The 72,089-nt window shown below is 39.4% G+C and overlaps 2 protein-coding genes across 3 annotated transcripts in view; both read right to left on the bottom strand.

Annotated features, from left to right (window-relative positions):
* Positions 1–18,755: 18,755 nt before the first annotated feature.
* On the bottom strand, positions 18,756–59,535 carry LOC124272364. Of its 2 annotated transcripts, XM_046707536.1 has the most exons (25): positions 59,413–59,535; positions 59,114–59,215; positions 56,339–56,962; positions 54,711–55,418; positions 53,318–53,350; positions 44,186–44,860; positions 43,197–43,859; positions 42,516–42,578; positions 40,613–40,959; positions 40,412–40,501; positions 39,859–40,257; positions 39,682–39,758; positions 39,470–39,533; positions 39,035–39,277; positions 38,597–38,699; positions 38,185–38,290; positions 37,519–37,658; positions 37,049–37,152; positions 36,574–36,717; positions 32,443–32,629; positions 32,018–32,211; positions 30,688–30,912; positions 30,470–30,584; positions 28,629–28,770; positions 18,756–19,558 (listed from the first exon to the last, which is right to left on the bottom strand). In XM_046707536.1, the coding sequence occupies exons 1-25, from the start codon at positions 59,444–59,446 to the stop codon at positions 19,390–19,392; spliced, it is 5,751 nt and encodes a 1,916-aa protein (XP_046563492.1). In that variant the 5' UTR covers positions 59,447–59,535; the 3' UTR covers positions 18,756–19,389. The 2 variants fall into 2 exon arrangements, with proteins under 2 accessions (XP_046563492.1, XP_046563493.1); XM_046707537.1 differs by lacking the exon at positions 59,413–59,535 and having other exon boundaries at positions 59,110–59,216.
* An 8,137-nt stretch (positions 59,536–67,672) lies between these two features.
* Positions 67,673–72,089, bottom strand: part of LOC124272349 — a 14,207-nt gene continuing 9,790 nt past the window's right edge. The window contains exons 2-8 of the mRNA XM_046707523.1: positions 71,080–71,193; positions 70,356–70,570; positions 69,298–69,442; positions 68,662–68,763; positions 68,346–68,580; positions 67,811–68,218; positions 67,673–67,717 (exon numbers count right to left, since the gene is read on the bottom strand). Coding sequence (XP_046563479.1) covers positions 68,164–68,218; positions 68,346–68,580; positions 68,662–68,763; positions 69,298–69,442; positions 70,356–70,570; positions 71,080–71,193 — 866 coding nt within the window. The 3' untranslated portion in view covers positions 67,673–67,717; positions 67,811–68,163. The remainder of the gene's footprint in view (positions 67,718–67,810; positions 68,219–68,345; positions 68,581–68,661; positions 68,764–69,297; positions 69,443–70,355; positions 70,571–71,079; positions 71,194–72,089) is intronic.

Raw genomic sequence — 72,089 nt, 5'->3', positions numbered from 1 at the left:
TGATAATCATCACATGAGTGTACATGAAGATAGGTTGATAATCATCACGCGAGTGTACTTCAAGAAATGTTGATAATCATCACATGAGCGTACATGGAGAAATGTTGATAATCATCACATGAGTGTACATGAAGAAATGTTGATAATCATCACATGAGTGTACATGGAGAAATCTTGATTATCATCACACGAGTGTACATGGAGAAATGTTTATAATCATTACACGAGTCCACATGAAGAAATATTGATAATCATCACATGAGGGTACATGGAGATATGTTGATAATCATCACATGAGCGTACAAGAAGGTACGTTGATACTCATCACATGAGTGTACATGAAGAAATGTTGATAATCACCACACGAATGCACATGAAGAAATGTTGATAATCACAACATGAGTATACATGAAGTAGATTGATATTCATCGCATGAGTGTACATGGAGAAATGATGATAATCATCAGATGAGCGTACATGAGGATAGATTGATAATCATCACATGAGTGTACATGAAGATATGTTGATAATCATCACGAGAGTGTACATTAAGAAATGTTGATAATCTCCACACGAGTGTACTTGAAGATAACTTGATAATCATCACATGAGTGTACATGAAGATAGGTTGATAATCATCACGCGAGTGTACTTCAAGAAATGTTGATAATCATCTCATGAGCGTACATGGAGAAATGTTGATAATCATCACATGAGTTTACATGAAGAAATGTTGATAATCATCACATGAGTGTACGAGGAGAAATGTTGATAATCATCACATGAGTTTACATGAAGAAATGTTGATAATCATCATATGAGTGTACATGTAGAAATGTTGATAATCATCTCTTGAGTGTACATGTAGAAATCTTGATAATCATCACGAGAGTGTGCAAGAAGATAGGTTGATAATCATCACACGAGTGTACATGAAGATATGTTGATAATCATTACCTGAGTGAACATGAAGAAATGTTGATAATCATCACATGAGTGTACATGAAGATAGGTTGATAATCATCACATGAGTGTACATGAAGATATGTTGATAATCATCACGAGAGTGTACATTAAGAAATGTTGATAATCTCCACACGAGTGTACATGAAGATAGGTTGATAGTCATCATGCGAGTGTACTTCAAGAAATGTTGATAATCATCTCATGAGCGTACATGGAGAAATGTTGATAATCATCACATGAGTTTACATGAAGAAATGTTGATAATTATCACATGAGTGTACATGTAGAAATGTTGATAATCATCACGAGAGTGTGCAAGAAGATATGTTGATAATCATCACACGAGTGTACATGAAGATATGTTGATAATCATTTCCTGAGTGAACATGAAGAAATGTTGATAATCATCACATGAGTGTACATGAAGATAGGTTGATAATCATCACATGAGTGTACATGAAGAGAGGTTGATAATCACCTCAAGAGTGTACATGAAGATATGTTGATATTCAACACGTACGTGCACATGAAGAAATGTTGATAATCATCACGTGAGCGTACATGAAGATAGGTTGATATTCATCACATGAGTGTACATGAAGAAATGTTGATATTCACACACACTAGTGTACATGGAGAAATGTTGATAATAATCACACGAGTGTACAATCGGGAAGTGTTGATAATCATCACATGAGTGTACACGGAGAAATGTTATTAATCATCACACGAGTGTCCATGGAGAAATGTTGATAATCACAACACGAATGCACATGAAGAAATGTTGATAATCATCACATGAGTGTACATGAAGATAGATTGATATTCATTGCATGAGTGTACATGAGGTTAGGCTTGATAATCATCACATGAGTGTACATGAAGATAGGTTGATAATCATCGCATGAGCGTACATGGATAAATGTTGATAATCATCACATGAGCGTACATGAAGATAGATTGATAATCATCGCATGAATGTACATGAAGATATGTTGATAACCATCACAGGAGTGTAAATGAAGATAGATATATAATTATCGCATGAGCGTACTTGGAGAAAGGTTGATAATCATCACATGAGTGTAGATGAATATAGGTTGATAATCATCACGCGAGTATACATGAAGAAATGTTGATAATCATCACATGAGTGTACATGGAGATAGATTGATAATCATCGCATGAGCTTACATGGAGAAATGTTGATAATCATCACATGAGTGTACATGAAAAAATGTTGATAATCATCACATGAGTGTACATGAAGAAATGTTGATAATCATCACACGAGTGTACATGAAGATATGTAGATAATCATTACCTGAGTGAACATGAAGAAATGTTGATAATCATCACATGAGTGTACATGAAGATAGGTTGATAATCATCACATGAGTGTACATGAAGAGAGGTTGATAATCACCTCAAGAGTGTACATGAAGATATGTTGATATTCATCACGTGAGTGATTATGAAGAAATGTTGATAATCATCACATGAGCGTACATGAAGATAGGTTGATATTCATCACATGAGTGTACATGAAGAAATGTTGATATTCACACACACTAGTGTACATGAAGAAATGTTGATAATAATCACACGAGTGTACAATCGGGAAGTGTTGATAATCATCACATGAGTGTACACGGAGAAATGTTATTAATCATCACACGAGTGTCCATGGAGAAATGTTGATAATCACCACACGAATGCACATGAAGAAATGTTGATAATCATCACATGAGTGTACATGAAGATAGATTGATATTCATTGCATGAGTGTACATGAGGTTAGGTTGATAATCATCACATGAGTGTACATGAAGATAGGTTGATAATCATCGCATGAGCGTACATGGATAAATGTTGATAATCATCACATGAGCGTACATGGAGAAATGTTGATAATCATCACATGAGTGTACATGAAGAAATGTTGATAATCATCACATGAGTGTACACGGAGAAATGTTGATAATCATCACACGAATGTACATGGAGAAATGTTTATAATCATTACACGAGTCCACATGAAGAAATATTGATAATCATCACATGAGGGTATATGGAGATATGTTGATAATCATCACATGAGCGTACAAGAAGGTACGTTGATACTCATCACATGAGTGTACATGAAGAAATGTTGATAATCACCACACGAATGCACTTGAAGAAATGTTGATAATCACAACATGAGTATACATGAAGTAGATTGATATTCATCGCATGAGTGTACATGGAGAAATGATGATAATCATCAGATGAGCGTACATGAGGATAGATTGATAATCATCACATGAGTGTACATGAAGATATGTTGATAATCATCACGAGAGTGTACATTAAGAAATGTTGATAATCTCCACACGAGTGTACATGAAGATAGGTTGATAATCATCACGCGAGTGTACTTCAAGAAATGTTGATAATCATCTCATGAGCGTACATGGAGAAATGTTGATAATCATCACATGAGTTTACATGAAGAAATGTTGATAATCATCACATGAGTGTACATGTGTTGATAATCATCACGAGAGTGTGCAAGAAGATATGTTGATAATCATCACACGAGTGTACATGAAGATATGTTGATAATCATTTCCTGAGTGAACATGAAGAAATGTTGATAATCATCACATGAGTGTACATGAAGATATGTTGATAATCATCACATGAGTGTACATGAAGAGAGGTTGATAATCACCTCAAGAGTGTACATGAAGATATGTTGATATTCAACACGTACGTGCACATGAAGAAATGTTGATAATCATCACGTGAGCGTACATGAAGATAGGTTGATATTCATCACATGAGTGTACATGAAGAAATGTTGATATTCAAGACACTAGTGTAAGAAATGTTGATAATAATCACACGAGTGTACAATCGGGAAGTGTTGATAATCATCACATGAGTGTACACGGAGAAATGTTATTAATCATCACACGAGTGTCCATGGAGAAATGTTGATAATCACCACACGAATGCACATGAAGAAATGTTGATAATCATCACATGAGTGTACATGAAGATAGATTGATATTCATTGCATGAGTGTACATGAGGTTAGGTTGATAATCATCACATGAGTGTACATGAAGATAGGTTGATAATCATCGCATGAGCGTACATGGATAAATGTTGATAATCATCACATGAGCGTACATGAAGATAGATTGATAATCATCGCATGAATGTACATGAAGATATGTTGATAACCATCACAGGAGTGTAAATGAAGATAGATATATAATTATCGCATGAGCGTACTTGGAGAAAGGTTGATAATCATCACATGAGTGTAGATGAATATAGGTTGATAATCATCACGCGAGTATACATGAAGAAATGTTGATAATCATCACATGAGTGTACATGGAGATAGATTGATAATCATCGCATGAGCTTACATGGAGAAATGTTGATAATCATCACATGAGTGTACATGAAAAAATGTTGATAATCATCACATGAGTGTACATGAAGAAATGTTGATAATCATCACACGAGTGTACATGAAGATATGTAGATAATCATTACCTGAGTGAACATGAAGAAATGTTGATAATCATCACATGAGTGTACATGAAGATAGGTTGATAATCATCACATGAGTGTACATGAAGAGAGGTTGATAATCACCTCAAGAGTGTACATGAAGATATGTTGATATTCATCACGTACGTGCATATGAAGAAATGTTGATAATCATCACATGAGCGTACATGAAGATAGATTGATAATCATCGCATGAATGCACATGAAGATATGTTGATAACCATCACAGGAGTGTAAATGAAGATAGATATATAATTATCGCATGAGCGTACTTGGAGAAAGGTTGATAATCATCACAAGAGTGTATATGAAGATAGGTTGATAATCATCACATGAGTGTACATGGAGATAGATTGATAATCATCACATGAGAGTATACATGAAGAAATGTTGATAATCATCACATGAGTGTACATGAAAAAATGTTGATAATCATCACATGAGTGTACATGAAGAAATGTTGATAATCATCACACGAGTGTACTTGGAGAAATGTTATAAATCATCACACGAGTGTACATGGAGAAATGTTGATAACCACCACTCGAATGCACATGAAGATAGGTTGATAATCATCACATGAGTGTACATGAAGATAGATTTATATTCATCGCATGAGTGTACATGAAGATACGTTGATAATCATCACACGAGTGTACATGAAGAAATGTTGATAATCATCACATGAGCGTACATGGAGAAAGGTTGATAATCATCACATGAGGGTACATGAATATAGATTGATAATCATCACATGAGTGTACATGAAGATAGGTTGACAATCGTCGCATGAGCGTACATGTAGAAATGTTGATAATCATCACACGAGTATACATGAAGATAGGTTGATAATCATCACTTGAGTGTACATGAAGATAGATTAATAATCATCGCATAAGCGTACATGGAGAAATGTTGATAATCATCACAAGAGTGTTTATGAAGATAGGTTGATAATCATCACATGAGTGTATATGAAGATAGGTTGATAATCATCACACGAGTGTACATGAAGATAGAGTTATATTCATCGCATGAGTGTACATGAAGATAGGTTGATAATCATTACACGAGTGTACATGAAGATAGATTTATATTCATCGCATGAGTGTACATGAAGATATGTTGATGATCATCACATGAGTGTACATGAAGAAATGTTGATAATCATCACACGAGTGTACATGAAGATATGTTGATGATCATCACATGAGTGTACATGAAGAAATGTTGATAATCATCACACTAGTGTATATGGAGAAATGTTATAAATCATCACATGAGTGTACATGGAGAAATGTTGATAACCACCACTCGAATGCACATGAAGATAGGTTGATAATCATCACATGAGTGTACATGAAGATAGATTTATATTCATCACATGAGTGTACATGAAGATATGTTGATAATCATCACACGAGTGTCCATGGAGAAATGTTGATAATCACCACACGAATACACATGAAGAAATGTTGATAATCATCACATGAGTGTACATGAAGATAGATTGATATTCATTGCATGAGTGTACATGAGGTTAGGTTGATAATCATCACATGAGTGTACATGAAGATAGGTTGATAATCATCGCATGAGCGTACATGGATAAATGTTGATAATCATCACATGAGCGTACATGGAGAAATGTTGATAATCATCACATGAGTGTACATGAAGAAATGTTGATAATCATCACATGAGTGTACACGGAGAAATGTTGATAATCATCAGACGAATGTACATGGAGAAATGTTTATAATCATTACACGAGTCCACATGAAGAAATATTGATAATCATCACATGAGGGTATATGGAGATATGTTGATAATCATCACATGAGCGTACAAGAAGGTACGTTGATACTCATCACATGAGTGTACATGAAGAAATGTTGATAATCACCACACGAATGCACATGAAGAAATGTTGATAATCACAACATGAGTATACATGAAGTAGATTGATATTCATCGCATGAGTGTACATGGAGAAATGATGATAATCATCAGATGAGCGTACATGAGGATAGATTGATAATCATCACATGAGTGTACATGAAGATATGTTGATAATCATCACGAGAGTGTACATGAAGAAATGTTGATAATCTCCACACGAGTGTACATGAAGATAGGTTGATAATCATCACGCGAGTGTACTTCAGGAAATGTTGATAATCATCTCATGAGCGTACATGGAGAAATGTTGATAATCATCACATGAGTTTACATGAAGAAATGTTGATAATCATCACATGAGTTGTACATGAAGAAATGTTGATAATCATCACGAGAGTGTGCAAGAAGATATGTTGATAATCATCACACGAGTGTACATGAAGATATGTTGATAATCATTTCCTGAGTGAACATGAAGAAATGTTGATAATCATCACATGAGTGTACATGAAGATAGGTTGATAATCATCACATGAGTGTACATGAAGAGAGGTTGATAATCACCTCAAGAGTGTACATGAAGATATGTTGATATTCAACACGTACGTGCACATGAAGAAATGTTGATAATCATCACGTGAGCGTACATGAAGATAGGTTGATATTCATCACATGAGTGTACATGAAGAAATGTTGATATTCACACACACTAGTGTACATGGAGAAATGTTGATAATAATCACACGAGTGTACAATCGGGAAGTGTTGATAATCATCACATGAGTGTACACGGAGAAATGTTATTAATCATCACACGAGTGTCCATGGAGAAATGTTGATAATCACCACACGAATGCACATGAAGAAATGTTGATAATCATCACATGAGTGTACATGAAGATAGATTGATATTCATTGCATGAGTGTACATGAGGTTAGGTTGATAATCATCACATGAGTGTACATGAAGATAGGTTGATAATCATCGCATGAGCGTACATGGATAAATGTTGATAATCATCACATGAGCGTACATGAAGATAGATTGATAATCATCGCATGAATGTACATGAAGATATGTTGATAACCATCACAGGAGTGTAAATGAAGATAGATATATAATTATCGCATGAGCGTACTTGGAGAAAGGTTGATAATCATCACATGAGTGTAGATGAATATAGGTTGATAATCATCACGCGAGTATACATGAAGAAATGTTGATAATCATCACATGAGTGTACATGGAGATAGATTGATAATCATCGCATGAGCTTACATGGAGAAATGTTGATAATCATCACATGAGTGTACATGAAAAAATGTTGATAATCATCACATGAGTGTACATGAAGAAATGTTGATAATCATCACACGAGTGTACATGAAGATATGTAGATAATCATTACCTGAGTGAACATGAAGAAATGTTGATAATCATCACATGAGTGTACATGAAGATAGGTTGATAATCATCACATGAGTGTACATGAAGAGAGGTTGATAATCACCTCAAGAGTGTACATGAAGATATGTTGATATTCATCACGTACGTGCATATGAAGAAATGTTGATAATCATCACATGAGCGTACATGAAGATAGGTTGATATTCATCACATGAGTGTACATGAAGAAATGTTGATATTCACACACACTAGTGTACATGGAGAAATGTTGATAATAATCACACGAGTGTCCATGGAGAAATGTTGATAATCACCACACGAATACACATGAGAAATGTTGATAATCATCCCATGAGTGAACATGAAGATATGTTGATAATCATCACATGAGTGTACATGAAGATAGGTTAATAATCATCACACGAGTGTACATGAAGATATGTTGATAATGATCACACGAGTGTACATGGAGAAATGTTGATGATCATCACATGAGTGTACATGAAGAAAGGTTGATTATCATCACATGAGTGTACATGGAGAAATGTTGATAATCATCACACGAGTGTATATGAAGAAAGGTTGATAATCATCACACGAGTGTACATGGAGAAATGTTGATAATCATCACATGAGTGAACATGAAGATAGGTTGATAATCATCACATGAGTGTACATTGAGAAATATTGATAATCATCACATGAGTGTACATGGATCAATGGTGATAATCATCACATGAGTGTACATGGAGAAATGTTGATAATCATCACATGAGCGTACATGAAGATAGGGTGATAAGGACCACAAGAGAGTATATGAAGATATGTTGATAATCATCACGCGAGTGTACATGAAGATAGGTTGATAATCATCACATGAGTGTACATGAAGATAGGTTGATAATCATCACACGAATGTACATGAAGAAATGTTGATAATCATCACATGAGTGTACATGGAGAAATGTTGATAATCACAACATGAGTCTACATGAAGATATGTTCATAGTCATCACGAGAGTGTACATGAACAAATGTTGATAGTCATCACACGAGTGTACATGGAGATATGTTGATAATCATCACATGAGTGTACATGAAGAAATGTTGATAATTATCACACGAGTGAACATGAAGATAGGTTGATAATCATCACATGAGTGTACATGAAGATAGGTTGATAATCATCACATGAGTGTACATAAAGATATGTTGATAATCATCACATGAGTGTACATGAAGATAAGTTGATATTCATAACACGAGTGTACATGAAGAAATGTTGATGATCATCACATGAGTGTACATGAAGATATGTTGATAATCATCACGAGACTGTACATGAAGAAATGTTGATAATCATCACAAGAGTGTACATGAAGAAATGTTGATGATCATCACATGAGTGTACATGAAGAAATGTTGATAATCATCACATGAGTGTACATGAAGATATGTTGATAATCATCACACGAGTGTACATGAAGAAATGTTGATAATCATCACATGAGTGTACATGAAGATAGGTTGATAATCATCACATGAGTGTACATGAAGATAGGTTGATAATCATCACATGAGTGTACATGGAGAAATGTTGATAATCATCACATGAGTGTACATGAAGAAATGTTATTAATCATCACATGAGCGTACATGGATAAATGGTGATAATCATCACGCGAGTGCACATGAAGATATGTTGATAATCATCACATGAGTGTACATAGATAAATGTTGATAATCATCACATAAGTGTACATGAAGATATGTTGATAATCATCTGATGAGTGTACATGAAGATATGTTGATAATCATCACGTGAGCGTACATGGAGATATGTTGATAATCATCACATGAGTGTACATGGAGAAATGTTGATAATCATCACACGAGTGTACATGAAGATATGTTGATAATCATCACATGAGTGTACATGAAGATATGTTGATAATCATCACATGAGTGTACATGAAGATATGTTGATAATCATCACATGAGTGTACATGGAGAAATGTTGATAATCATCACATGAGTGTACATGAAGAAATGTTGATAATCATCACATGAGTGTACATGAAGATATGTTGATAATCATCACATGAGTGTACATGAAGAAATGTTGATAATCATCACACGAGTGTACATGGAGAAATGTTGATAACCATCACATGAGTGTACATGGATAAAAGTTGATAATCATCACATGAGTGTTCATTGATAAATGTTGATAATCATCACAAGAGTGTACATGAAGATAGGTTGATAATCACCACATGAGTGTACATGAAGATAGGTTGATAATCATCACATGAGTGTTCATTGATAAATGTTGATAATCGTCACATGAGAGCACATGAAGAAATGTTGATAATCATCACATGAGTGTACATGAAGATATGTTGATAATCACTACATGAGTGTACATTGAGATATGTTGATAATCATCACATGAGCGTACATGGAGAAAAGTTGATGATCATGACATGAGTGTACATGGAGAAATGTTGATAATCATCACACGAGTGTACTTGGAGAAATGTTGATAACCATCACACGAGTGTACATGAAGAAATGTTGATAATCATCACATGAGTGTACATGAAGATATGTTGATAATCATCACATGATTGTACATGAAGAAATGTTGATAATCATCACACGAGTGTACTTGGATAAATGTTGATAACCATCACATGAGTGTACATGGATAAATGTTGATAATCATCACATGAGTGTACATGGAGAAATGTTGATAATCATCACAAGAGTGTACATGAAGAAATGTTGATGATCATCACATGAGTGTACATGAAGATATGTTGATGATCATCACACGAGTGTATATGACGAAATGTTGATAATCACCACATGAGTGTACATGAAGATAGGTTGATAATCACCACATGAGTGTACATGAAGATAGGTTGATAATCATCACATGAGTGTACATGAAGATAGGTTGATAATCATCACATGAGTGTACATTGATAAATGTTGATAATCATCACATGAGTGTACATGAAGAAATGTTGATAATCATCACATGAGTGTACATGAAGATATGTTGATAATCATCACACGAGTGTACATGAAGATATGTTGATAATCATCACATGAATGTACATGAAGATATGTTGATAATCATCACATGAGTGTACATGGAGAAATGTTGATAATCATCACACGAGTGTACATGGAGAAATGTTGATAACCATCACACGAGTGTACATGAAGAAATGTTGATAATCATCACATGAGTGTACATGAAGATATGTTGATAATCATCACATGAGTGTACATGAAGAAATGTTGATAATCATCACATGAGTGTAACATCACATGGAGATAAATGTTGATAATCATCACATGAGTGTACATGAATAAATGTTGATAATCATCACAGAGTGTACATGAAGAAATGTTGATAATCATCACATGAGTGTACATGAAGATATGTTGATGTTGATAATCATCACATGAGTGTACATGAAGATAGGTTGATAATCATCAACATGAGTGTACATGAAGATAGGTTGATAATCATCACATGAGTGTACATGGAGAAATGTTGATAATCATCACATGAGTACATGAAGAAATGTTATGAAGATAGGTTGATGATAAAATCATAATCATCACGCAAGTGTACATGAAGATAGGTTGATAATCATCACATGAGTGTACATGAAGAAATGTTGATAATCATCACATGAGTGTACATGAAGATAGGTTGATAATCATCACACGAGTGTACATGAAGAAATGTTGATAATCATCACATGAGTGTACATGGAGATATGTTGATAATCATGACATGAGTGTACATGAAGAAATGTTGATAATCATCACACGAGTGTACATGGAGAAATGTTGATAATCATCACATGAGTGTACATGGATAAATGTTGATAATCATCACATGAGTGTACATGAAATGTTGATAATCATCACAAGAGTGTACATGAAGATAAATGTTGATAATCATCACATGAGTGTACATGAAGATATGTTGATAATCACCACATGAGTGTACATGAAGATAGGTTGATAATCACCACATGAGTGTACATGAAGGTAGGTTGATAATCATCACATGAGCGTTCATGAAGAAATGTTGATAATTATCACATGAGTGTACATGAAGAAATGTTGATAATCACCACATGAGTGTTCATTTAGAAGAAATAATATTAATCGTCGGATGTGTGTTCAAGAAGTACTGTTACTAGTTATCATGTGAGTGCACACAAATAATTGTTTTAATCATAATATAAGTGGCCAAGAAATACCGTTTATGTAGCAATGTTATGGATCCTGCTGTTGGTGTAACTGAAGCATAGCTTTTAATCATTATAACAGTTTAGATGAAGCAATGTTACGAATTATGATATGAATGTACGAGTGTCAATGTTCAACACTTGTACGTACATGAAACATGTTATAAAACAATATGGGAGTTTGCAGAAGGCAGCGTTACAAATAATCATATGAATTTACATAAAACCTAGTTATTTATCATCATGGAAGTGTTCATGAAGCACGGATACTAAAGTTCGTGTTAATATACACGACACATTGGTATCAATTATCAATGATTTGAGCATACATAATGAATTGTTAATTATCATGGGATTGTATAGGAAGCATTGTTATTAATCATCATAGAAATATTGCTTTAATAATAATCTCAGTACACATGCAGCAATGTTCTCAATAAGCATGTGAATGGACATGGAATAATGTTAGTTATCATCATGAGAGTGTTCCTGACACGGTACGTAGAGATGTGTTGGTGGCTACACAGGGTCTCCCTTGAATTGCTTATGTCTAACGATTCAGTGAACACTTGACTGTATTAATGCATGCAGCCACACAGACGGAGCTTGTCACGTTCATTATGTCTGTTTCCATTCCAGCTGTAGTTACTCCAGGTACATCCATGATTGTCGTATTTTGTCGTATTAGACACATAGGTGGATCCAGAGAGGGAGGGGGGTGGGCGTGCAGGGGTGCACCCCCTATTGTCCTGAAAGTTTATAAAATGACCATTGAAACTCTCGTGAAAATGAAGTGTGCACCCCTCCTTTCTCAATAGTGTGCACCCCCGCCCCTTTCGCAAAAAGCTGTATCCGACCCTGAGACAATACCCTATTACTGCACAAATGTTATGTTTAGGATTACACTTCCTCCATGAAGTGAGTGAGAAAGAATTTAGCGTTGCGTCCGCCTTATGACACCCACCTGTGAATCGAACCCACACTTTTAAAGAACTAGAATCAGTACTTTACTGTAATCCAAAAGGCAAAATACCAAACCTACCCTTTGTTTAGAAAAAACAGAAGAAAAAACACAAATCGATTGTCAAATCATAAAATATATTAAATCTTGTTTGTATTTAAATGTGTTCTTATATGTTTATGTATATATTTGTCTGTTTTTATCACAACGTGATTAAAGTGATTAAGGTTGAAGAAATGTGTCAGCCAGAACGGACCAGAATGAACGACGAATACTGCTGCTACCCTATGGAAAGAGCAACCGTCCACAAGGACACAGTCTCGTTAAATACAGCAATAACAAACATGACTGATGAATCCCTGCAGTAGTATTAAACTGCTGTGTACCATTATGGCGGTAATGGCCTAACACGTTTCAAATGATATATTTCTTAATTGACAAAAACGATTATAGTTATGGCCTGTATTTGTAAGGCTATTAAATATCTGAAAATGCCCTTCAAGCCCGTGCCGTAAATCGAACCAATTAAGAAACAGTGGTTTACATTTGGCGTCCATAACTAAGACATAAATTTAAGCGCTACTTAATGATTGTGCGTCTATCTAAATTCTTGAAGGATATACGATTGCTCCTTTCTAATGAGTTTATTAGTATTTCATTAATTGCGATCATTACAGATCTCTCGCCCGACATCCTGCATCGTCATTATTTACTAACTTCAATCTTCTTTGAAGCACAAGCGATGTAAGATTGAATCAACGAAAGAAAAACTGATCCCATTGTAAATCAATCCTTTCCCGTGTTTACGACTTGCAATAGAAGATATCGGAGGAGATTTTCTTTTCCTTCACAGACAATTATACGACAAGAAATCCGCGTTATTGATTTTTATGTAGTTTATTATAGTGGATCATTTTTTACCTATTTTCTTTTGTTCTTTGTCATGTAATATCCATTAAAATAATTTAGGTAATTAACGTAACAATTCAAACGCCAAATCTTGCTTTACAATCCAGCATATCGGGTTTCTCTTTGACTGTTAATATGGTTCTTCATGTCCGAATGCATGAAAAAATTACTGTGTGTATTTTTGAATCACGAACACGAGAGTCTTAAAACATTCTTATTTTGATTGACAGTCACTTGAGAATTAAGATAAATAATAGTTAACTCTGTAAAATTCAGGAACGGAATATTTTATGAATACCATTTGATACATTATGTCAGCGTTTGATTACCCCCCACAATTAAATACTGTAAGTACACTGTACACTTCTTCTATGGGGCATGGTGCCACATACCCATTACAGTGAACGTCCATTATTCCAGCCACATTTATCCGACTCATTCACGGACATGTTTGGATTACTATATGAACCATTAGCCGAGATATGGAGCATTTATGTTTTAGTTCTGTTTCGTTGGGTTGTGTAGGCTGGTATCTACCGCATTAACAAGCCTATATTCAGTAGGACACCGGTGTTGGTCAAACAGTACCGTGTGATCAGCTGATGACTAAATATGTAGATATCGCCTACAAACGTTTAACGAACGACCAATATTGACTGCATGGCGATACATCTACACTTTTAGTTTCATTGCGCAATCCACGGCACGGCTACAGAGGTATCCAGCATCCCAGACTGTCTCCTCTCCACTATTTAGACATCTGGCTCCTGGCACAGTCGTAACTAGAGGTCCACTCACCGAACAATATCACGAAGACCGGCAAGCCAGCACAATTAACAGAGCTTATTATGTTTTTTCTTCTTCATCATCCAAGTATTCCAGTGTCACTCAGAAAGCTGATCATTAGTCGGTAATTTAAGATGGACAATACATCAAGCAATGGCTACGAAGTTGACAGGCTTGGACTGCGGTCTCATTAGTCTCATGGTTCAAGCAGGCCACGGGGCAATGTTCCTTCCAGCAAATATCAGAGATTTATGCTTAATTGAGAGTAATAAACCGCGTATATGCGAAAATAAAACGAAGTCACTGCGTCAAGTAGAAGACTTGCAGACTCAATAAAAGTCCCCGAGCTACAGGAATAGGGTATTTGCCTCTATTATTCGCCAATCAAATCAATATGGCTTTTGATGAGGGATGTTCCAAACAGAAGGCAAACATAGCGTTCTGTGGGCCTTTGAGGCAGTTCCTATCTTGAAATCAATATGATGGGCGCCATTGCGATGTCCCGGAATGCTAAACACCAGCTGTATTCTATAGCAAATTGATACGTAATTCGCAAGGAGAAAAAGTTTCAAGAGACGCCATGAAATTCAAACATGGTAATGCTTGTTTAAAAAGTCATTTAAAGGTTTTGAAAGTCTTGGAAAGCTTTCAATTATAAGTTGCTTTTTAATTTTAACTGCTCCTGTTGTGTGAGTCATCTGATACCTGGGAACCGAGGACTATAGGGATGTTCTGTCATAAATGTTTGTCTTTAGATGGAAAACTATAAGAGGTTTCAAACTATGATTATATCGTTTTGAAGTGCACTGATGTCAATACTGTCACAATAACGTTCAATGAAATAATTTATTCCTTTTGAGCATGAGAGTAATGTCTATACCTAGTGTGCATTGTTAAACTAGTGAAAAAATAGCCAAGGTCGTATTCCGACACAAATGTCGCATACATATTTCCTGATGGGTTTGGGCATCTCTGTTTATATAGTTGATAATGTTATCCACAGAGATTATTTACCGAGTGTGTTTCCGTATCATAACATGATATATTAGGAATAAAACATTAATTGTATTATGCGAGCCTTTGGTGAGCTTAATACATAAAAAAAAATTCCTAATATATGATATTAATGATACGGAAACACACGAGGTTAATAATCTCTTTATCATATAATGTCATTCTTAAAATCACTCTAAAAAAGAGGCAAATCGTACCTGAATTTATGTTTACTTGCTAGCAGACGACATTTTCAGTGATCCTCAGTATGAATGATTTAGAGAAGAGGAAGTTGATTTTAGAGTATTATAACAAGGACATCAGATCAGCTAAAGTGATTTCAAGTAGAACAGGCATCCCTTTGTCCACTGTTTATCGTGTTTTGAAAAATATTGCAAATGGATATGGCATTGAGCACCAGGGAGGCGCAGGTAGGCCCGGAAAATTGACTGTCGGTGACAGGAGGCGGCTTGGTATTCTTGTTTCTAAAAACAAACGAAGGAGTTTAGAAAACTTAAGGCTGGATATGATTGATAGAGGAACTGTGGCTGTCTGTAAGGAGACAATTAGGAACTGAGCTGCATGCAATGGGTTGGCAGAAAAGTCGAGGAATTCCATCACCGATCATGAAACCTGAACAAAAGGAGCGAAGGTTGAACTGGTGCTTACAGCATAGAAATTTTAACTGGGACAATGTGATTTTCTCAGATGAAAGTTCTGTGTGGCTGTTTCCTAATACACTGGATTTCGGGACCAAACAAACTGAAAAACCTTTGTATCAGCGCCCAAAGTACAGTCCGGAATTTAACGTGTGGGGTGGCATATCTGTGTTAGGGGCAACGCCCCTCTGTGTATTTGAAGGGAATATGAACAGCGAGCGGTACACAGATATTCTCGAGGGACATTTACTTCCATCTGCTCACGTGTTCTATGGACATTTTTGGATTTTCCAGCAGGACAACGACCCAAAACATCGTTCAAAGCATTCACAGGCCTGGTTTCGGACCCAAAATATGACATTATTAGATTGGCCAAGCTATAGCCCTGGCCTAAATCCAATAGAAAATGTTTGGGGACTTATGAAGGAAAGTATCAATAAGACTGACTGACTGACTGAGTTTGGTTTTACGCCGCTTTTAGCAATATTCCAGCAACATCACGGCGGGGGACACCAGAAATGGGCTTCACACATTGTACCCATGTGGGGATTCGAACCCGGGTTTTCGGCGTGACGAGCCAACGCTTTAACCACTAGGCTACCCCACCGCCCGTGTCAATAAGAAAAATCTGACAAATATTGCTGAAATGAAAGAAGAGGTGGTCCGATATTGGGACAGCATGGACCACGACTTTCTAACTTCTTTGATCAGTAGTATGCCCCGCCGCATTGAAGCCTGCATTGCTGCAATCCTCACTGTTGACCTGTCTTTGAATCTGGAGTTATGTTCTGCTAATATTCACATTTAATATGTGAGTAATGAGTGAAATAAAAAAAAATACAATCTGTAAATTCTCAATAATTTCTGGTTGTATTGTATAAGTGATGATTGTATTGATTAGGGTAAGCAGCTTCCCACATTGTGCATAATGTAGTAAGAAGTACGCCACGAACGGAATAGATCTCGCTACATAGAAGGAACTTGATTCACCTATCTAGCGGTCGATTCCCTACATGGGTACAATGTGTGAAACCCATTTCTGGTGTCCCCCGCCGTGATAATGCTGAAATATTGCTAAAATAGTACTAAAAGCGGTAGGAAACTAAACTAACTCACTCGCATATTAATGAGCGTATCCTTGCCCACCGTTGACACCCGTCATAAACACATGCAAAGGCTAGTAAATCAATCACACGAAAAACACAGAAACGTATTGTACAAGTCAAATTAGAATTGCATCTGACATCACTCCTGCGTTAATGCTTCAAAACTGGAATTATATCGTATACGGCAAGCATGGCCGGTACAGAACGTTGTTATACATTATTGCTGGCCTGTGACCCATGTCACATCTTGTGTATATGTGTATATGTCTACCCCTGGAGTTAAATAGCCAGCGTCTTGTGGGGACGTTTTACATAGCATTCTGTTTGTGCAGCTGAAGGATATTTACCGTACGAACGTCAATAAATACCGACTGGTGGCAATGGGTAATTAAGTCCTAGTATTGTCAAACTGGGGAAATGAATAAACTTAATACCTTTATAAGAACGGTACAGATGAATCTGAACAACCATGTTTGCTAATCATTCTTGTATTGTCATATTTTGTAAACTTCCTAAAACTCATCCTTGATGTTAAGTTTTCATTGCGTAATAACTAAAGACGTACTGTAAGCCTTATAAGTATTTTTATTGTGTCCGGTAGACGATACGCAAAAAAGCGGTAATTTACAGAACAGAACAGTTCTGTTTGGTAATTAACGATGACAAAATGCGTTATACTTCATGAAAAACTAGTCATTTGAGGATTTCCCAGTAACCTTATGAAAACGTACGGCTTTATAGATATATAACATCTTCTTGTTTATTGAATAAAGCGTCGTTTCGATGTCGATTATGGCACCGTTACCACCAACCTCTAGAACGCTACTCAAACACCCAGTAACATTGTTAATGCAGCCATATAAATGGGTATGGGATGATTATAATGTCTGACCTGCCAGGTTGTGTGTAGTTCACATGCGGTGTTTCTTATGTTATGAAGACCCAATTTGTCAGTAGTCGATCAGCGACACACACACGGGACTACGTCGTCATACATGCTATTTAGGAACAGTGGTAGGATTTAGTGGTGACACTTATACCTCCCCGTGAAACAACCCACATTTCCTCTGTCATCCACGCATCCTTCAAACAGAACCGTTCGCTCTGTGCATCTTTACGTTGGCACTACCTTAAGCAGTTGGAATATATTTGAAAACATATAAATGAAACGATTTAAGTAACCGATCGTTTCTAATAAACCAAAGCGAAATATGAAAGTGCAAATGTTTGTTTATTGCAAGGACAATCAACAACTTTAAGATACAAAGTTATCATATAAATAATCATGAGGTAATACTAAAGTATCATGCGACGTGCGAGCACATATAGTGATTCAGTCAGGAAAATGGCTCGTTTCCTACCTGCAGTTACTCACATCATGTAATGATCGTTCAATTACACGTAGTAACCTCTAATATCAAATGATTGTACATATGTATATACGTTCACATCACATTAGCTTGTCTCTTGGTTTTGTAATTCATTACTATCATTGAGAAATGACTGCCAACATGACGTAGTAGTAGATAACTTCATCTGCACCAATCATCTATTTCTAAAATATGGGAAACGGCAGAGCTGTACAAGCCTGTCATGACTTTACAAGTTTTACAAGAGGGTAATCACCGACGTTGTAGTGTTAATGAAGTGTGTCTCTATGCTTGAGACCACGGAGTAGATATGGACAATATAGACATGATATCTTCACCATGCTTTTTTAATTCAAATCAATATTCTCCTCCCTACTTTAGTTTACAGTAACACAACAGATTAGCTGAACTGTGACATTTCCCCTAAAACGTCTCTGTGTATTTACATACAGGTATTCAGCACTTCCTCCTGCAGCTTAGTGCGTCTCTGTCATCTCGGGTGATGCTAGGGACGCTGCAGAGCCGTCGTATGTCATGTTGCTGAAGCTGATGTCCCTGAGGTTTGGGCGTGGCCTGCTGGACAGACCAGACTGTGGAGAGTTGTAATCCCCTTCCTCCACGACCTTCTTCCTCTGTGCCGTGCCCCTTCAACATCGACACAATAATTGATAATGACATTGCATTGATTGCCATTAGTGAATTACCATGTAACAAACGTGACATATCCATACTATCAAACCAGAACACAATACATGCAAGGGATGGGAAAATAGCCTTAGTGTCCAAAATATCACTTATGTCTCTGTATTCTGTCGTGAATTTGGGAAGTACACGAATCTGGTTCATCAATCAGAAGGTCTCAAATCCCAAACGTGCACCTGTGTGTGAAACTGCTGACAGCCGCATGTCTCACATTTGATATAAAAACGTACTATTATACCTACCACTTTACAATCACGATAAGTACAGTTAATGGTAGGGTACATTATGTATTTAATTCACAGGGCGAATTGGACATTTTATCTGCACCCAGCACATTGGATGGATACAAACAAAGGCAAAATGAGTATTGAAAATGTGAAATTTTCTGCTGACAATCTAATATTGCCCTTTGAATGAAACCTTATGGTAGATAAAGCGTGCCGCACTTCTGCACTTCTAAGAATTTGCTGAAATGAAGTGGACATTGTTTGGTCGGGTCAGGTATGGTTAGGTCAGGAGTTTACAAGCAGATTTAATGGTTTGCTACTTCATTTAACACATGGACGTCAAAATTGTTCTTGTTCATACACAAATGAACATCACGGGACCGAATTCTCCTCTAAAGGTAAAACTTGTAAATATCACATCTAAAGAGATATTTTCCCATAAACCCATATTAGAGCTTGAAGAAAAGGTACAAGATCATCATCATCATCATCAGCAGCAGCAGCAGCAACTTGATGAGGAAGCATGTGCTTTGATTGTATTAAGCTTTTGTGCTTCAGTTTGGATCCGTCCATGAACGTCCATTTCTGAGGTCTCACTTTAATCATTCATTTCATTTGTGACCAATCGTTTTATATTTTTGTATAGTTTGGAGGTTAATGAAATTAACATGTTTGGACCCTTCCTGGTTTTGGCAATGAGACAATGGAGGCATGTTTCCAGGCTTTAGAAATAATATTTCTAAAAAAATATTATTTCATATTATGCTTAAACATCTAATACCATAGTTCCTTTGCTCCTGTCGACGAACCGTTTGTTTTCAATATGGCATCTTTCAGTTCATCGGATGAGAATAGTGTGTTAAAGTCAGAACTACAATACAATACGCAAGTTCAGAACAAAATGAGTCTTTCAATGTTTCAAAAATCTCTGAGGAAGTTTTCAGAGTTGCAGTATACAATTGTCCCACCAGTGTGTTAGCCGCCTGAATGTATTCACTACACTGCCGTCTATGGTAGAAACAGGAATAGGACACCGGATATGAGCACCACTGATACTTTCAATTCAGATCCAATTATAGATGAAGGATAACTTATCATTTTTACACAATATTTATATTTGTGCCTTTCAGCCGGAGCAGGAAGTGATATATGAGTTCCCGGACTAAGTTTCCATCGATAAGCATGTATAGTAAAAGATCTAATTGCACTGGCCCGGGTGTTTTACACTGATACTTTCAATTCAGATCCAATTATAGATGAAGGATAACTTATCATTTTTACACAATATTTATATTTGTGCCTTTCAGCCGGAGCAGGAAGTGATATATGAGTTCCCGGACTAAGTTTCCATCGATAAGCATGTATAGTAAAAGATCTAATTGCACTGGCCCGGGTGTTTTACAGAAAATAACCTTGATCTAAGACACTCCGAACATTTCATTACTAAAGCTGGTACCTTTGTTCCTTTTCAACATATTAACTTTTATAGATATCGTTTGAGACATCCATAAGGAGAATACCTTTAGCAGCTGGCAAATTAATGTCAATATTTAAAGCATGGTTACGAATACTTTCTTAAAAAACGAGAGACATCACCTAAGAGAATCTTACTTAACCTTGAAGGGATCGCAGAGAGCTCCGTATTTGGCGCTTTTCTACCTGTCGCCGTGAGAAGGTTTTACGACACAGTGAGCGGTTTGGCGTCATAACAGTGACGTGCGGAGTGGAACTGAACTTGTAAGGCTTGCTATTCTCCCACGTCTTCATGGCTTTCGAAGTAGCTCTTCTACACGTTTTAATGTCGGTCATATATACGAGAGGGAATTAGTGGCTGGACAAATACAACGCCAATGTTGTTTAGGTTATTATCTGTGTTCCATATTGATAACCCGTTTTAAACGTCGGAAAAATTTCAAAAGTATGGGAATTTGTCGTAGTAGATCGGAGATCAGCATACTGCGATGTCAATGAAGAGCTGCGAGTTGGGGTAATGTAATTTAGCCAAGTTAATTCTACAGGTAACTAGCACAATATGTCATCCCATAATTAATCTGCGTATTTTGTTCCTGTTGAATGTTTTATAGCTTTTTGTATTTTTCTGATCTAATTGATCAACTCCCTTTAACCTGCATTGTACGTTTGGCAGCACTTGGCAGATAAACTCCTGATATACATATATATTAGATAAACAATCACAAGAGAAACAAAATTAGTTGGCCAGGGGTGGCGTTATCAGAGGACTTATGTGCGTATTGCCTAAAGTTTAAGTGACCCTATTCTGTGAGAAGTAGTTCTCTTCCTTAACAGACACCCCTGTAGCATCACTTCGACGTCCGCACAAACAGGATCCCTGTACGCCTGCAGCATCTTTGAAAACCTACCCTTATGAATAACACCGAGATTGAAACAGGATTTCTTCTTGTTGCGAAATGTCGCATGCGTCAGATGTGGAGTGGTTGCACGGCAGGTATCGTAACGCTGATAGCTTTTGACTGGGCCTGGTATTAACGATGACCGTCTTTGTTAAGGAAAGACAATCAGGAAGCGAGCTTAAAACACCGTGTCTTCGCCAGAATGAAACACCCTTTGAAGAACTGCTTGAACATTTATCAATATTTCCACTTCAGAACTTATTACATCTGTCATTTAATAACCGGAGACTTGCTGAAGGAAATCAATTAGGTACTGCTTTAAGTTCCGAAACGCACTCATATGTGTAGTGATGGCACTTTTTTCGCTCTTTTTTCCTGCCAATCATGTACAATTTGTCATTTGCTATTAATGCGTCAACCAAAAATCAATAGAAACCAACTTTGTCCTAATCGAGACATGTCATATCAAATTTGAAGTAAGAATTGCTGCAATTTATCATCAAAGAAGTCCGCCGTACAGATAATTAAGAGGGTCTGTCTCCGTATCTTAATAGTCGCGGGCTTGCTAAATAAGGCACCGCCACCGACATTGACGATCAGTCTGAATAACCATTACTTAGGGTGATTTGTAGGGTAATGGCCGTGCTTATTATACCGAGCAGAACAACGCCCAGGATCGAGCGGGATGTAAGGGCCGCGAACTGTGTCATATCATAGGTTACAATAATACATACATATACGTGGTATACAATTAGCATGAAATTGCAACTTATTTGCTCCACTGATTATATTGCCATTCCTTGTTCCACTTGGTCTATGAGGCAGAAGAGGAGACTTCAGAGATCTCATGGAGATTACCTTTCTGATCTGGTTGCACTACTAACTCGACCGCTACTGCAGTCGTGCGAAAGTTTGCCTGAAGTAAAGGTTAGCCAATAGAATGAGGTTTCCGCATTTAAACTGAAGTAAACACATCTGCCATGTAACACGTGTAAGTGCCTCGAAGTTAACATCCGGACAGAAGATTCCACTTCAGTGCTTACAACTGACATTTAATGAAACGGGAACAACATACGGATCGGAAACGATAGAGAAGAGTGTTTGGGTCGTATTGTATGATAGTATTATCCCTAGTGTGCGGCCGAGAGTATGTATTAAGGACAGTATACGCACGCGCACACACACACATACACACGCGCGCACACACATACACACACATAAACTGTCGTGTGACGTGTTAACTTTAATCACATCAGATGTATCTTCTAACTATCAATCACCTTGGGTTAGCCATATTGAATCAATATTAAACAACTGTGGTCTTTCATATTATTACTGATGCCAGGCCTGTATGCCAGACAGTGGTTGGTTAGTATGATCGACACGGTTTTCAGTGATCAATTTTATTAATCATGGAATAGTCTTTTTAATAACAGATTAAAAGGCTTTTACTATAGATATTACAAGAAATAACATAAATTTGAATAGTACCATTATCTATCAAAATATATTGCTTATCCCTTACTTAAATTCAGAACTACAAATCATAAACTACCAATTGAGAAAGGTCGCTGGACCAATACACCGACAGAAAATAGCAGTTGTGACCCTTTGTAACTCATCAGCCACAGCAGACGAATTTCATTACATTGTTTGCTGTACATCAGTAGAAATTCAAAGAAAACATCACACTAATTACATATACCAAAAATGCCAGCCTCCACTCTTTCGAATTATCTTTTCTTCAAGAAAAATAAAGAACTGAAATCTCTTGCAAAATGTATAAATATTATAGCAACAAAAGGGCCATAGCCTTCCTCTGTTGTATTAAATTTGATTATGTTTGTTGTATCAAGTATATGTACTGCCATCCTTCTCACCATACTGTATGCATTATACCCTGTACTCTTATACCACCTTTGATGGTCTTATGCTGAATAAAGATTCTTGAATCTTTAATCATATACACTGGACTATATGTGTGATTCTAACCAACAACGAAGCCCTCTTCCGCCCACAATGTTAAAGTCGTAAAATGGAGAAACAACAGCAGATAATGAAATAACGTTCATGTTTCAAAACGTCAAATGAGGGTCAAAACGTTAACAGAAAAACTAGTGGTAACATCACCTCGGTTTATATAACGGCCTACCTTGTGGGTGATAGGTAATCACTCGGTCAAACAATACAACAAAATGTACCAATGTACAAAGGTGGCTTCACTAACCAATGTATGTTGAGAGAGCTGAATCGCTCATTAATGTGAAAATTATAAACCGGCCTTTCTGAAAACGAAGAACTAGTTTCTGGATCCTTTTGCATAAACAAATCCGATAGAATAACGATGGTATGTTATCCGTTTCTTTACAGAGTGTGGCAACCCACAGAAAATCGTGCGTGGATCGTTAAAAATCAAAACATCTATCCCGACCCCACATTTGCTTCCTGATTGCATTATTGTGGAGAACATCATACCAATCAAAAGTGGTTCTGGAGCTCCTGTACATACACAAAGCTAGATCGCTACCACTGTATCTGTCAACGATAGATGTCATTAAATAGCTTGCAATATCATCAAGCCCATTGCCTCCAACACCTGGTATCACCACTGTTTGACAGAATCACTTGTTATTTAAATTGCAGGTAATTGACCAGTGCATCCCTAGGTACATTTCCATAAGACCTAAACAAACTACTGTACATCCTGGTGAACCTTCCAGCCGCTGAAACTCACAAGCCAATATACCGCCTGGTGAATGTCTTCATAGTAAAGAGAATATTCATACCAGACAATCAGACAGTTAAAACAGAAATTAATATTGCAGTCGGGGTTAAAGAACTATAACGAACAGTGATACTGATATATAACCCTGGCCATGAATTATTAGGCACTCTTTCACAAACTTGGCGTTTCTCACTTTCACTCACCCCCCTACACATTACTTCAGCGAGTCCACTGTCATGGACATGTTTACAGGACAGCCTTATCTGACCAATAGCGATGTTGGACATGTGTGTTTCCGTATCGTAGACATAATAGGATAGAAATTCAGAATTTGGATTACACTACCCAAATTATGGTGTTTTTGTTTCCTAAACATGACACTTATGCTGCGGAAGACTACTTTGCTAATAATCTCTGCATATCATTAACTAAGTGATCTCGTCACTTGTATACCTGCTGAAGTAATTGTGACATATTACATTTAAATATTATGATACACAAGTCTCGATTGCTCCTGATTAAGTTGGTATTGTTACATAAAAGTAGTCTAAACATTCTTAAAACAAAGTCAATAAACATCCAAGTCTAACTAAACAGTGTGCATCAAGTGATCATTAGGACCGGTAATATTGACTCCATCTGCTTACTGGCTCATTACTCGGGAATATTGACACTCACACGGAACTACCAACGTCTCTCAAAAGTCGGGGCTCGTACCACAAATCGAAACTAGGCGCAAGCCCTTTAATTATAACTACACGGTTTACTTTCCTGTAACAGATCCCCGAAACTTCAAAACTGGAAGATAAAAACTGAAAAGCCTCGCTAATTGAGCCAGGTAAAATTGATTCAGGTATGGGCAATCCATACGAAAAGCCTCGCGGCTCGGAACAAGTCTTTTTTGATCTCCCAAGAAACGCGGTGCGTGGATAATTGCGATAAATCCCAGCTTTCTTTGAAGTAATTATTTCTTTGACATTTGATCCTGGCCAATACTTTATTGCCCAATTAAATCTTCCGTTAGCCCGAGAAAGTAGTATATACGAAAGCGGAGACAATATCTTTGAGATAAAAGAAGGGTGAATTTGGAATTATGAGAGAGAGTTGAAGGGTTTTTTATAATGGGCGGTCCGCAGTGGTTGTGTATAGCGGGAGACATCATTAATTGCAATACGTGGACATACCTGAGATATGACGGCAATAAAATGTAACCAAAAAGGACGCAATTGCAATTAAATCTTCGCGAACTATTGATAAATGTCGTGTTAATTACATCTCCCTTAGATTAATTTCTAACTCCTATCGTTTATACAGATTTAAGGACCAATGTATGATCTAATACCCGTCATGCAACAGTGACATATCTTGTTCCTGCCGTCATTGGAGTACTGTCTTGTCTAAAACTCGGGAGGTGAGTATAGAAATAGATTGGCTTTAATGCGTTGATCGGTAAACGAAATACTGGCTGGAGAAAAAGCTGCATACCTTGTCACTATAAAACTACACCTAAATGGGTTCTATTTTTTAGACGTCCATTAAATACTGATGATTTCTCTGTGTGAGTTAATTTCTATTGATTTCTATTGATGTGTTATCTTTCTATGTATAATTATTACGACATAAAAATAGAAGGAATTGGGTATATTGTAGACACATCCATTATGGCGAGCTAGCCCGTATTATCCTGCCTGAGTGCGGCATGAAAGGGTTGTTTCAGTGTTACATTATAACCTGTACAGAATGGATATCTTTTACGAGCGTGGTAGTTTCATGTCCTTCACGATACGGATGTACAAATGAAAATTTATTTTTCGACGCGTAACTGACAAGAAGTAATTATATCATCAAATTTACGTAAGAAATAGTATACGAGATTAATTCAGATTTATCCTGATGACTGATTCAGTGACGGCAGTGGTAGATGCGTTCACATCATAACTGCAGATAATATTGCAGTTATTCAAATTCAACAATGTCCGCACTCCATGTTGGCATCAGATACTTCCAAGTGTTCATTACTGACATTTAAATGAACTGTAAACGGCAGGTAACTGGAGAATGTATTTGTATTTTAGCAGATCAATAATATATTGTTATTTGTTTAGAAGGAATGACACTGTCAGATCATTACATGTATGTGCAATTTAGTATTGTTTCCTGCTAGACAATGCTGTAACAAGATGGATGAGCCTGGTGAAGGATGTTGTCAGTGTGATTAGACCCCTATTCCCCTGGTTCATGGAAACTGTGTCATGTGACCCTGCAGAATTGAGTACATGTCACTTCCTATTGTTAGGGGTTCTATGGTTTGGGGGTAATGCATAGTCCACCTCCCTCTCTACTCCCCCTCTGTACTCCTCTCTGGTTGTGCACCCCCATTCAAAACCTCCTCCTTGGTTTCGAGGATAAAGTGTTTGCCAGAAAGAAAGTTGGTTGTTCGATCCCTGGCCATATCGTATTAGAAGATGATAATTGTTGTTTCCCTGCCTGTAGCGCGGAGAGAAGAAGGACTGGTCGTCTGACAGTACGTATACACAGACTGTACTGTGTCACAGGGGGTATCACTGTCATTCTGCCGCATGCTATTTCACTGGGCTAGTACTGGGTTTAGCGGAAACAATGCTCAAAACGTTGAATGTCTAATAAGAAGATACAAGCATTCTTACCAAAATCATAGCACATTTCAACATTTCAACATTTCAACACATATCTTGGACATGTCATCCGCTCACCATCAGAAATGAGTGTTTGTCCCGCCGTGTGCCAAGCCCCTGTACGACATGGCCGACGTATCATGGCCATGTCACACCATGGCTAATATGATGTACATTGGAAATGAATATTTAGGCGATTGGTAAATATTTGACTTGGTCCTGCTAGAGGAGTAAGTGGGAGCCACACGATAAACATTTCACATCAACAACGCACGTACAAAAGGCACGATGAAAACAATTCACGTGCATCACACATGGGCATTGCTATCAAATGAAATACTTCACTGTCATGTGTTGCCTCTGTGGCGGCTGCCTCAGGTGGACTTAAAATCAACCATTCGGTTTTTTGGTGTTGGTGTCCTGGATTTTAAAGTGATCGAAACATTCAAAGCAGTGTCTCTGACTATATTTGACAAGTAAAACCGACTAAACCACACATTCCTGTGTTTGAATGTCCCGTGTGGATATTTCATACATACCCTGGGTGCCTGGACAAAAAAGGGATATCAGTGAAGGAATTTTTGTGGTTTGTGGGGATTTTCATTTCGACAATTAGAAATTTATAAATCGAGGAGGCTTACAATCGATAACAAATCGTTTCAGAAAAGGTACTGTTGATTGACTCTTTCAGACAGCGATGAGAGATCGCTCAATGTCCACCTGATGTAGGAAGATATGGTATTAAGGCAACACATGTGATCTTAACGAGATTGCTCTGATTAATGTGTTCTCACAGATACGCATGTATATCTTGTATGTGCTTTTATCACATCAACTGCGACAACATCCTCAATGTAATCACATGACATCTCTTCTGTAACCAGCGTCTCTTGTACGATTCAAATATTGTTTATTGATCTCTGTTAAATAGTGATGGACCAAGTTTTCGCGAAATGTGAGCTTATTCAGTACCATCAAAGGTGGTATCGGTCGATAGTTTCGGATAAATAACAAAATTGCTACCATACTCCTTACCTCTTCCTACATATGGCTACAACTCCAGCGATGATTACGACAGCACAGACGGCGACGACGACTGCAAGTGCAATGGTGGACACGCTCATGCCATTTGTGCTCTGACTGGTACCTGACAGCTTGGTGGCTGTACAGATCGGGTCTAAAACAGACAAACGTGCAGCTGTACTGTCTATTCCTAGTCTGACCCCACTGCCCTACACCTTCAGTCAACATGTCGTACCATGGTTTACTTGGAACAGGCAAGTAATAATGTCTGTCCTGTAATGTTTCACAGTGCAAACCGGCAGTATGTGACATCATGTAGCAAGTAATGTTTACAGTAAATCCCCAGTCTCTGACATGAGTTGTATTGTTAAAGTAACCATTCACGACTAACTGTCATAGCAGTACACTGTGAAAGTATGTAACATAATGTAACCTATCATGTCATTACAGTACACTGTGAAAGTATGTAACATAATGTAACCTGTCACGTCATAGCAGTACACTGTGAAAGTATGTTACATAATGTAACCTATCATGTCATTACAGTACACTGTGAAAGTATGTAACATAATGTAACCTGTCATGTCATTACAGTAGACTGTGGACGTATCTAACATAATGTAACCTGTCATGTCATTACAGTACACTGTGGACGAATGTAACATAATGTAACCTGTCATGTCATTACAGTACACTGTGGACGTATGTAACATAATGTAACCTGTCATGTCATTATAGTACTCTGTGGAAGTATGTAACATAATGTAACCTGTCATGTCATTACAGTACACTAGCACAGTATGTAACATAATGTAACCTGTCATGTCATTATAGTACACTGTGAAAGTATGTAACATAATGTAACCTGTCATGTAATTAGAATACACTCGCACAGTATATAACATAATGTAACCTGTCATGTCATGTCATTACAGTGCACTGTGGAAGTATGTAACATAATGTAACCTGTCATGTCATTACAGTACACTGTGGAAGTATGTAACATAATGTAACCTGTCATGTCATTATAGTACACTGTGGAAGTATGTAACATAATGTAACCTGTCATGTCATTACAGTACACTGTGAAAGTATGTAACATAATGTAACCTGTCATGTCATTACAGTACACTGTGGAAGTATGTTACATAATGTAACCTGTCATGTCATTACAGTGCACTGTGGAAGTATGTAACATAATGTAACCTGTCATGTCATTACAGTACACTGTGGAAGTATGTAACATAATGTAACCTGTCATGTCATTACAGTACACTGTGGAAGTATGTAACATAATGTAACCTGTCATGTCATTACAGTACACTGTGGAAGTATGTAACATAATGTAACCTGTCATGTCATTACAGTACACTCGCACAGTATGTAACATAATGTAACCTGTCATGTCATTACAGTACATTGTGAAAGTATGTAACATAATGTAACCTGTCATGTCATTATAGTACACTTGCACAGTATGTAACATAATGTAACCTGTCATGTCATAGCAGTACACTGTGGAAGTATGTAACATAATGTAACTTGTCATGTCATTAGAATACACTCGCACAGTATGTAACATAATGTAACCCGTCATGTCATTATAGTACACTCGCACAGTATGTAACATAATGTAACCTGTCGTGTCATTATAGTACACTTGCACAGTATGTAACATAATGTAACCTGTCATGTCATAGCAGTACACTGTGGAAGTATGTAACATAATGTAACCTGTCATGTCATTAGAATACACTCGCACAGTATGTAACATAATGTAATTTGTGATATTCTTGGTGTACCACCCTCTCTACGATGCTGACCAATCAGCAAATATTAAAATGGTAACGAACCTGTGTCCGTTGTCCAGTTCTCCGTGTTGATATGTGGGTCACACAGCTGACAGTGGTCGCCGGGCTTCTTGTCGCCATCTTGATAGCAGGCACCATTGATGAGGCACGTGGCAGCCTGTGTGTACACACGCAGATATATACATATATGTATGTAACAGATATAAACATGTTATTCATATGAAGGTCAGGTCAAGACGCCAAGTTGTCCGGCTACAAACCTCTCTACTACACGAAGCATCAGTCCCCTTCTCGTTGACTTCACATGCATGGCAATCATCATACACAACATGGAGATAGCTCTGGCTGCTGCGCTGCTGACCGTTGTTGCTGACCGCTACCCTGGCGCTATGGGGGCTAGGGAGGCTGCAGACTACCTGGTACATGCTGAGGAACGTGGCCGGGGCCGGTATCCACTGGTCAGTTTCAACCACATGGGATGTCACCTGCAGAACGAGAAATGACCAGGAAAGGATCAACCACATGGGATGTCACCTGCAGGACGAGAAATGACCAGGGAAGGATAGGTATCATTTCGGAAGCCAAACAGGTCCTTTGTATGTCCAATTACGGACAAAGTCAGAGGTTCTACCATACCACCGTGACAAAACAAATACGAACTTCTCGGTAATAGTGAAAATGTTGAGGGGTCTGTATATTCAGTTGGCTGACAGTGATCAGTCAAGATTGGTTTTAAATTTCATATAAGTGTAGCCCTTCAGACTCTATTAAATAACATAGGACGATATCATGTAAGCACTGTTGAACACTATAGAGACACATATGTGTTCTTAAATATACGGGGCGGTGGGGTAGCCTGGTGGTTAAAGCGTTCGCTCGTCACGCCGAAGACCCGGGTTCGAATCCCCACATGGGTACAATGTGTGAAGCCCATTTCTGGTGTCCCCCGCCGTGATGTTGATGGAATATTGCTAAAAGCGGCGTAAAACCAAACTCAGTCAGTCAGTCAGTCTTAAATATACACCACTATCATGGCTTCATAAAATCTAATCTTTCAGTAGCACCACAATTCAAACCATGTTGATGATCCTGAAGTTTAGAAAACACTCTGTGTTCAGCAAGTTTAGAATCTATTGCCACAACTTAGGTGTAACAAGCCGTTACTCAGCAACGCTACGAAAGAAAAGGCCGTTTCTGAAATTGTCAAACGAATGAGTGTACACAATAAGTGTTCTAGAATAAATGTATTCTTTCGCGATAATTCGAAATCTATCATGGTCTTTGGCGGTCAAGTTCGAATGCAGAATTCTAAACTGTCCTTTTGCTAAAGTGCAACATTCCCGTGTATATGTCTGCGCACTATTGGATCTGCTGCAGTCGGCCGCTGATTGCGTTCTCTGGTAGCCGCGACCTTCCATCGACTGTTGCTATCTTGACGGCAGAGCGGAATTACAAACAGTGTTCCAGGACGAGAAAATAACAGTGCAAGATTCGATGAAATATACATGTATGATTTCTTCCCTTTTCTAAAAGACAGAGTACAGTGAAGCTGTTCCAGCGCCATTCCATGGCTCAATCTGGTATATTTACCTTTATAGGCTGGTAAAAGCACCCGAGGGTGTCACTGTTGACAAAGTTTAGTCCCATGATAGCAATCTGTGAACAGTCCATGTGGTTGACGTTGCAACCTCCACCGTCTTCATTCACTGGCAATATGTCTGGTGTGACATCCTTACTGATTGAACAGTTCTGTCCCGTGTACCCCTCCTCGCATACACACGACCCTGAAACAATAGCAATGAAGAGTCTTGATAGATATCGGCATCACCCAACCCTTGTGTCCAACGATTAGGAGAAAAAGTAGGTTACAGAGGGGGCTGAAAACATCATAGTGCACTCATAATGCTACTACTATTGCTTACCTTGAAAAATGCTACTTGGTGTGTTTCATGTGTTAAACCTTAACGCATCACATATATACGATTTGTCTGTTATTGTTAGTCTACGGTGCTCACCTTCCGAGCAGTTGCCATGTGCACATCCCCCAGGACAGAGCTTATCCATGATGTCCTTTGGTATATTCTCCCAAATAGTGGTGTTTTCTGCCCCATTCCACATACTGACATTGCGCTCGGCCTCACTAATACACTTAGCTACTATGTCGTCCAAGTGAGACTGTGCCCAATCCTCGTCACCTGTTTCCTGAAACAGACAAAATAGTTTGTAATACTATGTATATACTTCCAATGTTCTAACACGTGTATTAGATAATTTAAGCATTGTCAACAATGATAATCATTCTTATAATACTACCTCTAATACTTGATTACCTTACAGTGGCGTAGTTACAGCGCAGCACAAAAAGCATGTGCTTACACTTTAAAATTGAAAGCAAACATTGTGTGATTGAACATGATAAAAAAATTAACATTTAAATTGTCTTCATGTTTTCTGGGTGGTTTCTGGTATAGTACCGTGGCACCCGAAAGCAACTTGCTTCGCGGATCATTAAAAGATAAAACGTGTTTTGTCTACACTATGCAATATATTATGTCTGGAAACAGGCTAACACTTCAGTCCGAAATCGCTTAGTCTAAAGGCAACATCGATGATCTAGTCTTTGAAATTGTTTAACCCCTTAAGTATCCTTTTGTTATGTGCATAAATGAGTAAGAAATCTGCAAAACGTTCATCTACAATTGATTGTTACTTCGTTAAACAACCCACATTGACTGTAACACGCGTTTTACCTGACAATAGTACCCAGTGTTCCCAAACACGTTCTGATACATCAGCATTATCTAGTTATGTACTGATTCCTCGCCAATTGTTAAATCACACACTCAGAAGCCATCTACTGTCTCTGCTGAGCCGGTATAGTTGACAAATGTTAAGACTGGTTTCGCTGGTATTGATATTGGGTCATTTGACTGTATTTATAATATTTACTTTGTCAGGGTCTGCTTGAGTTTGATCCGCTAGTTTGGTGTTTATTTTTATGGTTTGCATGTTGTACTATATTGTTTATGTTTGTCTCAACTTTATCTCGTGTTCAGAAGACTGTTTTACTTTTAGATGTGCTATACTCTCCCTAACATAATTCCGCAATCACAGGTACTGCTACATATCCATTGGCAGCACCAGATCTGATTCTCCACTGCTGGAATCAGTCCAACTTCCAGTCATTTGGAGCAGATATCGAAGCTTTAAGTGATTGTGTCGGCCATGCTGGTGGCACCAGAAACATCGTCATGTAAGTGTTCCTGATCTTGGCTAGGACTTGTGGGATGAGTGCTGTCGGTGAAAAGGCATAGGCAATCGTTCCTCTGGGTGTCGACTTGGCATCCACTGCAGAGACTTGAGGATCTGGGACAGGATGGAAAAACGTCAACAACTGATAGTTGAGTTATGTAGATCTATATGAGTTTGTTCTCATTTGAATGTTATCTGCCTGAAAGCATCTCAATGAAGCGTCCAGTCATTAAAATCTTATCCTGGCATGATAACGCGCCTACAAGGATGTTGATATTCCCTGGGATGTGTCTTGCTACCATATCTGCAAACTGCAATCTGCAAACTGTCTATTAGAACGTAAAGTTCCTTCGCAAAGCCCATAAGTTCTTGACAGAGTGTGTGCCTCTACGTCTGTTGATATAAGCAACTACTTTGGTGTTGTCCGTGGCAACTAGAAGTATTTGTCCCCAGTGCCGGACAGCCAATAGGACCGCTTTCATCTCAATATGTTGATATGGACAAAGCCACCTCATGCCCTCTTGTCTTCTGGATGAGCTCCCCATTGGGTAGGAGATTGGATAGGTACGTGAAGATATGCGCCTTTCAGATATATGGAGATCATAGAGTCCCCTAGAAGTCTCCATATGGAACCCTTCTTGTGAACCAGAAATACCAGAGAGAACACTAGTCAGGGATCCACAGGGTCCAACTCGACAACAGCTTCCCAATCTAAGAGCTTGTCTATCGTTGTCATTTTCTCGCTTGGCATGTCATTAATGGGAGTCTCTTGGTGAACTGAAGACGGCATTCTTCTTTGATTACCTTGAGGATCCTGGAATGCCTTTACCGGAAAAGCTGGTATCAGTCTCCGATATGTGCTGTGTACCCTTGCTATTGCTGTCTGGGGTCCGGCCTTGCCGAACTTACTGGTCAGAAACATAGTGGTGTGTGGTCCTGTACATAGAGCTCACGTTACAAATCAGTTGAAGTTAAGCAACGTTGGGCGCGGAGAATCCTTGGATGGGTGACCGTGTGTGACAGCTTGACTCCTGACAGTTTCTTTGGAATTATAGTCTTGCGTGGGGACAAATGGTTCAAGGTTTTCATTCACAGTTACAAGGTATCATGTGCCCTCTTAAGAACGTGCATGAAATAACAAACGTGTATGTCATATGATTTAACTTACGAAACCAAACGTGGTTCATACTGAAGCTAGTAAACTTGATGTACACATTTCAGCATTTCAGTTGTAACACCATCCTCGATGCATCTAGGTTCGGCCCGATAATTTTATTACCTCCCTTTGCTGGCTTTTTATCCAATCAGTTGTCTACGATGGGAAGTTGAGCTACCAATCACAAGGCTTCTATCATAACTCACTTTTGCTACTTTTATCTAACAGATTAAACTTGGCAACACAATTGTTGCAGACGTACTCTGCAAGAAGTAGAAGGAGTTCTTGCATATAAATTTTGAAGATTTCAGACCTGTCAATTTGTCTGTATGGTTTATTCCGTATATCTGAGTCCCACAGCGAACAAACCTTCGCGGCTGCGGCTGCTATGCTCGTTGACACTGGCAAGCTCGGTTGTCACGGCTTATCTGATTGCCTACTGTGTGAAAGCGGATCCAGCAAAGGTAAGTAATAAAATTATCGGGCCGAACCGTAGATGCATCCAGGGTAATTGTGGACATTTACTGGAACATATACCCTGGAGATTATCGAGGATGTTGTAACTCAGCCTGTCAGGCAGATCTACCATTTCAAAATAATTTCAGGCAGATCTACCATTTCAAAATAATTTAACGAAACAAAATACTTCACCTATTCTTTAAAAGCTTTCAAGGATGTGAATGTGTATGGGGCTTTTCAACAAAGTTTTTCACTTGTAAGCAATGTTACATATTACAAAATTCAAAATAAACATTCAAACATTAAACATTTCAGAAATCGAGGATTATAAGAAATGGGGATCAGCAAGTGACATACTTGCCAACACACCCTGGTCAGCAGTGACAAGTGATATACTTCATATACAACATATACTGGTCTCTCCCTTCTTGCGGGATCAGCAGTGACAACTGATAACTTTACCAACATATATTTGTTTCCCTGTTCCAGGAGATCAGCAGTTACAAATGATGTACTTCCCAACATATACTGGTTTCTCTGTTCCAGAAGATCAGCAGTGACAAGTGATATACTTCCCAACATAGCTTAGTCAGCAGTGACAAATGATATGCTTCCCAACATATACTGGTTTCTCTGTTCCAGGAGATCAGCAGTGACAAGTGATATACTTCCCAACATAGCTTAGTCAGCAATGACAAATGATATACTTCCCAACATATACTGGTTTCTCTGTTCCAGGAGATGACAATACTTCCCAACAAGCTTAGTCAGCAATGACAAATGATATACTTCCCAACATAGCTTAGTCAGCAGTTACAAATGATGTACTTTCCAACATATACTGGTTTCTCTGTTCCAGGAGATCAGCAGTGACAAGTGACATACTTCCCAACATAGCTTAGTCAGCAGTGACAAATGATATACTTCCCAACATACCTTAGTCAGCAGTGACAAATGATGTACTTTACAAGAATATACAGGTCAGCAGTGACAAATGATATACTTCCCATCATATACGGATCTCTCTTCTTGGGGATCAGCAGTGACAACTGGTACACTTAAGATCCGACCCTTGTTTCTCTCTTCTGGAAGGTCAGCAGTGTCACTGTTGTACTTGCCTTTCAGACCCTTGCCTTTCACTCTTGGGACTTCAACAGTAACGTGGACTTGGTGCATTAACCACCATCTCTCCTCTATGAGGTCAGCAATAACATTGATGCACTCGACACCATACTCTTTCCTATCTCGTCTGGGTCGTCTGTGACGCTGATATACTTACCGTCAGATCCTGTGCACAATCTGTGATGAGGTCATCAGAGACAGTGACGTAGTCCTCACATGCCTGCTTTGCTGGCTGCTTGTTAATGTAGTCCTCACAATACGAGCGGGCGGACTGTTCGGTGTATGCGCTCAAACCTGCATCCTGGAGGTCAAAGGAAGAAGAAAATAATATCAGCACATCAACAGCAATGGTATGATGTTTAATGCAATCACTTATGTTTACTTAAGTTCAAGTAAAACATCCATTTCCTAATCTTACGCTCATGTAATGACGAAGGTATTGTCAAGTAAATAGGCCATGACCATCACAATCGGAAGGACTAAGCCGAATAGCCGACTTCCTTAAAATGTGTCATTTATTACCTCAGGTGTGGTGGAAAGGGAATGTTTAAGTAGCCAAGCGTTTCACGATCATTGCTCTCTATCTACATCATCCAAGGGCCCAGCCTCAATGATGACAGCCTGGTACCTACCTCTTCCAGGGACTCTGCCTGCATGGGTGCTTCCCTCTTAAACCGTCGGTAGGCAGCGCTCGGAAGCTTTGCCTGTCGCACTAATGTAGCGGTAATGTCGTCCCCTGAAAATGACCAAGAACGATGCAATTGAAATGAAAAATATTTACAGTGAAATATCGTATTGGGAATCAACACAATAGATACTGTAAACACGATATACAGATGGTGGCTTAGCGGGTTAGGCGGCTGACTTTGTGTGCTAGCGATTAGGTGCCTGACTCTGAGGGTGTGGGTTCGAATCCCGGATGGGTCTTAACCCAAAAAGTACTAGAATTTGTACTTTACTAAGAAAGTGTAATCCCAAATATATACAGAGTATTACATTGGTTTAGGATTTTGCTCAAGGACTATCAAGTTACATCACACGTTTATGCGCTATTCAAATTGCTTTGCAAATACGTAGTATATTTTACGAGTGGTTCACTTACTAGATGACGTAGAGGTGCATCTGAAAATATCGAGACGAGGTGCACAATAGAGTTGCCTCCCTTCAACACAGCTACAGAACGTTTCCGTTGTGGTCTTTTCAGCCGCGACACCGTGAAACATGGTGTTCCTCTCGGATACCCTATGATTAAACGCAAACAGTATTCACTTATCTATATACAGCCATGACCTGTATATTTTCATATTCAGACAACATCCATCTTATTTGATTCTTATCGGGGGAACCAATGTTACACTTGTGGTCAGACACACCACGCGATTTGAAACGCGAATCTCAAGTAAGCCTAAATGGCATTTAGCTATTCAGACCGGATAATTCAATATCAGGGCGCATGATAACATATCATGTGATGTATTCATGGAATGAACAGTTGAAAAAAGTACGACCGACAAGTTACACTTTTCCTCAAGTGACACTACACTTAATGGTTGCACGTGTGTCATGAATGCGTGTGCCTGTGTGTATGAGTGTCTGTGTGACTCTTTGTATGTGTGTATATGTGAAACTGTGGGTATACTAGTAGTTGTTTGTGTGTGTGCGTGCATGCGTGCGTGTTTCCGTGTGTGTGTCCCACGCGCTCAGTCCATAAGAAACGACCAGTTATCAATCAAGCTTAGTATCTTGTATCAGTCTAATACAAACTTACAGCCATGTTCTGGAGAATTCATCGGGAGTTTGTTTGACAGTGTAGGTCTTGTGGTCAGCACCGTACAGATCATCATTCTTACTGCCTGTGAAGCTTCCACACAAACCTGCACGTGTAGGCATATCAATATACAACTGGTGAGTCGGAGACTATAATATCAACGCTGAAATGTATCGTACGAAAAGCATCATCAATATCTGTTTAGCTTTTAAGGATTCTAAAAACTATGCTAAAAACGGAAACATATTGAGTGACCTATGAACGTTTCGCTTATGGCACTGATATTGGTTCAAAGAATAGCAAGATGGAGGGCACATCCGTATTCAGTAGATGGGTGTGTATTCGTTAACCTTCATTTACCGCTGAACAACAAACAAGTTATTTTGTGTAACAATATCAACACATTCCAAACCTTCGGACTGTCTGAAGTCGACGGCGGATGGCCTGACCCAGATGTTGATGAAGGACAGATAGCTGGACTGGACAGTCACGATGGTGCCTGTAGGTAGACGCACCTTGAACAAGACAACAGATATATCATATTAAGAATGTTGGTAATCAAAAAGAAAAGGCCTTGAGTCTCCGACGCTTAATCAGTAAACGTTTATCTTAAACTACGATTTGAGTCCAGATACTAGTAATTATACTTGCTGAGAGTTAGCAGTGGGAAAATAGTTTTGAGAAAACATCTTACATTTAAAGAATGTTGGTACGCACAATACATTAACATGTGACATAGATTATCAGACACACGGAAATATGTTTCATTCAACACCAAGTTGATCCCGGCTAGTGAATCTGCATGTATTAATGAAGGGCAGTGACACAACGCTAGAGGGGTGACACGTACTTCATATTTCCGACCACACCCAATTCTCCTGACTGTGGTTCCGGGAGTGAGGTCGCCGTTCTTGTACATTTCCACCGTGATGCTGGTTGTTTGATGGAAGAATCGACCAAAATAGGTCTGTCGGGTAGAACCATGGCATCCCGTGAACGTTATGACGTCATCTCCAGATTTGATTGCAACTGCGCAGTTGCAAGTAGGCCCCCTTGAGTTGTGAGAACTGCAGACTCGGTAACTTGTTCGGACCTGGAACAATAGTGTAAGTCAGCTTTGAAAAATCCTTCAAAATACAGTTGGGACGTCATTAAGATGATAGCAATGTTTCAATGGTAATGTATGTAACTGCACAAACTAGAATTTTGTAAATAAAAGACGATAAGTTAGCTTATATATAACATAGAATATTAAGGTTTATGTGATGAAACATTGACGGATTACCTCATACGGCAACGTTTTATGCTTGTACAATACAAATTCTCCACGTTGAAAGTTGTTGTAGTGTCTGCAATATATGACAAAATATATTTTTTTATTACCAAATGCATAACTCAATAACAATATATCACGTAATATGATACATTTGGTCGCCATTTCACATATGCAAATAGGTAGTTTTTAGATAAGGCAAGTGATGAATTCTTATAACTTACAGTCCATCGAACGTGGTGATGTGCGGGTCATTCAGGGAAGCACACTGGGCAGACTTGTCGGAATCCTTAGCTTTCACCTAATACAGACAATTATCAACATATATTAAGAGGTGATCAATTAATGTAAAATAGACCAAGGAAGTAAGAGACAAGTATCAGTTTGGTTGAATGCTTTACCGTGTATTTGGCTATCGTCTTATACATGGACTCCTTGAATGCCCCTGTTGTCTTTAGCTTGACCAATATATCCCGGGTCTGGTCATGATCATACAATCCATCAATGGTGGCTTTCATTGGAATCTGGATTATATTCTTCCAGTTTGATGCCGTCATGCCCGTGCCGCACACGTCAGCGGTGTTCCCGGACGACTGTATGACAATCTGGGGGAGGACGGCTTCCCGGGTACACATGTGATCTGACGGATGCTTCACCAGACTGGCGACCAGCTCTACCTTACAGCTTCCTTTGTCTGTGAACTTGCAGAAAAGTTGAGGAGGACAGTTGGATTTTAGCTCTATTTGCCTGACTTGCTGTCCTTCTGTTACAGTTAGGTGTGCCGTCGTTGATGTCAGAGACTGAAAAATAGGTTCTGAAAGTTTTGCCAGTTGTACGGAAAAAGACATATCAGAGCATAAAAGAATAAATTATGTAAAAACTGGACGTTTATGTGAACACAGATGATCCATGTAACATAGACGAGATGATTAAGGCAGTATTATATACACGTACTGTAATAGTGGGAATGAACGGTGTTTGGGAGGTGAGAAATTGTGTCCACTGCCATCCTGCCGTGAATTTGGCTCTGGCTTTGCAGATTATCTGTAAATCATACAAACATGAAAACGCTCAAAAATATATTCAGGTATGAACAGTTGAAACATTCAATCAAGAATCCATAACTGTAATTTCAGGACGTGAACCATAACTTGCCTCTTTGTCATACAGGTTATCCTTGACATTGTTGACCTCTGTGATGTAGAGTCTTCCCTCAGTGACAGGAGTCTGTACTTCTTTCATCACCTGAGGCACGCTATCAATGACCCACTGGAACTGGATCAGGACATTCCGAGTTGTGTAGGTGGACAGTCTACAGGCTAGGTATGTGCCGGTCGTGTCAACAATTGGTGTTACTGTCAGATCAACAGTAAATGACGGGATACCAATGTCTTGGGTTGTCCGTGGCTTTGTGGTCGTCGTTGTTGTAGCTGTCGTTGCTGGCGGATGTGTTGGAGGGAACGTCATCTTCGGTGATGTAGTTTTTGGTCTTGGTGTTGATGCTAAAAGTGTGACCATAAACAAGGCTTTTCAAACATATCATGTACAGTACCATGTAGATGTATAATGAACTTATGCATTCCCATAAAAACAATTATGCTACTCCTATTGAGCAGCAGAACTAAGGAACTGTTGCCCTCACAGGTATTCCTTTCGATTTTTGTCGGTTCATAACGTTCGGCAACAGTAATGATTTAACACGGCTGGTTGCATGTACAATCAGGGCCTAATAACTTAGTTATGAACAAAGTCTAGAACCATAGACGTTTATAATAGCACGCCATCTACAAAACATCCAGCTTTATCCATTTCATCATTTTATAGTACAACCAGAAATTATTGAGAATTTACAGATTGTAATTTTTATATTTTTTTCACTCATTACTCACATATTAAGTGTGAATATAAGCACAACATAACTCCAGATTCAAAGACAGGTGAACTGTTAGTATTTTGTCAAGTCACCATGGGCAGCAATGCAGGCTTCAATGCGGCGGGGCATACTACTGATCAAACAAGTTAGAAAGTCGTGGTCTATGCTGTCCCAATATCGAACCACCTCTTCTTTCAATTCAGCAATATTTGTCAGATTTTTCTTATTGGCACTTTCCTTCATAAGTCCCCAAACATTTTCTATTGGATTTAGGTCAGGGCTATAGCTTGGCCAATCTAATAATGTCATATTTTGGGTCCGAAACCAGGCCTGTGAATGCTTTGAACGATGTTTTTGGGTCGTTGTCCTGGTGGGAAATCCAAACAATTCCATAGAACACGTGAGCAGATGGAACTAAATGTCCCTCGAGAATATCTGTGTACCGCTCACTGTTCATATTCCCTTCAAATACACAGAGGGGCCTTGTCCCTAACATAGATATGCCACGTTAAATTTCGGACTGTACTTTTGGCGCTGATACAGACAGCCACAGTTCCTCTATCAATCATATCAAGCCTTAAGTTTTCTAAACTCCTTCGTTTGTTTTTAGAAACAAGAATACCAAGCTGCCTCCTGTCACCGACAGTCAGTCAATTTTCTGGGCCTACCTGTGCCTCCCTGGTGCTCAATGCCATATCCATTTGCAATATTTTTCAAAACACGATAAACAGTGGACAAAGGGATGCCTGTTCTACTTGAAATCACTTTAGCTGATCGGATGTCCTTGTTATAATACTCTAAAATCAACTTCCTCTTCTCTACATCATTCATATTGAGGATCAATGAAAATGTTGTCTGCTAGCAAGTAAACAAAGGGGGATAACTCTTCACAAACTAATGAAAAGGGGATTTACGGAGTTGTCTCTCTTGAATGAAACCAAGCACTTGATAGCTGGTCAAGGTTGTTTATACTAGAAATCCAATTAAACATATTCCTAAAATTCTCAAACTTTTCTGGTCATACTATACTTCCTTACACAGGTTGATATCTCAGCCTGAGCCCCCACTGGGTACATGCATTCTCATTGTGTCACTCAACTGCCGCTTACTTCTACGGAGATTTTATACCTAAGTAAAGGGTAAATACTTGGTACTGGTGTTAACAATGTAGAAAGATCTACCAACCTAGTGAGATGCAGCCGACAGGACAGATGCCTGGCGAGGATGTAACTGCTGGGGTGCTTGTCACTGTAACACAACAAATTGGTACAAGTTCACGCCGAGAACAATTAGATAAATATTAATAATACTTTAGGTTTAAATCTAAAAAGAGAAATACAATGCAATAGGACATGTCGACTCATTTGCATAGCTTTTGTCTAGGACTGACGAGTAAAGCACTCTATCCTTTCTTACACATAACTATTACTGTTACAGGACAACCAAGTTCTATGGATAGTCAACTTCTTTATTCCAATGGTTGTCGACGTTTCGGTGTAGGTACTAACACCGTTGTCAAGCGACGTTTCGGTGTAGGTATTAACACCGTTGTCAAGCCACGTTTCGGTGTAGGCACTAACACCGTTGTCAAGCGACGTTTCGGTGTAGGCACTAAGACCGTTGTCAAGCGACGTTTCGGTGTAGGTACTAACACCGTTGTCAAGCACTTGCACTCATTACAATAAAGAAGTTGACTATCCATAGAACTTGGTTGTCGACGTTTCGGTGTAGGTACTAACACCGTTATCAAGCACTCGCACCCATTACAATAAAGACGTTGACTATCTCTAGAACTTGGTTGTCCTTCATCTATACAACTTCTAAAATGCCTCTCAAAGAAGTTATATTACTGTTTGTCATACTCACACTGTGAGGCAAGGTCGATGGCCTGGTACCAAATGTGTATGGCTTTGAGGATACATTGAAGGTGATGTCCTGTTGTTGCTGTTGTGAAGGACTTTCCGAAATAGAATACGTTCTTCATTTCACCAGACGTATCCGGGTGGCTGACATATTTCATTGTCGATGCTACAAGTTCTCTATTGATGTAGACTTTGAGGGACTCTTTAAAGTATATGTAAATGACATGTGTGGTACCGAGTTTGATGTGATCTCTAGGTATGGAAACAAACCATGCTTTGACAGGGGAGGAGACGATCACATGGAAATGGCCGTACCTATACAACATCGAGACGCCAGGGAGATCGGGTGCCTCTCCACCGGTTGTGAAGACAACCGTATTCTCGATGAGCGTTGTAAAAACCATCTCTACAGATATTGTCAACCCATGTCTGCATTTTGTAATGTCTGTAAGGCAGCTCTTAGCCAGATGTTGTATCTCTAAGTATTGCCTGTCTGTCGTGAACACCAAACCTGAAGAGTGACCTTCAACACCGCCATGGATGATTAATTGGAGGTAGCTGGAAGTTAGGTACTTGGACGTCACGTTTTCAAACCTCCAAATGAATTCAGGTAGAGGTGGTGAAGTAGGCGGGAACAGAGTCGTTGTAGAAATAGTTGTCAGAGCAGCTGCATTGTCAGACAATAGACTCATATTAATATTATAGAAACAACCTTAATGTCCATCTTTCATTCGAGCAGATTTCAGCACAGCTAAACTCTAAAAATATTTAGCGACATTTATGGTTAACGTTATACATGTATATTGAAAGCCATAATTTATTCACAGGAGCAATATTTCGTTTGGTCCTTATTTTATCTCAAAGCTTTTAAGTGTTTGCTTCTATAAATAACATAAATAAATTATTTAATCTCTCTCAAACAGTTCAAGATCCCAAAGATGTACATTTTATAAGACATCTGTTTTATACCGTGTTTTTAAATAATTTACTTACGCTTGAGAATTCCCAGTTTAACAAGCTCCATCCTTGTTGCGTTGAACAACTTGAAGTCGGTGATAATCATGGGAGTGGTCTTGTTTACATTTGCAGCTTTACCAATCAAAAATGATGAAGGAACTTTAGTGGCACTGACGAATGCTGGTAGCGACTGTGTCAGTTGAGTTACATGTTCATTCACATACAACTTATAGCCAGATGTTTGGGACCAACTTATGTGGAATGTGTATGGGACGTTGACCTCAAGTTCGTATGGTATGTTGATGGGCCATTTATGCTGACCGGATGCAACGACCCCCTTCAAATGTCCACGTTCATAAAAGAGATTTACGCCTGTATATTCAGGTTTGTCTTGGCCATTGTAGACGATATACATTCGCCCTGTCGTGTCAATGTTGGTGAATGTGGACACAAGCTGCACAGTAAAGCCGGCGGTACAATGAACAAGGTCAGAGAAACAAGGGAGGCACCGTGTTTCAATTTCCACGTACTGTCCAGGATGACTTACATCCAAGGATAGCATATCGTTTGTCTTGATAACTGTAGGATTTCCATGAGCTATGATGACCATGTCCTTTGTCGTTAGGCGGTGTCCAGTTACACTTAAGAAGGACATGTCGATGGTCATATTTGTCCAGCTAACAGGCTTGCCATTGCAGGTTTCTATTGGACCTGAAAAACAGGAGGATTCCTTTGAGAAAGATTCACTTGTAGAATATATGTTGATTATAAATCATTGTAGGTTAGCTGAAGACGCAGTTATTTTCGTATTCAGTGGGTCATAATAGTAACATAGCATACAGTATGAGGACATATATGACAATGGCTCGTATAGTTCACCAACAATGGCATTCACTTAAGTACATATTGGTTAAACACAAATCAGCATTATAGTAAATGCATTTACTTATTCAGATGAAGTTAAACGCATATGTGAATTTATGTATAAACATTCACTGGGCTGTCCACATATGGTTTATCGTTTAAACCGCTCGTTCAATTACACATTCGCTGAAGAACATATAGGTCAATCAAATATTTAAATTATAGTTTATATACATAAACCCAGTAGGTTAACCACATATGGTCATTATTGCATATACGTTCACTTAAGTGCGTGTAGTTATACCACAGATATGCATTATTAGATTACCTTTATTTATGAAGAAGTAGTTAAATGACATATATAAATAATAGTTTATGCCTTCAGTTAAAATGCATACAACTTCTGTCATTACTGTATAGACATTCACCGAGGTGCATGTAGGTAACCATATAGGGGCTTTATTGGACATATTTCACTCAAGTGCTTATCATTCAAGCACATACTAGCATCGCTATATACACACTTGCCATACATACATTCGCCTTAGTACATGGGGATACACCAGACATGTTATAACATTATATATAGCATTATAACTATATTTACACTATAAGGTAAACATGCAATTAAGTTGGATGCCAGCACACGTGTATTATTAGCTGTTCTTACATTTAAGTCTGTAAAAGGTATAATATAACATATTTATCAAAGCACTTTATGAACATATACATGTATACGGTGATAAAAATAGCATTATCATTTTACGTTACATATAGCGACGTGTACAAAAAACATATATACATACTTCAGCTTGACACAGCTTGGGCATAGTTGGACACAGCACACAGCACACAGCACATGAGGACACATTTACCTCACGACTAGTGCTAAGCAACGCATACAGAAATACTATATCTAAATTTACAATCATGTTACACGTCATATTTCCTGAATAAACCTTGTTTTATTTTCAGATAGCAATATATCTCTCATTATACGCTGGCACAAATTTGTACATACATCAACAACATTGTTTCTCATGATGTGAGAGTGAGGACAACTTCAACTAGTATCGGGTAGAGAGACAATTATCTTTGCCATTACGTCTTAATGAACATGAATACAAGACAGAGATTGACACTGGTTACACATCATCGCATGTGCGGCTAGAAAATCATTTGAATAAAACACCAAAGAGAGTTCACACACGCTGTCCTAGCGCATTCCACCAAGCAGTTACGGCAAGATGCCACACACAGAGGCACAAGTAAAGTGAGAGAAAAATAAATATTACTTGGAAGAATGCCTCTTGCGGCAAGAATGGTCCTGGTTGTCGTCCATGAGTGGATATTGGTAACAAGGAACCGGCCCTGACTCCCTCCTATTCTAATATCGGAAGCAGGTACTGTTGTCGTTAAGTTTGGAGAGACTGTAACAGGAATCTGCTGCACAGCCAGAAGTACGTTGTTCACATACAGCTTAGCCCCTTCAGAGTTACTCCACGATATCTGGTAAGTATTAAACTTGTCCATGACAATTGTGTACACTGTCGAGATCATCCATTTCTCGTGCCCTAGTGTCACTATGACAAACAGGGTGCTCTCCTTATAGAACATGGAAATTAAAGATGGATTACCATTTCCGCTAGAGATAAAATTTGTTAAATTTAGAGGTAGTATCATTTTTACCTCAATGTCAATTTGAAATGTAAATCCTGCAATGCAGCCTTTTGGCTCGGAAGAACAGGGAACAATTTCCTGAGGTATGCCTAGCCACTGGTTACGTCCATTAAGATAAAGATACGTTAAGTTGTCATGATTCAAAAGTGATACATTTCCATATACAGTCATGTTCAAACTGTTAGTGGTTATAACATTCCCAAATATCCCTGTAAAAGTTAAGTCATGTGATTTTATATTTGTCTCAATCACTGGCGTCGACTCTGACGTTGTTGCTGCAGGATGTTCTGTAACGACCAAAAAAGGGACATTAGTCTGATACCATTAATCATAAAGATTACACTTACTCGAAGAGTAAATGTGATCATAGCAAAATACGTTGTAAAGATATATTACATATGAACAACATAACATCACAAAAATGTATACAAAAAAGAATTAATTTAGCATGGATGGAGCAGACGCATCGGCGAGTTCCAGGGACATATATGGGAGTAAAAGATTCTGCGAATTTAATCAAAACGACATTAACAGGGGCAATTACTATAAGTGTTTGCGTTACAAAGTGTGATATAATAGTACCAGGTAATAGTATCAAAGGTATTAGTAAAGGTGAATACTTACGCTTCAAAGAAGTCTGTTTGTTGTCCGTTTCCTTCCTTTCATTCCATACTTCAATTTGAGAAATTTGAAGATGCATACTTGCTACATTCTCAACCTCTCCTATCACCAATGGCTGTAGAGTGTTAGCAGTAGCATTCGTCTGAGTTGAAGTGACTGACTCTGTCAAGACGACTCCATCAACGACAAGCTGGATTCCTTTCTGCCTACTCCAGACAAGTTGGTATACATGTGACTGCTTGGTGGTAATACTGTAATTGGTCGAAACTGACCAAATGGTCTTCCCCACGTGAATGATGGCATGAAGCTGCGTTCCTTGGTAATACAGGAGGAGTGGCGATGTAGCATGGCTATTGCCGGCTCGAAGCAAATAAATCGTGGCCATGTTCTTCATTTCTACAATCATTATTTCCACTTGTGCTGTGATGCCATTGGAACAGGTATTCATGTCTGAGAGACAAGCAACCTTTTCCACATTCATTTCAATCCACTGCTTCGGCCCTGTAATGCTGATGACCTTTCCTTTGCCTTGTTGCCCCTCCACCAGACTGACTTTTCCGTGAAGTGTCAGGTTATAATCCGTCGTAACAAGGATATTGCCAATAACGCTGGTAAATAGGAATTGGTGATGGACTGGAGGGATCGTTTCGCCTGTAGTCGTTACTGACGTGGCTTTGGGAGTTGGCAGTCCTGAAACTAGACCTGTATCCAAAGTCGTAATTGAGCTCTTTCTTGCTGTTGTTTCCGTTGCTGTCTCTGTCAAAAAAACATATTCAGGACTGTTTCAATTGAGTTACACCACAGTTAGTTACAAGAGTAAAAGTTTTGCTCAGCCAGTTTGTGACTGGAACAGGCATTTAAGTGGAATGGCAAAATGATAATTATCACTTTAGAAATCACAACTCCTAGTAAAGGTGAATACTTACGCTTCAAAGAAGTCTGTTTGTTGTCCGTTTCCTTCCTTTCATTCCATACTTCAATTTGAGAAATTTGAAGATGCATACTTGCTACATTCTCAACCTCTCCTATCACCAATGGCTGTAGAGTGTTAGCAGTAGCATTCGTCTGAGTTGAAGTGACTGACTCTGTCAAGACGACTCCATCAACGACAAGCTGGATTCCTTTCTGCCTACTCCAGACAAGTTGGTATACATGTGACTGCTTGGTGGTAATACTGTAATTGGTCGAAACTGACCAAATGGTCTTCCCCACGTGAATGATGGCATGAAGCTGCGTTCCTTGGTAATACAGGAGGAGTGGCGATGTAGCATGGCTATTGCCGGCTCGAAGCAAATAAATCGTGGCCATGTTCTTCATTTCTACAATCATTATTTCCACTTGTGCTGTGATGCCATTGGAACAGGTATTCATGTCTGAGAGACAAGCAACCTTTTCCACATTCATTTCAATCCACTGCTTCGGCCCTGTAATGCTGATGACCTTTCCTTTGCCTTGTTGCCCCTCCACCAGACTGACTTTTCCGTGAAGTGTCAGGTTATAATCCGTCGTAACAAGGATATTGCCAATAACGCTGGTAAATAGGAATTGGTGATGGACTGGAGGGATCGTTTCGCCTGTAGTCGTTACTGACGTGGCTTTGGGAGTTGGCAGTCCTGAAACTAGACCTGTATCCAAAGTCGTAATTGAGCTCTTTCTTGCTGTTGTTTCCGTTGCTGTCTCTGTCAAAAAAACATATTCAGGACTGTTTCAATTGAGTTACACCACAGTTAGTTACAAGAGTAAAAGTTTTGCTCAGCCAGTTTGTGACTGGAACAGGCATTTAAGTGGAATGGCAAAATGATAATTATCGCTTTAGAAATCACAGGTCCTAGTAAAGCTGAATACTTACGCTTCAAAGAAGTCTGTTTGTTGTCCGTTTCCTTCCTTTTATTCCATACTTCAATTTGAGATATTTGAAGATGCATACTTGCTACATTCTCAACCTCTCCTATCACCAATGGCTGTAGAGTGTTAGCAGTAGCATTCGTCTGAGTTGAAGTGACTAACTCTGTCAAGACGACTCCATCAACGACAAGCTGGATTCCTTTCTGCCTACTCCAGACAAGTTGGTATACATGTGATTGCTTGGTGGTAATACTGTAATTGGTCGAAACTGACCAGATGGTCTTCCCCACGTGAATGGTGGCATGAAGCTGCGTTCCTTGGTAATACAGGAGGAGTGGCGATGTAGCATGGCTATTGCCGGCTCGAAGCAAATAAATCGTGGCCATGTTCTTCATTTCTACAATCATTATTTCCACTTGTGCTGTGATGCCATTGGAACAGGTATTCATGTCTGAGAGACAAGCAACCTTTTCCACATTCATTTCAATCCACTGCTTCGGCCCTGTAATGCTGATGACCTTTCCTTTGCCTTGTTGCCCCTCCACCAGACTGACTTTTCCGTGAAGTGTCAGGTTATAATCCGTCGTAACAAGGATATTGCCAATAACGCTGGTAAATAGGAATTGGTGATGGACTGGAGGGATCGTTTCGCCTGTAGTCGTTACTGACGTGGCTTTGGGAGTTGGCAGTCCTGAAACTAGACCTGTATCCAAAGTCGTAATTGAGCTCTTTCTTGCTGTTGTTTCCGTTGCTGTCTCTGTCAAAAACAATTCAGGACTGTTTCAATTGAGTTACACCACAGTTAGTTACAAGAGTAAAAGTTTAGCTCAGCCAGTTTGTGACTGGAACAGGCATTTAAGTGGAATGGCAAAATGATAATTATCACTTTAGAAATCACAAGTCCTAGTAAAGGGAATACTTACGCTTCAAAGAAGTCTGTTTGTTGTCCGTTTCCTTCCTTTTCATTCCATACTTCAATTTGAGAAATTTGAAGATGCATACTTGCTACATTCTCAACCTCTCCTATTACCAATGGCTGTAGAGTGTTAGCAGTAGCATTCGTCTGAGTTGAAGTGACTGACTCTGTCAAGACGACTCCATCAACGACAAGCTGGATTCCTTTCTGCCTACTCCAGACAAGTTGGTATACATGTGACTGCTTGGTGGTAATACTGTAATTGGTCGAAACTGACCAAATGGTCTTCCCCACGTGAATGATGGCATGAAGCTGCGTTCCTTGGTAATACAGGAGGAGTGGCGATGTAGCATGGCTATTGCCGGCTCGAAGCAAATAAATCGTGGCCATGTTCTTCATTTCTACAATCATTATTTCCACTTGTGCTGTGATGCCATTGGAACAGGTATTCATGTCTGAGAGACAAGCAACCTTTTCCACATTCATTTCAATCCACTGCTTCGGCCCTGTAATGCTGATGACCTTTCCTTTGCCTTGTTGCCCCTCCACCAGACTGACTTTTCCGTGAAGTGTCAGGTTATAATCCGTCGTAACAAGGATATTGCCAATAACGCTGGTAAATAGGAATTGGTGATGGACTGGAGGGATCGTTTCGCCTGTAGTCGTTACTGACGTGGCTTTGGGAGTTGGCAGTCCTGAAACTAGACCTGTATCCAAAGTCGTAATTGAGCTCTTTCTTGCTGTTGTTTCCGTTGCTGTCTCTGTCAAAAAACAAATTCAGGACTGTTTTAATTGAGTTACACCACAGTTAGTTACAAGAGTAAAAGCTTAGCTCAGCCAGTTTGTGACTGGAACAGGCATTTAAGTGGAATGGCAAAATGATAATTATCACTTTAGAAATCACAAGTCCTAGTAAAGGGGAATACTTACGCTTCAAAGAAGTCTGTTTGTTGTCCGTTTCCTTCATTTCATTCCATACTTCAATTTGAGAAATTTGAAGATGCATACTTGCTACATTCTCAACCTCTCCTATCACCAATGGCTGTAGAGTGTTAGCAGTAGCATTCGTCTGAGTTGAAGTGACTGACTCTGTCAAGACGACTCCATCAACGACAAGCTGGATTCCTTTCTGCCTACTCCAGACAAGTTGGTATACATGTGACTGCTTGGTGGTAATACTGTAATTGGTCGAAACTGACCAAATGGTCTTCCCCACGTGAATGATGGCATGAAGCTGCGTTCCTTGGTAATACAGGAGGAGTGGCGATGTAGCATGGCTATTGCCGGCTCGAAGCAAATAAATCGTGGCCATGTTCTTCATTTCTACAATCATTATTTCCACTTGTGCTGTGATGCCATTGGAACAGGTATTCATGTCTGAGAGACAAGCAACCTTTTCCACATTCATTTCAATCCACTGCTTCGGCCCTGTAATGCTGATGACCTTTCCTTTGCCTTGTTGCCCCTCCACCAGACTGACTTTTCCGTGAAGTGTCAGGTTATAATCCGTCGTAACAAGGATATTGCCAATAACGCTGGTAAATAGGAATTGGTGATGGACTGGAGGATCGTTTCGCCTGTAGTCGTTACTGACGTGGCTTTGGGAGTTGGCAGTCCTGAAACTAGACCTGTATCCAAAGTCGTAATTGAGCTCTTTCTTGCTGTTGTTTCCGTTGCTGTCTCTGTCAAAAACAAATTCAGGACTGTTTTAATTGAGTTACACCACAGTTAGTTACAAGAGTAAAAGCTTAGCTCAGCCAGTTTGTGACTGGAACAGGCATTTAAGTGGAATGGCAAAATGATAATTATCACTTTAGAAATCACAAGTCCTAGTAAAGGGAATACTTACGCTTCAAAGAAGTCTGTTTGTTGTCCGTTTCCTTCATTTCATTCCATACTTCAATTTGAGAAATTTGAAGATGCATACTTGCTACATTCTCAACCTCTCCTATCACCAATGGCTGTAGAGTGTTAGCAGTAGCATTCGTCTGAGTTGAAGTGACTGACTCTGTCAAGACGACTCCATCAACGACAAGCTGGATTCCTTTCTGCCTACTCCAGACAAGTTGGTATACATGTGACTGCTTGGTGGTAATACTGTAATTGGTCGAAACTGACCAAATGGTCTTCCCACGTGAATGATGGCATGAAGCTGCGTTCCTTGGTAATACAGGAGGAGTGGCGATGTAGCATGGCTATTGCCGGCTCGAAGCAAATAAATCGTGGCCATGTTCTTCATTTCTACAATCATTATTTCCACTTGTGCTGTGATGCCATTGGAACAGGTATTCATGTCTGAGAGACAAGCAACCTTTTCCACATTCATTTCAATCCACTGCTTCGGCCCTGTAATACTGATGACCTTTCCTTTGCCTTGTTGCCCCTCCACCAGACTGACTTTTCCGTGAAGTGTCAGGTTATAATCCGTCGTAACAAGGATATTGCCAATAACGCTGGTAAATAGGAATTGGTGATGGACTGGAGGGATCGTTTCGCCTGTAGTCGTTACTGACGTGGCTTTGGGAGTTGGCAGTCCTGAAACTAGGCCTGTATCCAAAGTCGTAATTGAGCTCTTTGTTTTGGTTTATTTACTTTTGATATGTCGGGTCAACAATCAGATTAGTTGTAAAGAAGGTTGTCCTAGTACGTTAGGTCAATCAATGTTTGCGTTTTATGTTTTCACGAGTATGTGCTTCTACTGTTGGGTGTTGACTAGCAGTACAAAGGTATCAGGATTCGAACGGATTCGAACGGGACTGTTACGATTGAGCCAAATAATGACAATGAAATGATTTCATAATTCATCAAGTCAGATTTGGTTATCTGGGTGATTTTTTGTCACATTATTTTAACTGGCGCTGTTGCACGGACTACGGACATTATTTTCAAGAAACAACAGGCCTCCACGCAATATTGTTTTTTGACTGCTTCATCAAGACACACAATTGGACCTTCCACTTTTGTAAAGCAGTCATAGATACAATACACGCAAATAGGCTTATTACCTGTAGCATGTAAAGGTTGCATGCATACAAACATAGAAACACGCACGGACGCACACACGCGCACGCACGCACGCACGCGCGCACACACCCTCACATACATTGTAAATAAATTTGAGGAAACCGAAGATGGGATACTATCTAGCACTTCAGATTTACTCAAGCATTCATTTTAGTTAGAAACTGGTATGGTCAGATACAGACATAGGCAGCAGGTACAATTACATAGCTTATACATACCTGTCGTTGGAGTAACATCCGGTATTGAAAGTTCTGAAGTGTAACATGAAATGAAATATGGTGAATTTATACATGCTTTTCTAAGGAACCAGGGTTGTAAATATTTACGTACAGTTGAGAGTGTATTACCTTCCAGTCGCATTAAGAATAAATCATAGAATATCCAGTGAACTGCATAATTTAATCATATCCAATTTCTACTGTGACAGTTTAAACTCTGCCAGTTTGATTGTTACACAGGGCGTACAAAGTCTTCGTTCGACCGCTGTCTTGCCTTTAACTGCATTTCCACGACAAAAAACCCAATACTTCTTTCGCAAAACATCCGGGTTAGAATCGGGTTTTTTGCAAACCATGCTTGTCGTCAGAGGTGACTAAAGGGATCGGGAGGTCAAGCTTTCTGGCTTGGATGATGCACGTCATCGTTTTCCAAATGCACATATAGAAACTCATGATAACAATCACTGGATTGTCTGGTCCAAAATCGATTATTTACATTCCACCGTCATACACATGGAATGTTGCTGGGTACGGCGTCAAACAACAGAGAGACAAATCTCCTTAACAAAACTGCAGATTTATCAATCTTCGATCTTTCTTTAGTAACGTTACTAACGTTACATTATTACAACAAGGGTGGACAACTTTCCTCGGTGAAATACTTAATGATTACTTTGGGAGTGTATTGTAACAGCTTTCAATGACATAAACAGGCTTTATCTTTGGTTCAAATCTATTATGCTCTGTGATGCCATGTCTTTCCCGGCACAACGCCACACTTTCCCATTTTTGGACATTATGGTGCCATGTAAGTGGTTGGTACTTGAGAACAAAGAGTTACGAAGGCTGCTGCATTAGCTCAAGTGAGAACACTTTGTATGGTGCGTAAGAATATCTGTCTTGGAGCGAACTGGTCCAAATACAACATTACTCATCCAAATACAAATATTATGGTGTGGCTAAGTAAAGACATATGCTGATAAACATCGATAGCCGCTGATCCCTTTCATCTTTTGAGCATATTAGACCAGTTCTACTTCAGTAATCTGCTATAACCAAAGCGTACACGTTTGACGTTTCCATTGTGGCATGGCAGAATGGAAATGAAATGGTGTGTTTTATATTAGCTGCTACGAACCTTTCCCTATCGAGACCTTACGTATCGCTTTGGGTTGCAAATAGAATTTACACCTCCTACACAATCTACAACATGTTACCGTTACAACGTTATTTGTTTTGAAATGTTAAAATTAGGGAAAGTACTTTATATTGCAGCAGTATCATGTCCGGAGATATGGGTTTCACACATTGCATCAGTGTACTGGAAATCGGGTATGAGACGAATGAATATCCGAAACATGTCAGTACAAGACTCATGTGTGACTGACTTTACCTTCGGTACAGTTGTTTTCTGCCAATTCTTTCAGACTTTCTGTCCACATTCTGAAAAGCAGGAGCTTTATGTGGGATGTTTGATTCTTGTCCCATGATTTGCCAATGAGAAGAGAGTGTGTCATGGTCGTCTCGGGGGCAGTAGTTTTCGGCAAAGGTGTATTCTTCAGTGCTCTGCCATTCAGGTGCACGGATGTCTCTTCACTTGTCTTATCCCACGACGCATCCAGAGTGTACCAGGTAGCAAGTTTCATATTCACTGAGAATATAGATTTTCCAACAGATTTTCCATTCTTAACCCAAAAGCTGAGTCTGCCATTGTAGTAGTATAACGCAACGCCACTGGAGTCCACAACTTCCCCACCGCTAGATATGATGTAATTAGGTTGTCTATCTATCTTAATGAACTGGAAAGTCAATCTGAAGTTAAAACTTGAGGAACATGTTGTGAGGTCATCAAGACAGGGTACCCCCGTCTTCAACATATCAATGTATTGTCCTGGCCCATCCAAAACTAAAAGAGTTCCTTCCTTTGACTGCTCAAGACGGGCGTCTCCATGAACCTTCATTGTACTCAGCGACGTCACGAGGTCAGTACCATTGATTCTAGTGAACGTTATGTCAGTGAATGAGGCGTTGCAAGACGAAGGTTCTGGTTTGGCGGTCGTAGCGGGTGGTATGACTGGTGTTGGAGTGGGATTCTTTTCCTCTGCGAATATAATGAACAAATAATCGGTTGAACTAAATGATCCAATATCATTCATGCAGTATATGCTCATATCATATATATACATTATAAGTTGTTCACTGGTCACGAGGGGGACATGGGCTGATGTACCCTCGATGTTTGTTTATGTAAACAAACACCGAGGGTACATCAACCCATGCGCCCCGAGGGACCAGTGAACAACGTACTTATCTTACCGAACACCGTAATGTTAATTTTGAATTGTTTGAAGCACGGGTACAAATCTTTTTGTAGACATCGCTAGATTTTGCTGACAAGAAAAACAGATTTAGAGTTATCTCCCTTCCATCGATTTGCATTCGCAAAACATCGGTAATTTCCGTATATTATACGTGATTCAATGTAATTCGTGTTAAAGAATTACTACCACGAAGTACCAAATGAGTTGCCATTGACAGCAGGGTACATTGAAATGTTACTCGCTTGTAAGCGGGGTACATTGAAAATAATAGAAGAGCGCTCAACCAATCAGAAAGCGACATTTATGTGTGAGGTAAGATAATATATATGCTCATAGTTCTGCAACATCGCAGTATGGCACAGATGACACTGATGTGATGTTAAATGTTAATTCACTCATAGTTCTAACGTTATTATCCCATCTTACACCAGCTGGTTACCGAGTAATTCAAAAGAGCATTTCGGTTATCACACTAGTTAACTCTTAAGAATTTTTATTGTTTTATACCAGGATGTGGAAAACGACAGTTTTTGCTGAAACAGGTACAATAATTAGTTTACTGAAATGTTAGAACATGCAAAAAGGGGAACTACTGAGGTTTGCATCAAGGCATTAAACATTCCTCTTTTCTACGCGAGCAATACATATTAGAATGGTGATGAATCTTGTGGCTGGTCGCCACACAGTAAACGATAAATACCTAACAATCCAGCTCTGATCAGATCTTGGCGGACGCTGAAGAAGATATGGATCTGTTTAATCCAGTATATGAATGTCGCAGTGGTAGGCACAGTCGTGTACCCGTTGCCTATCCATAGGAGATGCTTGGCGAAAGTGGGCGATTTGCCAACTGTAGCAACACTTCCTCCAATGTCAACTCCATCCACATGAAGATGTAGACCATGGAAGCTGCTCCAAGAGAGATCAATCTTGTACCAGGTTTCAAGTGTTAAGTGATGCCTTACACTGATTGTCCACACCCCTTTTGATGTCCCCACGGAGCAGATGAAACTACCGTTTGTATACGACATGTAAACACCAGTGGCGCCGTTCCCAGTTCCCAGGATCGGCATCTCCTTGGTTACAGTACGGAGGTTGATGTTGAAGCTGTATGTGAAGCCTGTGTTGCAGTTGTCGAGGTCCTGGACACAGGGATCAGTCTGAGGTATTTCCACATAGCCCTGATTGCTCAAAATAAGGAATGTCTCTGACTGCTGTGTGTTGACGTTCACCGTGCCTTGGATTGTCAGATTTAGATGTGTTGTTGTAATAATGTCCTTAATCATTTCAATAACCTTATAGTTGTAATTGGGAATTTCTGATTCTGAAGAAGAAAAGAAATATTACAGATATTACGATTTGGCTTGAGCGTGTGGATGCATATTTGAGATAATGACACAAATTACTGGTTTCACTATGTCGTTTGTTTGATAATGAATGCAAACTATTTGCATGCATAATTCTATGTAGGTCTTTGTGTTTATGACTTCATGAATCAATTTGTTAAGTGGCTTGTAATTCGATCTCTTTTTCTTCAACCTGTAAAATCTAAACATGTCTGTAATGACATCTGTGCAGGACCAATGAGAATTAGGGCAACGGTTTTATTTTCTGTGTTTCTCATCGCCCGACCGACCCCAATGTTATTGCCGATCCCCCCAAAAACACTGTATTTTCCATTCCAACACCGTCGACTCGAACCTAGAACGTACCGACTCGTCATATAGAATGTTACCACACAGACAAAAATCAGAGTTATGTCCCTTCACAACTGACTGGCTATGGCTGGCATAGCAGACGAAAACGAAAACAAACATCTGGTCTCATTTATAGTATCACCTTCATATCCCTTTTGGAGTGGGAGTAGTGTCATCTTAATTTTATAACCTTTTAAAATCTAAGAACTGTATAAACTCATTCAAGCACTAAATTAAGTCATTAAGACTGTGTCAGCTTCCCATGTATTTGAGCCCTGGCTGTCTAATTGGTGTCTATCTGTCCAACTCTAACTTTATACAGAATAATTGAAAGACATTGAAAACGATGTATCTTGAATTTAATTCCAAACCTTTCTATCGATATCGGTTGATCTACAATAGTTTTAATTATTTAATATTTTATCAATAGGAGTTATCTAAGATATTTAGGGTGAGTTTATCACTAACACAATTGTTTATCTTTTTCTCAGTCGTGGCCACATTTGGAAGTCCAGAGAACGTGAGAAGTTGTAATAAAAATTACAATAAATGAGAATCAAGAACACTATTCAGATAATTTTGTCTGTTTTTATTACCATTATTGTTTTGGGGGGATTTTTTCCCGACCGACCGACCCATGTTCAGAATTTGGTGGCTACGTGAAACACACAAACAAAATTATGCCCTTACATTCATTCGTACATACGAAATTCTAGATGTGCAAAAAAGGATTGAACAGAATTTAGCAGCACACTTGACAGTTTGGCAATTAAGTTTCCAAGGATACGATATTGTGTACATGAACTAAGGCAGATTTTAGTTTCAGTACAGATGGCGAAGAGCACGCCGTGCGATCTATGTATATATTCTAATGTGACACGGCACTTTGATGCAAGGCATCATCATGGTTAACATGCAATTGTTTGTTCGTCAAGTAAAATTTATAAGTAAGTTCTTTTCCCAGTTTTATAAACATCCATGTCCTGTTCCACGTAATAACTTTAACTGCTAAGATATTATCTCCGTCACATACCAATAGCCTATCCATGTACCTTCTGGCCATCATCACAGACATCTGTTACAAACAGACCTGGGCCCAGATTTTCGAAGCTCTCTTAGCGCTACGATAGTCGTAAGTGGCCAAAGGTGCCATAGTCGTAAGTGCCATACATAAACATTAACTTATCGCTAAGAGAGCTTCGAAAATCTGGGCCCAGGTCTGTTTGTAACAGATGTCTGTATGATGGCCAGAAGGTACATGGATAGGCTATTGGTATGTGATAAAATCTTAGCAATATTCTAGGCCAGGTCCGTGGAATGACATGTCTCAAAGGGTGCTGCTGCCGCTGCTAACTGACGTGCAACATTGACAGCCGCGTACATTCACACACGGGAGACATGTTATTCACGTGTGCTCAAGAGTTCAAGAACGTTTAAAATAGTATCGTATGTCGTAAAGAATAGAATTATTGTTCTTTTCATTACATCAGAAAATCGGCAATAACGACCGCTTTGGAAGCTTATTATATCTGATGTTGCTGTTTTGTGTTTTTTCTGTATCACTGTTATTAAACTTATTGAAACGGCATGTCCTTATTGTATTCTAGATTTAATCGCATAATCACTCTGAAAAACTTGATACACCAAAGCTTGATCAAAAACCTAAACATATGCATTTGCTAGTGAGGGGGCACACATCATTATTCTGTTCAAACTTGAGATTTGTAACTTTGTACAAAACATACGGAGCATTTTTCAGTATGAAGTGACATACTTACTTTTTAACTGACACTGTATCCCGTAGTAATTATCTTTACATTTGCAGACATTTGTCCCAATGCAGTAACCACCGTTATGGCAAACATTAGGCTGACACAAAACTGCAAAACAGGAAAGCAATAAATGAACCAGCGTCTTGATGCAACACATATACAGGTTCCTTGAATGATAACGAGACTGATATGCCTAGCATTACAAATAGGGGATATTAACAAAGAGGGGATATTAACGTATGTCTGAAGACAACATGAAGTAATAAATCACGTAAGTCACGCTATAACAGGAATTGTACGAACACCTTCTGGGTTACAGCCGACTAGCTCCAGACGCATACAGGGCCTCCCCACGAAGTCAGTCACAAAAACTGGACAGTGTCCGTCACCACAACTGGCTTCAACGTCACGGAATATGAAACGGTGGCATTGTGTGTTACTGGAATGTGCTGAAAGCAGAAATATATACAATCTTAATACTGTTGCGCATGACATTCTTTGCAAAAGTTTGTAAATGGAGATATCTTTGTCACTGGAAGAACAGCAACACCCGTAAAATAACAAAACAATAGAAGGGAGGCAACTCGTTCCTGAATTGTAATTCAACACGTCTACCTTGGCATTTTATGTCGCTTCAGACTGTTTCGTCATTTTGTTCTCGAAAGTGTCAAAGTTTTTCTTGTGAAGCCTAACAATAGTGATATTCTTGAAACAATACATGGGGTGAATACACCAACAGCACGATATAAGTATGTCACAGGTAGCCACATATATATGTGCAGTGGTATACTTAGGACATGAAAAGACTTCCGGACAACCGTAACGGTTCTGTCATCTTGGGACAATAGGGCAGCAGGGATGTTTATACAATAATCACTTAATATTTATTATTATCCAGCCTGTGCCGCTAGCTACAATACATTTAAAAACATAAATCGTCAACATTAAAGTTTATAAGACAATAATTCCCAGGGGATGATACTACCACTACCAGACATGGATTATTGAAGAGTTATTGAAGTGTTAAAGCGTACATAAAATACCCACACGGATTTTCATCTTGGTTTTGCAGTAACGTGTCTCAGATCTTCTAAATAGAAACTTTATGAATCTACATATTGTAGAGTAACTCTTTTGGTGTAGATAACACTTGTAAAGACACACTTGTTAAACACACTCCCTCCTCATCGATCCGCCCTCATTTGACGAGAGTATTGATGGCGAGTTCAGGTAGTTACACTCCTAGTTCTGTCATGGCATTGAAACATTTCATTACATACCACAAAATCAATTTCGTTTTCCGTATAAAAGCCTGGCGTTTGAGGCCTTCAGGTTTGTTCTATATGTTAGTATGCTTTGTAAATAGCCATGCCTCGGATAACACCTATTGCGGCAGCCATGGACACTGAAGAGCGACAAAACCTGAAGTGGATCAAATTCAGCTAGGTCGATGTTCCGTGTGGAAATATAGTCATTCTGACAACCTAAGTAGTAGATGCTTTCCAAAATACATACTTGGTTCTTCTAATCATGAAACCCTGAACAGTGGACATTTCTTTGAAGCTAGACAATGCTACATCGAACACAGAATAAACCAAGAACAGTGACTTACAACCCGGGTGTACAGTTAGACAATGCTACCTCGAACACAGGATAAAACCCTTACATTGACTTACAAAATGGCTGTACAGTTAGACAAGGCTACCTCGAACACAGGATAAACTAGACAATGCTACCTCGAACACAGAATAAACCAGAAACAAAAACAGTAGACATAAGGCTACCTCGAACACTTACAAACCCAGAATAAACCAAGAACAGTGACTTACAACAGTTAGACAATGCTACCTCGAACACAGGATAAAACTGTACAGTTAGACAAGGCTACCTCGAACACAGGATAAACCCCTTACAGTCACTTACAAAATGGCTGTACAGTTAGACAAGGCTACCTCGAACACAGGATAAACTAGACAATGCTACCTCGAACACAGGATAAACCCATTACAGTGACCTACAAAGTGGATGTACAGCTAGACAATGCTACCTTGAACACAGGATAAACCCCTTACAGTGACTTACAAAGTGGCTGTACAGCTAGACAAGGCTACCTCAAACACAGGATGAACACCTTACAGTGACTTACAACCTGGCTGTACATCTAGACAATGCCACCTCGAACACAGGATAAACCCCTTACAGTGACTTACAAAGTGACTGTACAGTTAGACCATGCTACCTCGAACACAGGATACACCCCTTACAGTGACTTACAAAGTGGCTGTACATCTAGACAATGCTATCTCTAACACAGGATAAACCCCTTACAGTGACTTACAAAGTGTCTGTACAGTTAGACAATGCTACCTCGAACACAGGATAAACCCCTTACAGTGACTTACAAAGTGGCTGTACAGTTAGACAATGCTACCTCGAACACAGGAGAAACTAGACAATGCTACCTTGAACACAGGACAAACCGCTTACATTGACTTACAAAGTGGCTGTACATGTAGACAATGCTACCTCGAACACAGGATAGACCCCCTTACAGTGACTTACAAAGTGGCTGCACAGTTAGACCACGCTACATCGAACACAGGAGAAACTAGACAATGCTACCTTGAACACAGGACAAACCGCTTACATTGACTTACAAAGTGGCTGTACATGTAGACAATGCTACCTCGAACACAGGATAGACCCCCTTACAGTGACTTACAAAGTGTCTGTACATCTAGACAATGGTACTTCGAACACAGGATAAACCCCTTACAGTGACTTACAACCTGGCTGTGCATCTAGACAATGCTAGCATCGAGCACAGGATAAACCCCTTACAGTGACTTACAACCTGGCTGTGCATCTAGGCAATGCTACCATCGAACACAGGATGAATCCCTTACAGTGACTTACAAAGTGGATGTACATCTACACACTGCTACCTCGAACACAGGATAAACCCCTTACAGTGACTTACAAAGTGGATGTACATCTACACACTGCTACCTCAAACACAGGATAAACCCCTTACTGTGACTTACAAAGTGACTGTACAGTTAGACAAGGCTACCTCGAACACAGGATAAAGTAAACAATGCTACTTCGAACACAGGATAAACCCCTTACAGTGACTTACAAAGTGGCTGTACATCTAGACAATGCTTCCTCAAACACAGGACAAACCCCTTACAGTGACTTACAAAGTGACTGTACAGTTAGACAATGCTATCTCTAACACAGGATAAACCACTTACAGTGACTTACAAAGTGGCTGTACAGTTAGACAATGCTACCTCGAACACAGGATAAACCCCTTACATTGACTTACAAAGTGGCTGTACAGTTAGACAATGCTATCTCTAACACATGATAAACCCCTTACAGTGACTTACAAAGTGTCTGTACATCTAGACAACGCGACCTCGAGAACAGGATACACCCCTTACAGTGACGTTCAACCTGGCTTACAGTGATTTAGAACCTGGATGTACATCTAGACAATGCTTCCTCAAACACAGGACAAACCCCTTACAATGACTTACAAAGTAACTGTACAGTTAGACAATGCTATCTCTAACACATGATAAACCCCTTACAGTGACTTACAAAGTGTCTGTACATCTAGACAACGCGACCTCGAGAACAGGATACACCCCTTACAGTGACGTTCAACCTGGCTTACAGTGATTTAGAACCTGGATGTACATCTAGACAATGCTTCCTCAAACACAGGACAAACCACTTACATTGACTTACAAAGTGGCTGTACAGTTAGACAATGCTACCTCAAACACAGGATGAACACCTTACAGTGACTTACAGTGGCTGTACACCTGGCTGTGCATCTAGGCAATGCCACCATCGAGCACAGGATAAACCCCTTACAGTGACTTACAAAGTGACTGTACAACTAGACCATGCTACCTCGAACACAGGATAAACAGTTGACAATTGAGGTAACACCCTACTGCGATTTCACAATTACACCCGCCCTAAAACCTGATTGTACGTCTAGATATTGCTATGTTCTACTCGCCCCGACAAGTTGCGACTGCACCGCACCTGACTGGTTGACCTGACACTGCTTCACTGAATAATACAAGTTACACCCTACAGGTGGAGGGATTAAATGACGTGACCAACGGATAGTTCGGCTAACTTGGGTGTACAGATTGACAACTGAATCCATGAACCCCTAAAGTTGGATCATTTCAACTAACCTCTCTGAACAGTTCCATCTGCGAGTTGTCCCTCAGAAGGTTATTGTAGAACATCCGTACATCTTTTACATACTGGGATGGGGTTACCGTCCTGTTCATTTCAGCAGGGTGTTGGAACAATATCCTTGATATAGCCATTGGAGTCTTCAGCTTCACCTTTGGAGACAGTTAGTGTTCTTTTATACGAGTGTAAGCAATGTTTATTTGGAGAGAAGTCAGTAGATGCAGCTAAAAGAGATATTGACATAATTATCTTATCAGTAATTGCTTGCTACTGTTATGCACATAATGAATGCGACGTTATGAATGTGCTGAACCCAGTGGGGGATGCAGTAAGTCAGGGAGTTCACAAGCCAATATGAGAGCAAGTATGGATGAGGTGGTAACAGATACCTGAACCCATGGATGTGAGTCTGTGTCCACGCTGCACCAGCCGCCGATATGTTCATCTGACAACAGTGTTCATGGACATATATACTATGTTTCACTAAAATCTAGTCACTCATAACCATCATACAATTATTTCTCAAAGTAGCATTACTAAGGTTATTTACTGTGAACACAAATTAAAGGGTAGTATTAGATGGGGTACCTACCTGGACATCTTCGATTATCCAGTGTAATGTACATCCATATCCTTTTTGAGAAATACTTTCATCATTATACCTTCGATTCAGTAGAGACATTAAAGATACCACAGAAAATCTCTTGCTTGTAACAGCAATGTGCTTTTCGAATAGGACTCCTACTGCAGCTACTGAAGCTGAAGGATGCAGAGTTATAAAGATGGAGATACTATACACTGGTTGACCGAGGATGCTACCTGTGCAACAGCCATATCTTAGTTGTTCCTTGCCGTGACCGGGCGAGCTGGTGGATACAGTCAACTGGCCATCAGATATGGTCTTGTCCGACAGTCCAAGCCGACTGTCACACACTGTACAGAGGAAATATTAATGATGGAACGTCGACATGGTATGGTATCTATGAGTGAGTGAGGCTGTTCGCCGCTTCAGCATGTACTGGAGCACACCATGAAATCTTTAAAACATCGGCTGTCCTCTGTGTACGATTGAATCAATAGTTAAACCACGTAAAGGTATAAGATACAAGACAATGAGAAAATGTTGTTCTGTAGAGGTTTATCAACGTACATTTTGTCGGCGTTGAGTGGGTTGTAGAGGTTGTGGTTGTCTCTCCGGTTGATGGAAGGGGGCCTGGAACAGGTAGCAAGGGATGAACACAACTGTATGTCAATCATATAATTAAGTTACATATTGAACAAACTGAATGATTGTAGACTAGAGAGAATGTTGGTGATGTGGATGTTATTATTTTATGCTTAACAGTTCAGATTGGTCATGTGGTATATATTTGATCGTTTTGATTTGCATGATGAATGTCAACACCAGTGACCAGCTTTATCCGCTGTTGTAAGTTCTTGTATTTAAAAGCATAAAGCGTCTTTACTATTCAAATACCTCTGACACCAAAAGTGCATTAGTGTGGTTTGATCACGTCTTAACAGTATTCCAGTTATATCACAGATTTTAGTGAAACCATCATGGGAAACCCAAATGCAGTAATCTCCTGTACGAACCAACGTCCGCCGGCCAGGTACAGCTAACTAAGGAACTTGACTATGACAGCAGTATGACAGTTTAACAGGCAATACCTGCACCTAACGCAGATACACTTTTACAAACGTAAAACATGAATTGGTGTGGATCACATTTGTGGTTCCTTACTGTCTGTGACACCTGCTCTTTGTATTTCCCCGTACACCAGTTCTGCCGTCGTTATCTCCTGTATAACGAGTGTCACTGTGTCAGTTTCAGTGTACCCTATCTTGAGTGGCTGAGTCCTTGTTGCGTGTATCAGCACTCCAGCAGTAGAGAAGGATGTTCCTAGGACAGAGTTGCCTTCAAGGAGAGTAAGGCCGCGGCTGGGGCTCCACGACACTCGGAACCGGTACCACTGAGACGTCTCCAGACTGTAGGGCACCTGCAAGTACCACCTCTTGCTCGATGTTGTCACATAGCAGTGGAAGGCCTTATTCTGGTAGTACAACGCTATCCCCTTCACACCATCTGTATCCCCGCCACTGCTCACAAGATAAACCTTCTCCCTCGTCAGTTGCATGGTGAACTTGAGGGTCAACGTGAAGGTGAAACCAGACGTGCAGGTGTCAAGATGAGACAAACAGTCTGTAGACAGAGGCATTTCGAGATATCCACGGTTGGTCAGTGTGATGAGTGAGTGGTCAAGCGTGACAGAGCCATGTGTTGTCAAGTTCGTTGTAGTTGTCACAATGATGTTTTGTTCAACTCGAAGGAAGATGTACTTAATTACCGTCACTGTTGTTGCTGCAAAGACACACAGAAAATACTGTAGCGAGTGAAAGAAACAAAACGCAAAAGAAGCTCTTACCAAAACAGTGAAATGTACTTACCATCGCAGGTTTTACCAAAGTATCCCCTGGGACATATACACACGTTTTCACCAATGCAAGATCCGCCATTTCTGCAGAAATCAGCCTCACACAAATCTGAAAATGACAAACGTATTACGTACATACTGAGCATATTCTGATGGTTTGTTTACACTATCACGTTATTGTGTGGCCACAAGCCTTACCTTTGGGATCACAGCCCAGCAGCTCAAAACGAAAACATGCCTTGGATTCCCATGTCTGGGGCTCGAATCGTATAATGTCTGTCACCATTTTTGGTGACAGATATATCGTCATAGCGGTTGTTTTGTTGTATATTGCAGGAACATTCTGAAACATACAAACACTATTCGCATCACTTTTGTCTTAAGGAGCTAATACTATAGGTGTAATTTGGCAATTCCAGAAACATGGAGATAAATGTTGATTGGAATAATGCACACTACGGATTGTGTTATCGTCATAGTCATAGTAGTGTGACGTCATATTATTATGATGAGGTCACACTGGAACAGTTACTCGTTGATACACTCAGCGAAGGAGAAAATGGATAGATGGATGGTTAGATGGATGGGTGGGTTTTGGGTGTAGATATATCATGTTAACTTTACCTGACTAAACTCCATCATCTCCTTGGCATCAGCATGCAGGTCACGAAACAGCAGCCGGAACGTCTTCATGTACTCAGGGTAATACGTAGTGTTAATCTTAGGGTGTTGAAAACGAATTGCGGCAATTGCTGTTGGTTTGTCGAGGTGTACTTCGAAGAAGGACGCAGTATTTGGTTTCGGGCACCATGATGTTCCAGCTACACCTAAAAGGTAACAGGGTTATTAAAACCGTCACTATTCACATCACATCGAACAACATGTGTCCCCTTATCCGTTTCAAAAATTATTGATGGCCGGAATGTAATAGCATGATTTTGTTTCTTGATACCATTTAAACAATTATTGGTGGCCGGAATTGAATAGCATGATTTTGTTTCTTGATATGAAAACATTTAGTTTGTACAGGACAACTGCCACAGAAAATCATTTGTCATGATTTCCGAACCAACCATGAAATATTTGTTTTGAATTTGAAAACAACCTTTAACAAAGGGTCAGAGCTGAATCATTTCTGTGATTTAGTTCACTCTCTGCACATGCGCACCATTAATTGATTTAATACAAGGATTAACTATGTCCTTTTTTGCGTATTTTAACAAGCAAAGCGTGTTCAAATTAATCAAAGCGAAACAATACGGCATAAAATGCGACATATTTCGATTTTGAATCATGTCGCGTTTTGACATTGACGTTTTCCCCTTGTTGATTATTACATGGCTCCTTAGAGGTATCTGACAAGATCTTAATTAGCATCCATTTTCTTCACTGCAATAAGCACTATAAATCTGTATCAAAAATCTCATAAGTCATTTTAAAACAGTTATTTTCATTGATCTTTGATTTCACAGAAACCAGAGACATCAGTAATTTCCTCTCACCCTCTTTTGGTCCGTATCTGGCATCGTCCTTGTCATGTCCTGCTGCTGGAGTAGACGCAGACAGCTGGTCAGACCGGATTGTACCAGTCTCCATTCCCAGGGCCGCTTTACATTCTACATTAGGAAGTGAATGGTGTTACACGCAGTAGACAGCAACATGCAATCAGTGTGATGTCGGTCTGTAAAGGAATCTAGGCGGGCAAAGTATGATGAGCGCCATGAAGGAACGATGATGAGTGATGAAGAGAATGAAAAAATGACATAATCTTTACTATCTTTCAGGATGTTCCTTCTACAGATGTTATTGTAAGGAGCGTATAGGTCTTGTATTGTATTTACAGTAGAAAAGGTTCTGTCATACATAGAAAGCACTGCGTGAAATGTCAAGGCGGATAACTCACCCCCGGGGCGTGTAGGTTCACTCGGGAGGACAGGAGGTGAGGTATCTGTCAACGATAAAAGAGGACAGTCAGAATGATCGAAGTATTTAAAACGTTTTTAAAATATAAATGGACACACTAAGATCGAATGCTACAAACCATTTGTGAGTCGAGCCCGTATGACCTCGCTTCTGACAAGAGGTACCACTTGGAGCTGATAGATTCTCATGACGACGCCTGTGTTCAAACTGGACCCAATACTCAGCTCTCCTGCCTGAACATCATGAGACCGTCGTGGAATTGACTGGGTAATACTGCCGACGGTCTTGCTGTTAAGAAGGAGTTGAAGCCCTAGAATTCTGTTCCAGGAGATCTCAATCGTATACCATTCACTGAGTGAAAGAGGAGTAACGACGTCAATCACCCAGACCTCCGATGAGGTTGCCACGTGACACGACAAGGTCTTCCCTTCATAGTACAGCCATAGTCCATTGTGAGAAGCCTCATTTCCACTAGACATCAGGTATAGCCTCTGTGACGTCATCTTTTTCAATATTCAGTGTCAGACTGTTGGGGGGAAATGCAAAAAGTTTACAATAGAACTGATTTAATTTTTCAAAGGTCATTTGTTAAGGAATTTTTACTAGTCTTCTTTCTACCTGTAGATGCTAATGGGGATTTCAATCCTTCTCACCTGTAAGTTAAACCAGACTGACAGGTGTCCAGATTGTGCCAACATGGAGACAGGTGACCCGACCCTGGAGCTACTGTAGCTGTTCCTCCCTCCCCTAGACGGATGAGGCGCTGTGTCCCTACAGTCTCCACGGTAACGCTGCCCGATACACTCATGTTTAACGATGTGGTTTGCAGAATGTTATTTTGAATCCTCAAGAACAAGAACTTGGTTACAAAGGTGTATAATTCACTCTCTGAAACAAATAGCAATCGAATTACAATGTGTATAACCACAAGGTGGTCTGTATATTTCGATACACACAGTCACACTGTACCTGTGTATCGGCACTGTTCCCCGTAATACGCTCCTTTACATCCACAGAGGTTCTTCCCAACACATGTTCCTCCGTGTTGGCAAAAGTCTTTCTGGCAAAGACCTTAAATCAAAACAAACCTATTAGTAAAAATACATTGCTAGATATACTGAAGACGGCTGTTAAGACCTGGCCTACAGGAGGTGAGGTGAGGTGAAATTGGGTTTAACGTCGTGCTTGAGAATATTTCGCTCATATGACGACGTGCATGAGTGTGTATGTGTATGTGCGGCTGCTTGTACTAGCCCAGACTTAAGCTGGTTTTATAGTGCTAGCCCACTGAGATACCACGCCTCAGTGAAGCATGAATACCCCACTCAGACACATTATACTGACTCCGAGCTGACCAGTCCTTGTTGTACCCATTAATGCCGAGCGCCAGGCAGGGACAAACAAGTACCATAGTTTAACGTCTTTTGGTATGGCGCGGTCGGTGATCGAACCCGCGACCTTCCGCTCTCCGGGCGGACGCTCTAACCACTACACCACGGAGGTGGTCTGGCCTACAGAAATCAGATTGGGTAACTGTGTATAGGATAACAATAAGTTATGAAGTTTAGATATACGAAAGATATTCAGAATGAAATAAGCACTCACCTGTTGGTTCGCACCCATTTATTTCAAATTTAAAACAGGCCGCTTTTTCATACGTCTGAGGTTCGATCCTGATGGCTTTTGTGACAAAATATGGCTTGAATCCTATCCAGTATGACATCGATTCGTTGTAAATAGAACTTATGTTCTACAACAAATGCATACATTATTTGATTATATGGCACTCACAGAATTGATAATTACGCATGCTGTCACTTCATATTAAAAGGTTTGTTTCCACGTTTACTACATCTCTGCTCCTGTATTCAGTTCCCGTTATATAGTGGTCATCTGTTGAATAATGTTGCAAACACTGGGCTAATTCTCTCTGGAATATGATCAAGCAAACAAGTTTTTGTGTCATGTAACCTCGAAATATCAACACTCATACGTACTGACTTATCAGTTAATGGGAGAAGCTGACAGAAGTTTAGATTACTTTGTAGTTGATGACAAGATCTATTGTAGAGGATAATGGATAAAATTACTGACTCAATGCCTAGTTCTTGTGCGATTTGTTTAGTATGTTTAACTCCAGTACAGGTTTTTCTGTTGCAATCGAGATTCTCGATTTCAGTCTCATATGGAGGTCATGTTTGATTGAGTTCATATCGTAGAGAAGTATAACATTTAGAAATAATGAATCAGTTATGTCCAAAATTACAGTGTAAGTAAGCATTATATAAAAGGATCACGCCAAAAAGTATTTCTTTTTGTTGTTTTAATAGATACGGTTTATAGGTAGATATTGTACGTGGCATGACTTCCGTAAGTGGGTGTGCCTTTAATTTGAAACGAAACACTGAGCCCAAGGTACAAGCTGGCTTTCCCACAAATGTTCTATGCTCATTATATTTTGATACTGATGTTTACATTTCAGTTTGTTAACGGTAAACGTTTAAATGCGAATATTCTTTGGAACACCAAAATTAATCTATATAAAATAGTGGATTGTTTTTCAGAGTATTATCTGCTTTGAAGCAGATCGTGGCATGTGCTTAAAACAGCTTCTGGCACAAAATGTCTAATGACATTAAAACAATCACATATCTTTAACTTACATGATTAAACTCCAGGAATTCTTCTGAACCAATGGCTGGTTTGTAAAGCAGCCGAAATGTCTTCATATATTTGTCAGCAAAATCGTTACATGAGGTTGTTGCTGATGTGGGATGTTGGAACTTAATGGAAGCTATAGTGGTCAGGTTCTCCAGATGCACCTCGAAGTACGGAGTGGGGTCATCTGTTGCCGGACACCAGGCAGCACCACAGTCAGCTGTAATTACAGGTCCTTGTCACACTTCCAACTAGTATAGAACCTCTCCTTGAACAGTCGAACGTCGTTAGCAGAAACATCATTAGCTAAATTCGATACACCCGGACTATTGAGTAACTGGAGATAATCAATAATCGACTATGGCACTGTATGTGTGAGACGTCAAGAACGATTCGGAATAGAATGATTGGTTGATTTCAGAAGGATATTGTGTTGGAAATTTAAACCACTCCACGCTTCCGTCCGGCAAAATACGTCCTGAAATACGATTTGTACAACAAATCAGTGTCCTTTTTGGCTCTCACGTTAACTCACTCGCTGACTCTGATGACGTAACAGAATGTAATGTGTGAGGCAAATGTCTCATATCCCCCGCGGTCACATTGCAAGACATATTGCTGAAAGCGGTTTAAAATCATATTGATTCATATAAACATACCGCTAGTGTAGGAGGTACTGAACGTTCATGGACGTCTGTGACATGTAGAACAATGTACAGGAACACTCACCCTGGCAGCAGTCGTATCGAGCGTGTTGTTTGAGATTATCCCCATCTGTGGAGGACACTACCAGTGCCGAGTCTTGAATACCACCACTCGCCATCCCTTGTGGGACGTCGCACTCTGCCAAAGTGGAAATACCAGCGTAATACAACATATTACAAGACACATACCCATTGAAATAAACAAAGCAGGGTTTAATATTATGCAAAAACAGAAATGTTACTTTCAAGTCGCCTCAGTCATTCTTACAACAACAAATACACATCTTTGAGTGGCATTTAGAAGCTGGTGTGATGAACAACCTTGGTGTTCAACAAATAAACAGTATTGGATTTAAATAAATCACCTCCAACTATTTTCTACTTCTTGTATTTCTATCAACATAATAGTTTAGGGTTCTGACAGTTCATAAAACTGATAATATTTATCTGCTATTGTTATATTCAACTCACACACGGAGCCGAAATCGATCCATACCTTCTACATTCTTTTGAAAGAAAAATGGCTTTATAACGTGACTGTAGGATGATAATGCTGTAATTTATTTCACGTTTAATATTATCTGCATAAGACACGCCCGATAGTTTATTATGTTGGCCCATCACTTAGCTGCCGTCAGGTACAGTCTGATCGATTCTGTGATGTACAAGTAGCTGCTTATGAAATAGACAGGCCGGTCACACGCGGTACATAACCCAAACCGTACCGGTGTTCAATGTCAGTTTATCACGTCTAATCTGAACAAACAGTCAGCAGCGTCCAGATGTTGTCAGTGTGGCAGGTAGCTGGCGATCCGGGTACACAGCCTTATCTAACGTGCCTGTGTACCCGGGTATTATTTACAAGGTAGGGATACCACATAGTCTAGGCGTTGGCCAACTAGTGAGGCCTTATCGGTAAACACAGAAGAGAAACACTATTTCTGAGCTTTTTAACCTTTGTCAACACGCAGTAAAACGCCACATCGGTGTCCATATTTGAAAGTGAACATGGTGTAGTTATTTCGGAACTTCAGT

The sequence above is a fragment of the Haliotis rubra genome, unplaced genomic scaffold (genome assembly GCF_003918875.1).
Source record: "Haliotis rubra isolate DU_JTF1 unplaced genomic scaffold, ASM391887v1 Scf169, whole genome shotgun sequence".
Lineage (NCBI taxonomy): Eukaryota > Metazoa > Mollusca > Gastropoda > Lepetellida > Haliotidae > Haliotis > Haliotis rubra.
The sequence above is the reverse complement of the archived record's forward strand: the minus strand, read 5'-3'. Positions and strand labels throughout refer to the sequence as shown.

What these genes read in the sequence shown, in the direction of transcription:
- LOC124272364 (XM_046707536.1), bottom strand. Translation starts at nt 59,446, where the DNA reads ATGCGTCTGGAGCTAGTCGGCTGTAACCCAGAAG. An exon ending in TGTCGGCTGCATCTCACTAG is followed by an intron (nt 40,960 to 42,515) that starts GTTGGTAGATCT and finishes TCACACTTTTAG; the next exon opens with CATCAACACCAAGACCAAAA. An exon ending in CGTTCATTCCCACTATTACA is followed by an intron (nt 40,258 to 40,411) that starts GTACGTGTATAT and finishes CCTATTTTTCAG; the next exon opens with TCTCTGACATCAACGACGGC.